Raw genomic sequence first — 72,089 nt, 5'->3', positions numbered from 1 at the left:
GTTGAGAGTGATGGTGAGACCGCCGCTAGTGGTGGCCTGAACAGAGACGGAGCTGACTTCGTGAAAGGCGGGTCAGCCGCAAGTGGGCCAGGTGGTGGCCCGGGATGTTGGTGTCGGGCGTGTGAACAAGGGATTGCTGGTGGCCATACGAATTTGAACAACGAGCCGCAAGGTAAAGAAAGGGTAAAGAGTGGCGATTTTTCCGATGGGTTTACTGGTGGTGGTCTCTTGGTCGGAGGTGGCTTGTTCGAAAGTGGACTGGGGTACTTTGCAGGTGGTGGGATGAATGAGTGGTGGATATTTGGTGGGTTCCGTGGTCTTGCTGGTGGTGTTTGCAACGAATTTGAGGGGGGTCACAGTGGAGGCGAAAAATCTGGTGGAGGTCTGTGTGGCTGGTGTGGTGGTGGACATGGGTGGCTCGCCGGAGAAAAAGGTGGGGAATGGCGCAGGAACTTCCATGGCAGATGCGGTGTTGGTCATGGTGGCTACACGCAGCAAACACGTGGAGATTTCGCGGGTGGTTTTACCGGCGGTGGGGGTTTGACCGGAAGTGGAGCAAGAGAAAGGATTCAAGAGGAATGGGTGATTGGTGGCCTCTTGAAGTATGCAAAAAGAGCAGCTTTTGGCAGAAATGCTTTTGGCAGAGGGTTGACTGAAATTTTGAGGAAGCCAATTATACAAGATGGGGTTAGTAAGGGCAAATTGGTCAATGGGCAGCTAGTGCTACGTGCATATATGGAAAGAAAAGAGCTACAGGCTAACCCAATTCAATTTGATGAAGCAATGCAAATTATTGGGCCCACTTACCCTTCATGTTTTGGGCTTGTTAACTCTAGGCCTATCCATCCAACATCAGCTATGAAACCCAACTCTTATAACCTTATACATTCAAGCCAAATTTCACATCCTTCATCAACCTTGACAGATCATTGCTGTCGCCGAGAATCAAGTGCCGATTATTATCCACCTTGAGGACAAGGTGGAAGTTTAGGGGGCCGGTAATGTAATAGACTAACATTAACAAGGGTAGTTTGGGAATTTTAGTACTTTTAGGTTAGTAGCCCTTATTCCTAACTAAGCCTTAGTATAAATAAGGGATAGTGTATGCATTAGCTATGATGTGAATTGTGAGGAAAAATGTTGATAGTAACCTCAAGTTACTAGGAGAGTGATAACCTAAAGTTATCAAGAGAGTGATAGCCTTAAGCTATTAATCTATCCTTTTGTATCCAAATTCTGCCATTATTAATGTAAATTATCAAGCTTTTATATCTTAATTAGTCCTTAAATTAGAAAATCCTAAGTCAGTCCATAACAGACCCGCCTTGTGAGGACACGAATGTTGTTTTCGGGAACTCCAAGACAACTTGCAATCACAGAATGTGTAACCTCTGGAACTTGAACAGAACTATAAACTACCATGCAGTTGTCTTCATCTGGAACAGCCAAGGCAGTTTGAGTCTCCATATAGAAATAGTACTGTGATGGGAGTCTAATCTACACATATCAGCAAAGTCAAGTCATAAAAATTGGATCTGCTGAAGTCAGTATACCATTGTTCTCATTCAGACAACATATTCACTTGAACAAAATTCAGAATAGACATAAAATGCACGAGCAGTACCTCAGCTGAAAGAATTTTCTGATCGGCTTCAGCCATTCCCTTTGCAAAGTCACCGACTGATTTAGGGCACATAAAAGGTGGGATGTCAAAAAAGCTACTCCTCTCAACTGCTTCTTCAACTGTCAGAATTGGTGGCTCTAAATTTTCCAAGTCATAGTCAACAACTGCTTTAGTAGCTGCAATGTCTGCATGCCTCTGAGTATCTGCAACCTATAATGCTCTCAGAACTGAGTATGCCTCGAAATTTCAACTCAAAGATAAAGCAAGACCGTGAGCAAAAAGACACCTAAAAAAGGCTTTAATAGGAATATCAACTTACAACTAGTGCAATTCGTTCACCAGCATATCTTGTGAGATCATCAGCAAATAATAAATCATTCCCATGATTTGTTTGGGCTCCTACATTCTTCCCACCATGTGGGATATCTTTATAAGAAACAACGGCGACAACTCCATCTGGAAATGATTCAGACTCATATCTCACACAATTGACCCTTGCCAATGGCTTTGTGCTATACACAAATGCTCCATAAAGACAGTCTTTTGGAGAAGGAATATCATCAACATATGTTGCCTCGCCTGCAAAAAGTAACTCAAAACGTTAAAGAGTATAGCAAAATGCTGTTGGAATATATATATATATATATATATATATATATATATATATATATATATATATATATATATATATATATATTATTTAATTAAAAAAAAGGGCAACACTTGATGGCTTTAGTAACATAGCATTGTGATTATCATTCAAAAAAGTGATAGAGAGAACATGCTTATTGAAGCTGAGCAACATGGTTAATTCAAGACTATCCTTATTTTACTGCATGTCCTTCATTTTGAATTGACTCATAAATTTAATCAATGAAATCAATACATCCACAGAACTCTCTATACGAATCCTGCAAACTAGATAAAGCATCAAGAAGGACAAGAACCAAGAGAAAAATAACATAATGTGGATCTCTTTGTACATGAAAGCAAATCGTAAACTAAACTTTAAAGCAGCTAGTACACTAATGGAAAACAAACCAGATGCCTGAAGAGCAGCTCCAACTTTGCCAATGGGCTTCCCGACAGGGTGATACTCCAGGCTAGGTACAATTACCTGCTTTGCAGGTAATAGCAGAGGTTGCTTACTGTACTGGTTCACACCACAGTTTGTTGTAGACTGAGAACCAATGTTTTGATCCAAGCCTAAACTTGAAAATCCAATTTTAGCTTCAACCAAACTATGCAGAAACTCGAAAACAAACGCCTCAGCTAAGCTTATCCTGTAGGAAGGATGTGAAATGCCATCTTCAGGCACTACAGTAGCCCGAATTAAATTCATTGTTTTGCGGAGAGCTTCATGGTTAATATCTCTGCCAGCTAAAAACTCTTCAGCTTTTCTAACCCGCACTGCATGGCTAGTCCCATAAGCACCAAAAGCCAAGTGAATCTTGTTCACCATGAAGCCATCAGAAGATTTGTTGGGAGAAACTTCAGCAAGGAAAGCAGCATTCAGATATGCTAATGCACTTCCCAGAGGGCGAGGTGCTGCTCTATAGGTATCAAACAAAACTTTACAATTTGATTTTAAGGAAGATTCCCAAATCGGAATCTTGACACTCACGATTATACTTTTTGAATCTAAAGGCGGCCTTACCAAGAATTCCTCCAAATTTATGGTCTCCCTTTTTGAGCTTCTTATCATCTCTACACTAGAATCTACAGCTAGGAGAACAGTAGCAATGTCAGAAGGAAATCCAAACCTCTGCGCCATAACTAAATTTCCACCTATACTTGCTGAGTTTCTGATTGTCCCAGAAGCAATTTTCTCAAAATGGGCAGCAATTTTCTTAAGCATAGCTATACTGCCCCCACTCAGTCTATCTTTACCACCTTCTTCCAGTGTAACAATAGCCTTAGAGATCGACACAGCTGCCCCAATTTGGATGCTTTCAGAATCTCTTGTAATCATGAAGAGCTCAGGAATGTACCTTAAGTCTATGTATGTGTCATAGCCTTCAAGTTCTTTATAATAGCCTGTACCTGTATTACTAACAACTAATTTGACACGATTTAAGTAGTTCGTCTCACTCAATTCCAGCTTATTTTGGAGTTCCTCAATGCTTAAGGGGGTATACCAAGAATATTTTCCCGAATCCAATTGCATTCTAAGCTTTATTTCACTCTTCAAAAAATCAGGAAATGACAACTGCTATCATAAACAGGCAACCTGCTAACCTTAAGTTCCTTGTCCTCCTCCTTTTGCCAAAAAGTGTTGAATCCTAGATCTTCAATATCCACATCTGCAGCAAAGCTTTTGCAAGCATCAGCAATAGGTCGATAACCAGTACACCTACAGAGGTTTCCAGAAATGGCTTTCTCTGCCTCAATACCCTTAAGCTTTGAAAACCCAGGTGAGGATTCTTCCCTGTCACTCTTCTCAGCATTGACAAGAGCTGAGAAAAGAGAAACACACATTCCAGGCGTACAGAAGCCACACTGAGAGGCATGGAATCCAGCAAATCTTTGGTGTATTGAATGAAATCCTTCCTTTTGACTTCCAAGGCCTTCAGTTGTGGTAATGGAACAACCATGTATACTGCAAAGCAGTGTAAGGCATGAATTAACTGTATAATCCTCCACCTTATCATGTACAGGATCATAATTGGGGAGCAGAACAACACAAGCCCCACAACCACCTGCAGTTATTGACATTTAACAATCATGTCACAAACAAATTTTAACACCAATATATCATCGTAACCTAAGCTAATGACAACACAACTTTTCACAAAGATTCAAAAGATGCACTAAAAACAACTTACACAACCAAATTCTAGAATTGGTAAAAATGAGCACCACCTTTATACATTTATAATCTGTTTAAAAATCCATTTGACGATTGCTTCAAATCAGTTGCCAGCAATCCATTCCTTCTACACATATGCAAATCATTGCTTTTCCCTCCATCCCACTAGATTGCTCGGATTGACCCGAAAAATGGTCAAATTGGGAAATTCCAGTGGGACGGAGGTTGTATCTTTTCGATCGAAATTATGTTCTTTTAGAACACCAAGTGAAGTCATATATAACGAAATTGATACAAAAATTATTTCTCAATTACATGAAGCAGAATTTCTATATAATGAAAATGATACAAAAATTCATTCTCAATTACGTGAAAATGATACAAAAATTTTCAATCGTTGACGGAGTGAACATAACTAAAATTTTCAACTATGCCTTATGCTTGTGACCTTTTCGAAATTCGGGCATATGAACTCTATTATCTTTATCTTTGATCGGACTCAAATTTTTAACGGTATTCAGATAATTCCATTACCTCAAGGTGAAATATATGCATTTATGGTCATTTTCAATAAAGCTGTCCATCCATTGTTTGTTGGTCATGTTTATTTGTTTGTGCACGTCATTTTATTTGTAATTAACGTAGAAGAATTTAGGATTATTTTATACATGCATTTGTTTGACCATTGTATTTTAAGATTATTAAAATTTAATAATAATAACAATAACATGTTATTATTAAAATTAAAATTAAAAAAATAAAATTACTAAAGATAAAAATTTCAAGGGTTTTTCTAAGTTATGCCCCTCCAGTTATTGAATTTCTAAGTTGTACCCATGTTTTTTCAAAGTTATAAGTTGTGCCCTCCACCTTACGACATTTTATCAACAGTACCCTTTGATAGCCATTTCCGTTAACGAAAGTTAAGTTATTTTATAAACAATGGTGTCGTGGCATTATTAATTTGACACGTGCCCCGTTCTAATTGGTTTAACACTTTAAAAAATCAGAAAATAAAATAATAAAAAAAGGTTATTGATAACGTCAAAGGTTATTGTTAATAAAAATTAGTTAGGTTGAGGGCATAGCTTAGACGTTTGGAAAAACATGGATACAACTTAGAAACCGAAGAAGTTTGGGGGTATAAATTAGTTAGGTTGAGGGCATAGCTTAGACGTTTGGAAAAGCATGGATACAACTTAGAAACCGAAGAAGTTTGGGGGTATAACTTAGAAAAAACCCAAATTTTAAAAAGTAAGTACAGACCATATTAATATATATAAGTTCAGATTAGATCATATTAGAATAAATAAATTTAGATCATATGAGATTAAAAAAAACAATAATAAGTTCATATCATCCGTCAAAATAAGGACTAAACAAGGACTAAGTTAGATAAAATTGTGACAGAAACAAAAACAGAAAACTTTAACTCATTTTCTTTCTAGATTAGAATTCATTTCACTTAATATCATACAAAAAATTTATTAATATATCATATGTAATTTCAACATAAGTGCTGCAAACAGCTAAAAAAACACATAAAATTTAGAGAAAGATAAATGCTAACAACAATAACATACTTAATCGCACATAACCCTTATCGTGATCAAACCACATTTGATTCCTACATAAACCCAATAAAAATTTCATAACATACAAGCCTCAAATTCCATGCAAATAGTACCTACCATAGTAACATAAATGCTATGCAATTGTATTCACACCCAATATTGATCAATCTCACACACATGAATAGCAAACCCGTTGACTGAATCCGTGAGGTTAGCATATAGATAAAATTAAAAGGACATAAAAGAGAATAAGTAAAGCTAACCTTCTCCACACCCAAGCTTAACACTTTTAAAACGAGTTTGAGTTCTCAGAAACTCTAGCAAAGTAGTAGATGGATGAACACCAGTGGGTATCTCAAATCTTTCACCATTAACAGCAAACAACAAATTCCCTCTTTCAATTTTCTTCTCCATTGTTTTTATTTTTTTTTTCCTTTTTTAAATTTGTGCAGCAAATTAAGTTGCGAATTGAGATGTCACTCACTCTATCAAGTATACCTGCTCCCTACTACAAGTACTTAATAAATGACAATTTTTGGCTTACGACCTTACGTACCAAGATCTACAAACATTAATACAAAATTAGAAAAAAAAAGTACATTACACTAACCCACCATTTTAATTATGTCATAATCATTGAAATTTATGCAAAGCATTTAAAAGGATGTTATTATTTGAACATCTAAAAAAGGAAACAATTGTGAGGACAAAGATTAATCAATGTTAAGTAATCGTGTAACACTAACAATCAAGAATAATTGACAAAACTATAGCTATGTTCAAACTCATTCACATTTTTGCTCTGAATCAAACTTATTTACGGATTTGCCGTCCACCTAGATTTGGATACAATTATCCCGCTTTTTAAATAATTTGCAGAGTTAAATCCTCGCAAAAGCCCTGCTGTAATCACTATGCCAAATCAATAAAACCTGTGATAATTCTACACCAAACAACATGTGATAATTCAACACCAAAGTTGTAATGATTTTATAGTCATAAAATTAAACAAACCAATTTGTATACAAGTATGAAGTATCTAACACACAGTCTGACAGCACAATTGCAATGAATTTCAAGTTAAATTCAACTTCTCAATTGAATATAACTAGACTAATTTACAGTTTCAACTAACAAGTTAATTAATTATATTAGCATACATTAAAATTTAGAAAATAAAAAAACATAATTAGAGTTTAACACCTTAAGTCGGATTAAATTGCAAGACATGGGTTGAACGGTAGTCGGAAGGACTTCGATGGGTAAAACACGACGGCGACCAACAGCTGCATCGGCCGGCGGATTTTAACAGTCGCTCGCTGGTCCGTTGCTTTTTTCTGTGTATGTTTTTCTAGAGAAGCAGTAAAAAGGATAAAAGTATTTTGGCATCATTTTTTTTGTTTTCACTTTGCTAATCTACCCTTAGTTTACAATTTTAACACTCCCTCCATCTCTTAATATAAGACCCTCTTCAATGATAGACTCAAGTGAGTATTTTTAAAAGACATAGTATTTTTGGCAATGTATACCAATAAGTTGGTATTTAAACTTAGGGTCTGTCCTCATTGACTGAACTAAGTTAAACTGAACTAAAATGAATATTTTATAAGAGAAGGAAATTAGGAACTGAGTTGAACTGAACTGAACTGAATTTCAACGTAAGAGAACATGGCCTTAGCAACTCCAAAAGAAAGCTGCTAAGTTTAAAAACTCAATTTTGAGTCTCATTTGACAAAAAAGTGTGGGCCCGTTTATCAATATTCTAATAAATTTTGTAATTTATTTAAGTTTTACCTTTTTTTTAATTTTATTAATCTTATAATATTTGATATTAAAAAAGAAATGGATTTGGTGGACCATAAATTGAAAGTGATATTTGTATGCTTTTAGAGAGTCTCACCACTGGGAATATTGAGAAGTGTGTATGGTATCACCATTGGAGGTAAAAAAAACAACTCATTTTGTATTTTAAGAGGAACATGAAATGGAGGAAAGTTATGCATTTGTAAATGTATAACATTGATTAAAATATTTTAAAAATACATGCTAGAGAGAGAAAAGAGGAGAGAGATAGGAAGAGAGAGACTTATAGGTGGGCCCCACCTATTTTTTGGTCGGATTGTATCACGTGATGGGGGACCACATGCTGATTGTTCCACTGAAAGTTTATATTGTACCATTGAATCCTCAGTGGTACTATTTACGCATAAATTTAGTACAACTGAATGCATATATAATACCATTATGTGCATATATAGTATCACTGTATATTCAGTGGTACCATTTGATCATCCAATGATACTGGAATATTTATTCGTTTGTACATATGCATAATTACATGAATACCCCTTGTTATGCATTTCTAAATGCCTAACATTCCTCCCTTTAAAATTCCTCGTATTTTAATACTAAAACTTGAGTCTCACCATTAGAATTGGTCTAAAGCGTCATTTTATTTTTGGGTAAACCAAAATACAAAGCCTCTTTCTATTTAAAGGTTGCATTTTTAACATTTTATGAGTTGTCATTTTTTTTTTCCATTTACTCCGTATTTTTTTTGTACTTTTAATATCAATTTCTAACATTTTGTCTCTATCTCTTCAATTATTCCCAACTACTTTTTCTTTCTATCTATCTCTCTCTAACCCCACATGCACATATGTACTTTTAATCATTGGTTTTAAAGAATTTATAACTTTCTTAATTCCCGCGCAAAAACCAAAAGAGGCTTTGTATTATGGAACGGAGGGAGTATTGCATAGTACATACTAAAAAAGACTTTACTTTTCCATATGCTATTTTATTTTTTGTACTATTTTAATAGTTTTCTTATACTCATTACTACTCCGTATTTTCTTTCTTCTCTCTCCGCCCTCTACTATATTCACCCCACATGTATAATATTGATTTTTTCAATAGAAATGTACTTTCAATCATTGCAATATTTCAATATACTTTTACTAGGGAGTAACTATTATTAAAACAAAACGTTGTTGATGTCATCAATTTCTTAAAGTGCTTACGTGTAAAATTCTCATTAAATATTATCCCTCCAAATTTTACATATGATGTCATCATTTTTTTTTATTTTTTTAAATTTTTTTGCCTTTCTAGCTAGACACTAGAATCAAGTAGGTATGAAACTTGAATTTTTTTTGACATTAATATTGTATACTTCATACTACTTTTGGATATTCATAATACAACAATATTAAACAAACATAGATATTGATAGCTTATTATACATTTTTTTATATAACTAGCAAATACACATTTTTTTTAATAGTAAATACACATTTATTTAGCTTTCACTCTAAACGTATAAGTTTAATGAATTATACAACATTAAATATATATTTAATCTAACCATTTTTTTTAGTTAGTATATCTTTAATAACATAGTAAATATTACAATATGATGCAGCATTAAATAATAACAATTTTTTTCCCTCAAAAAAAAATAGTAACCTTTTTTAAAATAAAAAAGGACTATGTACATATTTTTTTTTTAATATTTATATAACAATTTTTTTAAAAAAAAAATAACGAGCCAAATCATTTTAGAAAGTTATCAACAGCAAAAGATAAAAAGAAATGTGGAAAAATTACTAATCAACCACCGTGCAATGTGCGGGTACTAATCTAGTTTTGTATAACTAAAAATCAAAAACAGGAAAAAGTGTTTTTACTTGTTTGTTACTCCCTCCGTTTCTCCATGCACAGAGTTTTAAGAGAAAATGGAAAAAGTAATAAATATAGAGGTAGTAGGGTTAATGGAATGTAAATTGGAGGAGAGGGAATCTAAAAGTAATAAAAATGGATCCCACTATATAAGAGAAATGAATAAATATCACTCGGTATAAAAGATTTCTAAATAAGGAAATGGAGCAAGTATTTAAAAACGGCCGCAAAAGAAAAGTAGGGAAAATATTTAAAAACAGAGGGAGTATCAATTGTTAAAATTATTATGATTTAAATAAGTTTAACCATTTTTTGATTCATTATACTCCCTACGTCTCCATATAATTTTCACATTTGACTTTTCACGGTTTCCATTACGTGTTTTAAATGTCTATATCTCTATTTCCATACAAGTAAAAATTATTAAAGACTTAATATTAATAAAATGGCAAAAGCTAACGGACGCCTGGGGGCGTTGGATAAGATGACTAAAAATCGAAAGATAAAATTATAATGAAAATTAGTTACACTGATTGACACGTGATTTTGTCATGCATTCTCCTAAATTAATATCTTTATGGCATGTTCACATTTACTAAACTGAGCTTAACTAAATTGAACTGGACTGGTTGGAGCTGAACTGAATTAAACAGAACTAAAATGAATATTTTATGAGAGAAGGAAATTAGGAACTGAAATGAACTGAACTAAATTGAATGGAGCTGAACTGAACTGAAATTAAGCTAAAGTAAACTTGCCCTTAGATAATATCTTAAATGTTAATCTAACGTTCCAGAGGTGTTCGTTAGCAAGATCCTAAAAAAATTTACAACATAAAGAAACTAACAATTACTCATATGATTATATAATCTCTTATAGATTAACGGGAATTTATGATCAAAGTTCGACCCAAATATTATAAATGGGAAAACATTTGGGGACGAAGGGAGTGTGACTTTTAATAATACCAATTTTTGATTCATTATCATAAGATTTTCAAAAACCAAAAACAAATTTGCAACGATACCAAATGAACAGGATAACCACTTTTTTTAAAAATCAAAAGATTACACTCCTAGTATAATTATTTTAGCCGTCACGAGCATTGATTAGTCAATTTGAAAGTATTTTGTTTGTTTTCAATGATAAAACGTATGGATGTCAAATAGTTAATTAGATACTACTTCCGATTTTTTTTAGTTGCAACTTTGGAATATTATATATCTCTCAAATAATACCTCAAAGTTGCAACTTAAAAAAATTGGAGGTAGTAAAATATTTTAGAAGAAAGAGTTAGGCTTATTTATTAAAAAGAATAAGAGGATTCAAATACAATAACATTGGCCAACAACGGCAACTAGGAGTCTTTTTTAAGCCAAAACCTCATCACATAGAGAAGCAATTGCCTATATAGTCAGAATTATTAAAGTTAGGCCCTGTTCTTTTCACCTTAAAAAAATAATATTAAGTAAAAATAAGTTCAGTTTAGTAAAAATAAGTTCAGTTCAGTAAAATTAATTTCAGTTCAGTAAAAATAATTTCAGTTCAGTAAAAATAAGTTCAGTTCAGTAAAATTCAATTTTCTTAAAGAAGAATTATAATAGAAAATCAGTAAAAATAATTTCAGTTCAGTAAAAATAATTTAATTTCAGTAAAAATAATTTCAGTTCAGTAAAATTAAGTTCAGTTCAGTAAAAATAAGTTCAGTTCATTAAATATAATTTCAGTTCAGCAAAATTAAGGTGAATTAAACAAGGCCTTAGTATTTAAGATTTTTATTGATTACGTACTAAAGAATACGAAGTATATGATTATAAATATCATAAGAAAAACTTAGCACCTAATTGTATTTCCGTATTTAAAACAAAAATGGTAGATTTGCAACTTGTAAAATTGTACTAATACTCAAAATTATGATATGTGGGAACAACCAACTTTTCCTAATTTGTTGCTTCTCTGTATGCAATAGGCTCCTTAATCTGCATGACATTGTCAAGATCAGTGTATGTCAGGCGTCATAAATATATGTCTATTAGAAAAAATTGTATAGAATAAAACAATATTTGCCGGTCTTAAAAAATAAAGCAATCTTTTAATTATACCAGAATAAAATGATCTTTAACATAAATATACTCAAAATAAATTAAAAAATTAATAATTGTTTAAAAGGTTTAAACCAAACACGTGTCCCATTGTAATTGGTTAGAATTTTTTTATATATTTTCTTTTTTTTATAAAAAAAACAATTTTATAAAAAACAAACCTCTTTCGTGTTTTCAAAAAAAAAAAAAAAAAAAAAAAAAAAAAAAAAACCTCTTTCTATCTCCTCCCCTCCCTTCCCTTCCCCGACAACCACTGAAAACCCCTCCCCACCACCATCTCCGCTCCATTCCCTTCCCTTCCCCTCCACCCGCGGTCCATTATCCTTGACCACCCATTCACCCCAACACCCACCCCACAACCAACGTTCAACCATTCCACCCCTCTTACAACAACCACTCCAAAATCATCCCAGGAAAGAGGTGGTTTGCATGGTGTTTAAAGTAGGGAGATGGTCGCGTCGATCGGGGGCTAGAATTGGGGGGTTTCTAAGGAGAGCGATTGTGGTCGGCGAGGGGCTGGGTTCATAAGGGGTCAAGGTGGTGGTCAGTAAGGGCTAGCTTCATGAGGGAGTTAACATGGTGGTCAACTTCTTTGGAGGAGTGTTGTGACGACGATGGCCAGTGGTATGGGATTTTCGTTGCTGGTGGAAGTGAGGTTAGGGGGATGAGCCGATGAGGTGGTGATGACAGGACTGTTGAAGGGGTGGCGGGTTGTTCACGGGGTGTGGGACTGTTTCGAGTCTTTTTTTTTTATAAAAAAATAAATTAATTTTTTAAAAAGAAAATTATAAGAAGAATATAAAAAAATAACCTACCTATTATAATACAACACCTGTCCGGTTAATTTATGAAACATGAAATCATATACCAACTAGTCACATTCTATCTATAGAAGATGCAGGTTATTAACTGGTCACGTTCTATCTATTGAATTTGGGAGTTCATCATCCTAGAACAATTTATTCTTATGTCCTTTTAGAGAGGCATAAGGACGGGTGAGGAGAATCAATCCCAAAATTCCTTGAAATCGGGAGAGAATCTCTAATTATCCTAGCCATCCCTAACTAGCAAGGAGACTTCTTGTATGCTATGTGTACAAGTGTATATATTGCTTATCCTAATAAATGAGAAACCCAGCCAAAAACCTAATCTTGTCAGAAAATAGATTTCTTCATTTGCATGAGTTTCTGCATCACTACATGGTTTAAAGTCTAATGTCCCAATTCTTTGAGGTGGGCTCCTATAATCTCCTAACACAATTAAAGAACACAATTAAAGAGTATGTAATACAAACTGTCAGGGTCCAATTTAGTCCAATTGGGCCTAGTCATTAAATGATTCAATTTAAAGCCCAAGGTCAAGGTTCAACTCTCCAATTGTGCTAAAGTCAAAGATCAGTCCTCAAGGCAAGTCAATTGGGCTAAGGCCCAACTTCTCCATATATGCAAAGGTATAAAAGCTATCAATATTACATTTGTACATTCATTCAAAAAAAGCCTCAAGCCATTAATTCTCTTGTATAGCATTCTCTTTCTACACACTGTACTGACTTTAGCATCGGAGGGGCCTCCCTCGGCAACGCCCCCGAGGCTAGTTTACGTGTGTTTGCTGTGCAGGAAATCTTCGGCCCAACATCACTTGGACCGAATCCAGTCTTCTCCACCTCATCGGACCTACGACAAGGTCCCATTGTTTTCACCCGAAACAATTTGGCGCCGTCTGTGGGGAAGACTTCAAAAATCTTTAAGCCAATTTTCTAACCAAAATCATCTTGCAATTATCTTAGTAGCAATGGCTAAGAACCGCAAGAGCAAAAGCCTCCGTCAAGGAGCAGGCGAAAAGCCTAAAACCCCTACACCATCACCCTCACCGGACCGGAACTCTCCCAAGGGTGCCAGCTCGGGGGGAGGATCATACAGGGAGGATTCCCTTTCTCCCGTAATTCATAACTCTCATCATAGGCCGAGTCACTCTCGGTCTAGCAGGGGTCAATCCGATCATAGGACCCATTCAGTGCCCCAAAGCCAACCATCGACCGTCCGCTCTCATTCCCATACTCAGCCGAGGACCCCTTTGACGGGGCCCAGCTCGGAGGAGGTGGCGAGAGCGCTGGCAGTGCTCATGGAAGCAATGAGGGCACAAAATATGCCGCCACCTCGCGATCGAACTCCTCCGCGTACCCGGCATCAGCGGAGGAAGCTAGACCATGATGGTGGGAAACTTCCTTCCTTCCGGGAACTGGAAGAGTGGGAAGAGGATACCTGGAAAACTGAAAGAGAGAGGAAAAAGAACCCTCAATTTTTTAGAAGATCCTCGACCTCCCGACCGGAAACGCATAAGAGCAGCAGCTCAGCTTCTCGGCCAGAATCTGCTCGCCAAGAACAACCTGAGACTGTTCGCCGAAGCGTCCTCGACCGACTCGGCGGCAAGGAACCGAGCGTGCACAGTCGCCTCTCGTTCCCTGCAGCCGAGGCCCAGAATTCCCAGCCAGGGACGAAAACCACTCCTACCTCTCTAAGAGGGCGGAGCGCGGTCCCTTCGGCCAGGAACAAGGGCAAGGTCGTTATGCTACCCACCAGTTCCCCATTCGAGCAATGGATACTGGAAGAGCAGGTGCCCACGGTTAAAATACCGTCGCACATCACATATGATGGGACTTCTGATCCGAAGGACCACGTTGCCTCGTATGAGGCTCATATGCATCTTTGCCCCAGATCCGAAGCGACTTGGTGCAAATATTTTCCAACCACTCTCAAGGGGGTCGCGCAAGCATGGATCTCCAAGGGAGTAAAGAAAGGCTCTATAACAGGGTGGGATGATCTGTCCTCCAAATTTAGGAGCAAGTTTTCCACGGCAAACCGCCGAGAGAAGACTACTGCAGAACTCATGGGTCTGCAACAGGGGGAGACCGAAAGCCTCCGAGACTATCTGACCCGTTTCAGCAACGAGTCATCCAGCGTCTCTCAGCTGGACCAGGGGCTAGCCGTTTTTGCAATGCAGAATGGCCTTCAGCCCGGGAAGTTCCTAGACTTCATGGTCATGCATACCCCGCAGACCTTGGAGGAAGCTCTGAGCGCCTTGGATAAATTCATCCGAGCCGAAGAGTGGAACAAAACAAAAACCCAACCTCAATCTGGGGGAGGGAATAAAAAACAAACACCCTTGTCTGAAGGCCAAGGCCAGAGGACAAAGGGAAAGGCCAAGGCCTCGGAACAATCTTCGGCTAGCGACCCAAAGAAAGAAAATCTGCCTCATACACAGGAAGATACGAGTCCTACACTCCGCTCTCTCTTCCACGCACCAAAATTTACAGCGTGACGAAGGAGGAGCAGAGTTACCGAAAGCCGAGACCACTCCCAGAGTGGTATCAGCGAAAAAATAAAAATCAGTGGTGCGAGTTCCACGAATCTCTGGGACATAACACTGAGGAGTGTATCCAACTGAAGGACCGGATAGAGGACATGGTCCGGAAGGGATACTTGAAAAAATACATCGCGGATCACCGCGAGAAAAAGGAGTCCGAGAAGTCAGCAAAGGACCCTCGGCAAGACCTCGACTTCCCCCGGAAGAACAGTAAAAAGGCAGAGGGAAAATTCTCTCCGATCAATGTTATCTCGGGAGGAATATGCTCTCGGTGGGAACACAAGCGACACCTTAGGGCTCTGACCCACCAGGTGAACAACGCTGACATTCAGCCTCCCCAGTCGCCGGTGCCGAACATGACGTTCACAGCCGCCGACTACCGGGGGGTAACGTTCCCTCACGAGGATCCGTTGGTGATCATCGCCACGGTGGCCAACCACGACGTTAGTAAGGTCCTTGTTGACGGTGGCAGCGGAGCAAACATTCTGTTCCGAAAGGCCTACAATCGAATCAAGCTGAAGCCCAAGCACCTTACGCCGGTACCCTACCCGGTATCCGGATTTAACGGGGCTTCAACTTATCCAGATGGGAAGGTGACACTTCCTGTCACCATCGGCTACGATGAGGCAACCAGGAATGTCATGATTGAATTTTTGGTCATTGACGCTCCTTTAGTGTACAACGTGATTTTGGGGAGACCCATAATTCATGAGATCCAAGGGGTCGTCTCAACTTATCATCAGCTGATGATTTACGTCTCAGACGCCGGCTTCCCCGAAAGGATACAGGGCAACCAAAAGGACGCCCGAAGGTGCAACTACCTCAAGCCATCCAGTAGTCGCCCAGATGACGACGAGGATGAGAAGGAGAAAGAAAAAGAAAGAGAGCCAAGCACAAAAAAGCCGAAAGGCCTAAGTGCTTCGGCCCAAGGATCTGTGCCCAGAGAAAAAGGGCCTGAAAGGGAAAAGGCTAGCTCTTCAGCTGAGCCGAAAGACTCATAGAGCCAGCCGAAGAACAAAAAGACTGGGACACCTGCTGACATAGGCAGCAGGCCAGATTGTGAAGAGTCCAGTCCATCAGCAATGGACATGGACCAACAGACTGAAACAGTTGAGTTGGCCGAAGGAGACGCTGAGAAATGTGTAACAATCGGGATGGACCTTGATCCGAACACCCGTTGTGAACTTATTAAGCTCCTTCGGGACAACAGAGATGTGTTTTCTTTCTCGGCAGCTGATATGCCCGGGATAAGTCCAGACCTCATCTCCCATAAGCTTAATGTTGACCCAACGTGTCGACCAATTAAGCAAAAGAAGAGGAATTACTCCGCTAATAAGAACCGAGACATCGCAGCCGAGGTCAAAAAGTTGCTGGAGGCAGGCTTCATCGAGCCTTGTCAGTATCCAGAATGGCTTGCAAATGTGGTGATGGTTCAGAAGGCCAATGGTACTTGGAGGATGTGCGTTGACTTCACGGACCTAAATAAGGCTTGTCCGAAGGATTTCTATCCCTTGCCGAGGATCGATCAGCTAGTCGATTCGACAAGTGGCCATGCCTTGCTTAGTTTCATGGACGCATTCTCGGGGTATCATCAGATCTTCATGCACCCCGACGATCGAGCAAAGACGACATTCGTCACGAACGCCGGGGTGTACAATTATAAAATGATGCCCTTCGGATTGAAAAATGCGGGGGCAACCTATCAAAGGCTGGTGGATCAAGTTTTCGCCGATCAAAAGGGCCGAAACATGGAAGTCTACGTCGACGATTTGATCGTCAAAAGCAAAAAATCTGAGGACCATGTTAAAGACCTGGCTGAAACCTTCGCCACCTTAAGAAAGCATCAAATGAAGCTGAATCCAAAGAAGTGTGTCTTCGGCGTGAAGTCAGGGAAATTCCTTGGGTTCATAGTCAGCAAGAGGGGGATTGATGCCAATCCCTCCAAAGTCAAAGCAGCGCTCGACCTTCCTGAGCCGAAAACAAAGCGGGATGTTCAGCGGCTCACCGGAAGAATGGCAGCCCTCTCGAGGTTCATTTCCAGAGCTTCGGATAAGGGGATACCTTTCTTCAAAGCCCTGAAACTCCCGAAAACAAAAGAGCTCATTTGGGAGAAAGAGCAAAAAGAAGCCTTTAAGCAGCTTCGGGAGCATCTGGCTCAGCTCCCAACGCTGGGTAGCCCAGCAGAAGGAAAAACTTTGTATCTGTATGTGGTCGTTAGCCCAGCCACCATCAGTGCAGTACTACTGAAGGAAGAAAGCAAAAGTCAGCAGCCGATCTATTTCGTCAGTCATACTCTGACGGATGCCGAGACTCGCTACCCTCTACTCAAGAAAGTCGCTTTTGCGGTAGTGGTAGCTGCTCGGAAGCTGAGGCCCTATTTTGATTGCCATCAGATAGTGGTCTTAACTGATCAGCCGCTGGAAAAAGTTCTCGGCAAAGTTGAAAAATCTGGTAAGCTGGCCAAGTGGGCTTTTGAGCTCACCGAATTCAGCATCAGCTACCATCCGAGGGCTGCCATTAAGGCTCAAGCTCTAGCGGATTTCTTTGCCGAATGCTCATTGATAGGCTTATCGCGTACCTAACAAAAATAACCTAACTATTCCTTCTAACTGTGTAGTAGGGCAAGTAAGGATCGAATCCCAAGAGACTATGGTTCATTCAATTAATCAGACTCAATTAATCACTAAGCACGTCACCAATCAATAATGGATGATAATAATCAACTAATATATTAAATAACACAATTAACTAGAGGAAATATTAATCAATAAACTAAAGCATCCAAGATCAAGCATTACCACGATTATGATTGATAAACTAATAAATCTACCCCCAATATATAAATCAATTGACAAGAAGAAAAGCAATCCCTAATAATAATACCAAAGGTCTCTTCCAAGTTATCAATGGCTTCCCAAATTAACTATCAAGCCTACTTCCGTGGAATCAAGCGAATAAGGGACATTAAACACCATGCCTAGATTCCTAATTATTCAATCATCTACTTCCGTGATGATCTTCAAACCCTTAATTGGAATAACCTAATCCCGTTAATACCCAACTTCCGTTGCAATAAGAACAAAGGGATGATAACAATACTAATTATTCCTAATCTAGTATTGGCATAAACACAATCAATTAAGCATGTCAATTGGGATTATTATTGGGGAATTTAAAGATCTACTTTATACATCAATCATAATCGGGCTTAGCAAGATCCCGGATTAAGGAAACTACTCACACATCATAATAAAATCAAAATCAAGTTCAAAAACAAGAAACAGTAAAGAAAACATATTTAGAGAACAGTGAATATCAGAAAAGAGTGAAGTAAGATAAATACCAATTACTCCAATTGAAAGAACTCAAATTGTTGATGAACAATTGATTAATCTGGGATTAAAAGATTGAAATTGCTTAAAGGAAATAAAACTAGGGTTCTTGAGAGTTTTCTAGGGCTTAAGGAGAAAAACTAATGAAAAAACTCTCCTCTTAAAAGTTAATTACAAAAGGGTATTTATACCCTCAAAAGATAGAAATTCGGAAATAGCTGAAATCGCGCAATCTTGAACATCGCCCGGTCAGACCGGGCAAACCTCGCCCGATCGGGCGGAGGAAGGCTGCGTAAAATACGACAGTTTTCCTTCTTTGCCCGGTCAGACCGGGCGAACCTCGCCCGGTCGGGCGCGCGTAACACGTTTCCAGAATTGCATCTTCATAACTTGACTTCTTCATCGCCCGGTCTGACCGGGCGAAGCCTGCCCGATCGGGCGCGCGTTGCACCGTTCAGAATTGGGCTTCTTCCTGTGAACTCTTCATTGCCCGGTCTGCCCGGGCAAGCCATGCCCGGTCGGGCACTCCACATAAATTGCAGTTCTTGGCTATCAACTCTTCCGAATCTACTAAAAACACGTCCAATTGCCTAGAAACGCTTCATATTCCTGAAAAGCTTACTAAAACAATCGAATACACTAAAGAAGAGATTGTTAGCAAGAAATGGCTCCGTAGAGCTCAAAACCATATAAAATTACTAAGTAAAACCGGGGAAAACCATTGTATAAAACACGTATATCAAATTCCCCCAAGCTAAACCTTTGCTTGTCCCTAAGCAAAGCAATGAATAAATAAATCAATACTTCACCCCAAAAGCAATTCAAATCAATAAATACGATTAAAGGTAAACTCGACAGTTATGCATCAAAGTCAACCAATCAAATCCATCTGACTACTCATCCTGTCTGACAATAGTCACATAGAGCAAACCACAAGAGCATATAGAATTCAAGACTAGTGTTCACACACTCAACTCTCATTTATGTGGCGAGTAAAAGATATACTCGATCGCTCTCCATCCAACTCCTTTAAATGTGAACAATGCCCTCCCAAACTCACGCACTCGTGTGTTTAAAGAAAACAAGCACTCAACCTAGCAGTCGACTCGAAATATATCAAATCATTCTTTGCATTGGAAAACAACTAATTTCACATTCACACAACTCTATGCACAAAGGTCAGAAGGTCTTCAAAGCTTGTAATGTAAGGCTAGGATAAAAGGTAGGAAATATTTGGGAAAATGTAAGAGTAAAGCTATGCTTAAGGGAGCCAAAATCCTAATAAATAAAACCAAGGTCAAAATGAATTAATGACCAAATCATCTCCAACACAACTCAACTCTACCAAAAATTCACCAAACATCCAATTATATTAAAAATTTCCAACACTTAAAATTTCACTCATATATACAAAATATAAAATTATAGAACTTGAGTGAACAAACAAACTTTGAACTCTCCTTTTTTTTCTTGAGCAGCCTTCAATTAGAACACTTGAACATTGAAACAATTTTTTCTTTTGCTCTTTCTTTTCCCTTTTTTTTCATCTCACATTGGAATTTTTTTCTTTGCACAATAAATTTTCAATTTTTTCAATCCACAACAATAAGAACAAATAAAAACTTCTCAAATCCACCCAAAATTGTGCAGATTACATGCACACTACAACTCCCTCACCTCACTCACTATTAGCTCCCCCAAGCCAAGCTTGGGACTAGTAACCAATGGGGCTTAAATAGGCTTGTAATGTGGCAAAATAAACAATAAAAGGGCACAAGCAACAACATGGGTAGCAAGAAGGGAACAAATGTATCTAATATCGTCTGAAAGCCACCTAGAGGAACAAATGCCTTCGTCCTCCTCAATGTGCATATTAATGAGTCATGCAAACATTACTCAAAGTTATAAACCAATACTCAACTTCATTGACATACCAGGAACTAACACACATTCCTAACCAAATCAACTAGTCAAGCACTATATTTACAAGTAGTTGGGCAAAATTGACTCATGTTAAGACATCCAAGTAATCAAACATCAAATCATGGCTAACCTATCCACAATACTCGTCATCATATACCAAGAATTAAAACAATTTTCATGAATGGGGCACAGGGAAGCATGATTTATTATTCATTGGATCGTATTTTTTGTATGTTTTTTTTTTTTTTTTTTTTTTTAAAAAACAACTAAAATAACTACACTAAAATAAAACAAGAAAGATAAGAGAGATAAGGAGAGAGAGAGTACCACATGTACGAAGCAACTCCCCCAAGCTAAATGCGGCAATGGCCTCATTGCAGCGTAAGGAGAGCATAGGAATCTCGACGGCTCCTCAAAAAGAATCGGGTTGCCTCCCGCAAGCGCTTGTTTAGAAGGTCATTAGCTTGACCGTATTCATCCTCATTGAGTTTGTGGTGAGGAAGAGAATGTGATATCTGACTTTTCTTCAATAGGATCTCCCGCTCGATAGTGCTTCACCCTTTGTCCATTGACTTTGAAGGTGCCCCCGGTGTTGTTCCATAATTCAATGGTGCCATAAGGGTATGCTTTGTAGACCGTGAAAGGGCCCGACCATCTTGACCTGAGTTTCCCTGGAAATAGTTTCAACCTTGAATTGAATAGAAGGACTTGCTCTCCTTCTTTCACAGAATTTGGAGGGGGAAGTTTCTCTATTACCTCTACTTTGGCTTTGTCCACCTCAATCCCTTTGTTTGAAACTACATGGCCTAAAACGATTCCCTGTTGTACCATAAAATGGCACTTCTCCCAGTTCAATATCAGATTGACATCCTGGCATCTATGGAGCACCTTTGTTAGATTATCAAGGCAAATATCGAAAGATGAACCATAAACAGAAAAATCATCCATAAAAACTTCCATAGAATTTTCTATGAGACCTGAGAAAATAGCCATCATACACCGTTGGAACGTGGCTGGGGCATTACACAGTCCGAATGGCATTCTGCGATATGCGAAGGTGCCATATGGACATGTGAATGTAGTCTTTTCCTGATCACAAGGGCGGATGGGGATTTGAAAAAAACCGGAATATCCATCCAAGTAACAGAAAAAGGAATGGTTAGCCAATCGTTCGAGCATTTGATCAATGAAAGGCAAGGGGAAATGATCTTTACGGGTGGCTTTATTTAATTTTCTGTAATCAATGCACATCCGCCACCCTGTAACAGTTCTTGTGGCAACAGGCTCGCCTTTGTCATTCTTGACAACTGTCATACCTCCTTTCTTTGGTACTACTTGTACAGGACTAACCCACTTACTATCTGAGATAGGGTAGATTATTCCTGCAGCAAGCAATTTGAGAACCTCTTTCTTGACTACCTCCATCATAGTTGGATTTAGCCTTCTTTGAGGTTCTCTAGAGGAGGCATGATCGTCCTCAAGAATGATCTTATGCATACAAAAAGAGGGATTAATACCCTTGATATCATCAATGGTATACCCAATAACATTTCTATATTTTCTTAAAACAGCGAGAAGTTTCTCTAATTCAATGTTATTAAGCTCAGCATTAACAATAACAGGGTATGTATTTTTAGGACCAAGATATGCATATTTAAGATTAGATGGAAGGGGTTTCAACTCTACCTCGGGAGGCGTCGAACTCTCCCCAACACTCGATGTACTAAGGACTTCCTTGACTGGAGCGATGATTGGATTAGCTTTTGCGTCTTCTAGTAGCCTCGTGTACTCCCTTACTTCCCAATCTTCATCATGGATACTCCCTATCAACACCGTTTCAAGAGCATCTTCCTTTTTGATCAGGGGAAGTTGTTCTTGTTGTAGATCATCGAGGACATCCACTTGACAAATAGTCTCACCCATAGACGGATTTCCCATAGCATTCAGTAATGAATACTCCATTTTCTCATCCCCTACTTCAAATGTTATTTTCCCATTCTTCATGTCAATAATTGCACCTGCAGTAGCTAAGAATGGTCTACCAAGAATAATAGGGACATGGGCATCTTCTTCCATTTCCATAACAACAAAATCACATGGAATAAAGAATTTACCAACTCGCAATGGAACATCTTCAAGTATACCGAGGGGAAATTTAACTGACCTGTCTGCAAGTTGCAGAGATATCCTTGTAGGCTTTAGCTCACCCATTTGAAGCTTTTCGCAGATGGAGAGCGGCATAAGGCTTACACTTGCACCAAGATCGCATAGCGCTCTATTGATCTCTATATCTCCGAGCTTCACTGGGATTGAATAGCTGCCTGGATCACCTAGTTTCTTAGGAAGAGTGTTTTGCAGAATGGCACTACATTCTGCAGTTAGAGAAACAGTAGCATTCTCTGCAAGCTTCTTCTTGTTAGATAGCATGTCTTTCAAAAACTTTGCATAAGAAGGCATTTCAGAAATTGCATCCAAGAACGGTATATTAATGTGAAGTTTCTTAAGGATGTCTAGAAATTTACCGTACTTTTTCTCTAACTTAGCCTGGGCTAACCTCTGTGGGAAAGGGACTCTTGGCATGTATGGGGCGAGAGGTGGGATCGGTTCCCGTGGCTTTTCTTGAACATCATTCCTTGGAATTAGGCTGTCTGGATCTCCCGCCCGGTCGGGCAGTGATTGCCCGGTCTGACCGGGCGAAGAAGAGCTGCTTATGTTCTTCTGTTTGTCTGGAATTTCTTCTTGCGCCCGATCGGGCGGACCTTGCCCGGTCTGACCGGGCGAAGAAGAAATTCGCACAGTCCCCTGTTTTTCGTCGACTGCTTCTCGCGCCCGATCGGGCGGACATTGCCCGGTCTGACCGGGCGAAGAAGAATTTTGCAAAATCCCCTGTTTTTCACTCATTCCCTCAATATCTATCGTTGATGGTTCCCTTACGGGAAGGTCTTCCAACTGTTTTCCACTCCTTAAAATTACAGCATTCATGTGCCCCTTTTGTGGTTGCTCTGTTTGGCCAGGAAACGTACCTGGTGTTTTTGAAGATTGGCCGACTTGATGAGCAAGTTGGCTTATTTGATTTTCCATGAGCTTATTCTGGGCTTGTAACTGTTGGATGGAATTATTTGTGGTGTTGATGAAGTTCTCCATCATTAGTTCGAGATTGGATTTTTGAGGGAGTGGTTGCATAGGTTGCATGGGTTGTTGTACTAGGGGTGGTCTTGGTTGAAAACCAGGTGGATTATAATTGTTGTTTCGAGGTGGGGGCGGAGGTGGATTTTGCTGAGCCTGGGTGTTTTTGTATGAGAAATTTGGGTGATTCTTCCAACCTTCATTATAAGTATTAGAATGGGGATCGTATGGTCTTTTAGGGTTGGAATTGTAGAAGGCATTGGCTTCCTCAATTGATACCTCATTCGAATTTCGTGGGCAATTAGGTGCGATGTGACCTTGAGTATTACACATTTGACAAGTTTCTAGCACATTATTAGAAGATCCAGTTTGTAATCTATCGAACTTGCTTGAAAGTGCCTGCACAGAACTAGTTAAAAGAGTTAGAGCATCAACATCTAATTTACCTCCTTTCTTGACACTATTTCGGCCGCCTGGGTGATAGTTGTCATTGGCTGACATCTTCTCAACCAGCTCCTTTGCTTCGGTTGGATTTTTAGTTAAAAGGGAGCCTCCAGATGCGGCGTCGATATAGATCCGGAATTCATGGGTTAGACCGTTATAAAAGGTTTGGATTAACATCCATTCAGGTATGCCATGATGAGGGCACTGTCTCTGTAATCTCTTGAATCTCCTCCATGCGTCATATAAGGATTCTTCATCTGATTGCCTGAAAGTGGATAGCTCGTTCCTTAATCTTGCAGTCTTTTCTTGTCCCAAGAACTTGACCAGAAAAGCTTTTACTAGTTTATCCCATGTATCAAAGGAACCAGAACCCTCATCTCTTAACCATTCCTTCGCCCTATCCCGTAATGAGAATGGAAAAAGGCGAAGTCTAAGAGCATCATCTGTAACACCATTCAGCTTCATAGTGTCACACTTTTCCAAGAAACCATCTATATGATTCACTGGGCAATCAAGAGGTGTGCCAGCAAATGAATCATTGGATATGAATTGAATAAACTGCGGTTTCAATTCAAAATTCTGAGCGGTGATAGGTGGTCTAACAATGCTAGAAAGGAGTCCGGTTGTTGTGTCAGGGATACCGTACTCCAAAAGAGACTTTGTTGCTTGGTCTTCCATATTTCTGTTACCTGCTCTTCTTCTACTTCTTCGTCTTCTTGCAGTCGCTTCAATTTCTGAATCGAGAGGCACTAAGTCGTCTGACCCTGAGCGACGTGTTTGCATACAACAAAGAACTAGGCAAAGAACATCAAAAACACAGGAGGCAATAGCCGAAGCAACAAACAACGCTTAGTAAAAACGAATCACGGAAAATCAATATGAAACCGTTAGTCCCCGGCAACGGCGCCAAAATTTGATAGGCTTATCGCGTACCTAACAAAAATAACCTAACTATTCCTTCTAACTGTGTAGTAGGGCAAGTAAGGATCGAATCCCAAGAGACTATGGTTCATTCAATTAATCAGACTCAATTAATCACTAAGCACGTCACCAATCAATAATGGATGATAATAATCAACTAATATATTAAATAACACAATTAACTAGAGGAAATATTAATCAATAAACTAAAGCATCCAAGATCAAGCATTACCACGATTATGATTGATAAACTAATAAATCTACCCCCAATATATAAATCAATTGACAAGAAGAAAAGCAATCCCTAATAATAATACCAAAGGTCTCTTCCAAGTTATCAATGGCTTCCCAAATTAACTATCAAGCCTACTTCCGTGGAATCAAGCGAATAAGGGACATTAAACACCATGCCTAGATTCCTAATTATTCAATCATCTACTTCCGTGATGATCTTCAAACCCTTAATTGGAATAACCTAATCCCGTTAATACCCAACTTCCGTTGCAATAAGAACAAAGGGATGATAACAATACTAATTATTCCTAATCTAGTATTGGCATAAACACAATCAATTAAGCATGTCAATTGGGATTATTATTGGGGAATTTAAAGATCTACTTTATACATCAATCATAATCGGGCTTAGCAAGATCCCGGATTAAGGAAACTACTCACACATCATAATAAAATCAAAATCAAGTTCAAAAACAAGAAACAGTAAAGAAAACATATTTAGAGAACAGTGAATATCAGAAAAGAGTGAAGTAAGATAAATACCAATTACTCCAATTGAAAGAACTCAAATTGTTGATGAACAATTGATTAATCTGGGATTAAAAGATTGAAATTGCTTAAAGGAAATAAAACTAGGGTTCTTGAGAGTTTTCTAGGGCTTAAGGAGAAAAACTAATGAAAAAACTCTCCTCTTAAAAGTTAATTACAAAAGGGTATTTATACCCTCAAAAGATAGAAATTCGGAAATAGCTGAAATCGCGCAATCTTGAACATCGCCCGGTCAGACCGGGCAAACCTCGCCCGATCGGGCGGAGGAAGGCTGCGTAAAATACGACAGTTTTCCTTCTTTGCCCGGTCAGACCGGGCGAACCTCGCCCGGTCGGGCGCGCGTAACACGTTTCCAGAATTGCATCTTCATAACTTGACTTCTTCATCGCCCGGTCTGACCGGGCGAAGCCTGCCCGATCGGGCGCGCGTTGCACCGTTCAGAATTGGGCTTCTTCCTGTGAACTCTTCATTGCCCGGTCTGCCCGGGCAAGCCATGCCCGGTCGGGCACTCCACATAAATTGCAGTTCTTGGCTATCAACTCTTCCGAATCTACTAAAAACACGTCCAATTGCCTAGAAACGCTTCATATTCCTGAAAAGCTTACTAAAACAATCGAATACACTAAAGAAGAGATTGTTAGCAAGAAATGGCTCCGTAGAGCTCAAAACCATATAAAATTACTAAGTAAAACCGGGGAAAACCATTGTATAAAACACGTATATCACTCATACCAGGAAGCGCTAGACAATGAAAAGAAAGTCTGGACCGTGTTTACGGATGGATCCTCCACCGAAAATGGTTCGGGGCAGGGGTAGTGATAACCTCTCCCGAAAGCAAATCCTTTGAGTATGCACTAAAATTTTATTTTAAGACCTCGAACAACGAAGCCGAATATGAGGCAGCAATCGCTGGCCTAGAATTAAGCATCTCCCTGGAGGTCGAGCATGTCTGCCTGAAAACAGACTCTCAGCTAGTTGCATATCAGATCAGCGGCATCTACGAGGCCAAAGAGCCCTCCATGATAGCCTATCTTGCCAAGATCAAATCAGTCATTGCAAAGCTGAAAACTTTTGAGGTTCAGCTGATCCCAAGGGGTCAGAATACTCAAGCCGATGCACTCTCCAAACTTGTTAGTTCAACTTTCACTGAGCTGAACAGATATGTATATGTGGAAGTGCGTCGAGAAAGAAGTGTCGACGAAGCACCTGAAGTGTGCTGCGCTGACCCAGAGCCTAGCTGGATGGACCCCATCCTAGCTTTCAAACTTCGGGGAGAGATTCCCGAAGATAGAGCTTTGGCCTCCAAGATGAAGATAACCAGCTCAAGGTTCATTGTCTTCAGGGGGGAGCTTCTGAAAAAATCCTTCTCAGCCCCATTGCTGAAATGCGTGGGACCAACAGATGCAGATTATGTCCTACGGGAGATTCACCTCGGCATCTGTGGGAACCACATCGGGGGAAGGACCTTAGCCCACAAGGCATTGAGGGTCGGATATTACTGGCCCACCATGATCGCAGATGCTAAGGAGCTGGTCCGGAAATGCGAAAAATGTCAAAAATACGCACCGGTTATCCACCAGCCAGCAAGGGATCTTCAGCCGATCCTTAATCCACTCCTGTTTGCCCAATGGGGACTGGATATACTAGGACCATTTCCAGATGCTGTGTACCAAAAAAAATGGCTGATAGTTGGTGTTGACTACTTCAGTAAGTGGATCGAGGCCGAAGCAGCCTCGAACATTACAGAGCAAACTGTCAGAAAATTTATCTGGCAGAATATCATCACTCGTTTCGGCATCCCGAGAGCATTTGTCTTCGATCATGGGAGCCAATTCGATAACTTACCGCTGAAGCGGTATACAGACCAGTTTGGTATCAAACTGGCATATTCAGCGGTATGCCACCCGCAAAGTAACGGACAAGCTGAAACTGCAAATAAACAGATCCTAAATGCCCTCAAAAAGAGGGTGGAAGATCAAAAGTCCAAGTGGCTGGAGGAGCTCCCTGGAACCCTTTGGTCCCTTCGGACAACTGAAAAAGAGGCAACGGGCTATTCACCTTTTGAACTGGTGTATGGTGCCGAAGCCGTTCTTCCTGTGGAAATTGGCTCTGAGAGTTTACGAGTGCACCACTTCTCGGCTGAGAATGAGCGACTGATGAAGGAATCTCTCGATTTCCTCGACGAAGTAAGAGACTCGGCCCGAGACAGAATGGCTGCTTATAAGCAGAGAATCAGCAAATTTTACAACCGAAGGGTTCATGCAAGGCCTCTCAAAATTGGAGACCTTGTCCTTCGAAATGCTGCTGCAGTTCAGAAAAGCCGAATCCATGGGAAACTCTCAGCTGCATGGGAGGGGCCCTACGAAATCTGTGATGAGCTTCAGCCAGGGACATACCGACTTCGGCAGTTGGAGGGAACTGAGTTGAAAAATCACTGGAACGCTGATGTACTGAAAAAATATCATGTGTAAACCCTTCGGGGTAGAACAATCTTTGTAAGTACATTTTGAATTAATGAAAAGCCTTGGAGCCACCATTTATATAAATATTTGCAACTTTTTATTCTTTAAAAGTTTTCTTGGTTCTATCTACTCTTTAAGGGTTTTTATTCAGCCTCGTCTGAAACCTTCGCCTTCGGGTAACTGGGTTTCAGATTGCTGACAAACTCGTCTTTTTAAAGAACACTGGTCTTTCAGCTGAAGTCAAACTTTAGTAAGACTTGTTCTCCAAAGGCATGAGTCCATGGACAATTTTGGGATATTGCCTTAACTGAGCCTTGTATTTCAGAAAGCCATTATCCGAAACATTGCCTTTAGTTGGCCCTGTGTTTCGGATATCCATTTTTTTAAAGATAGCCAGAAAATTAAGGATAACAGCAACTGTTGGAAATTGTTTATTCAGCCTCGTCTGAAACCTTCCCCTTCGGGTAACTGGGTTTCAGATTGCTGACAGACGTCTTTTTTAAAGAACTCTGGTCTTTTAGCTGAAGTCAAACTTCAGTAAGATTTGTTCTCCAAAGGCATGAGTCCATGGACAAGTCTGGGATATTGCCTTAAATGAGCCTTGTATCCTAGAAAGCCATTATCCGAAGCATTGCCTTCAGTTGGCCCCGTGTTTCGGATACCCATTTTTAAGAAATAGAGAAATTGTTTATTCAGCTGAAGTCAAACTTCAATTTCTGGGGGGGCAAGAGGCACTACCAGTGCAAGTTTATGTTCAGCAGAATTGAAGAAACGGTAAAGCATTCAAAGTAAGACAAAGCAGTTGAAGAAAGGAACGTCAGATTAATAATTCATGCTCAGAAATTGAGCTACAAGTTCAAATAAACTAAAAACTATATCGACAGCCGCCCACAAGCGGAAAATAACAGCTGCCGAAATACGTACAGAAGCAAAAAATAAACTGTTTGTACGACAAGGCAAGCTGAAGCAAAAAAAACAAGGCAAAAATTCAGAAAGCGGCAAGTCTAAAGTTGAGCGCATGATGAACCGCAAGATTCTGAAGACGACTGCCCGAGTTCCTATGCTTCAGCCCGAGGATCAGACTGATTAGCATTGTAGGGCCCCATGGTGGCCTCAGCCCCAGCAGCAGAAGAAGCAGGCTTTGCACTCTGCCGAGCCTCCCTTTCCCTCCGTTCAGCCTCCAACTCCTTTCTCTCAGCTTCTTCTCCGGCTTCCTCAGCCTTAAGGATTTCAGCTTCGATTGGAGTTGCATATTTCATATGAGGGTCTTCGGGATCCTGGACCCATTCAGCACATTTGGACCAGTCCAACTTCGGCTCAGCATGTAGGCAGACTCTTCGGCACACTCTGAACCCGTTTCTGAAACCCATTTCATACTCTTCTTGGGTATAGATACGGACTTTGAGTAGAGCCTCAGCATCAGCCAACTTCTTCTTTGTCTCCTCCAAGTCTTCCTTGGATTTCTTCAGCTCATCGGCGAGCTTGGAGGAGGAACCTTTCAGCTCATTCAGCTCCTGCTGAACTTGGGAAGCCTCTGTCTGAGCCTGGGTCAGTTCTTCTTTTTTGGCCATCAGCTGATCCTCAATTTCTTGGAGCTTAGCTCTCTGAGCTTTAGCAGCATTAGCAGCCTCTGAGAGTTGGAAATTCCGGGCTTGGAGCATCTCTTCAGCGGCCATTCTACTGGCTTCAAGAGCTTCCAGCTTTTGCTGCACTTCAGCTTGTGCAGCAGCTCCTTCCTGGATTCGGCTCCCAATGGTAGCCTTGAACTTGGAGATGTCCACTCCCATGTGCTCTTGAAGGAATTTTTCCCCTTCCATTAGTGGGGGAAAAACTTCCTTCTCCATAGCATCGCAGAAGGTTTTAAGGGCTTCAGCAGCTCTCTTTTCATATTCTTCACCCTTCTGCTGCTTCTCTTCAGCTGCTGCCTACTTCAGCTTAGCAAGCTTTAGCTCCTCCTCAGCTACCTTCTTGTCATACTCGGCAGCATCTACCCTATCTTGTAAGGTATCTATCAGCTCTACAGTGAAAGTCTGATTGTGCACGAACTGGAAACAGGAGCACAAGTCAACCAAAAAAAAATATAATAATAATAACTGAAACTAAATTGAAGAGCTGAATTGAAAAAGAGATAAAGGCAAGGAGAATCACCTGCATCATCAGCAGTTGGTTAGACCTGGCTGGGTCTGGAACTGATCTGCTGGATTCGCCCATCCCAGCAGTGGCCTTTAGCGACCAGATTCTTGCCCTATCTACTTCGGACATGCCAGCAAAATCGCCGAAGTAGGCTGCAACACCTTCTCGGTTCTGACCCCATATGAGGTCCCAGATGTGATCTGGGATTGGAATTCGGGGGGCCGAGAAACCCATTTCCCCAGACTGCAGCGTCTGGAAGGAAGGGAAGGATGACGATGGAGCCTCTTGAATCTTGGATGGCTCGGCATCCCCCTTCTTCTCAGCAGAGTCAATTATTATGACTTCTTCTTCTTCAGGTGTGAGGACGAAAGCCTCAACCTCTCTTGCAATGTCTGCCGTGAAACCCTCAACACTGGGCATCACATCATCCTCATCTCTATGCTCAGCAGCACTCTCTTGAACTTCCTCTTGGACCCCTCCCTTAAGTTCGGGAGTTTTCTGATCCACCTCCATCTCGGGAGGTGGCGGAGGGGTCTTTGGAGGTGATTGAGGTGGCGGCCGGGGAACCCTCTATTGCCTTCCTCAGGTTCCCTTATCTCGATGCCGATGGTCATCGACCTCCTCTGAAAGTCATGCGGGCCGATGATGGCCATTCTTCGTCGCCTTTTCTGAAGCGGCTGCTCATCCATGTCTGAGTGTGAAGACTCTTCTTGTGCCTGGTCTTCGGGACGAACAGGGGCTTTCCCTTCTCTATGTCTATTACTCTCTTCGGACTGTAAAAGACGGGGGAGGAAGGATGTGAGTAAAAAAAAAAAAAAAACACACAAAACTAAGTCTAAAAGCTCACCGAGGTCTTCAGCAAAGCCTCGTCTTCTTCAGCTGCCCTAGCTGCAGCTTCTTCTTCAGCAGCCCTGGAGGACCCTTCTCCTCCTTCACAAGCATCAATAACCCGTGCAACCTCTTCGGCCGTACGGGCAGCTTCAGCTTCTTCGTCTAACAGCTGAAACCAGGGATCTCTCTTCTTCCACCAAGGCTTCTGCCTCTAATACAGAGCAACAGCCTTAATTTGGAAATGGGAAGAGTCTAGATGAACTTCCCTATGCCTCGGTTCAGTGATAGAGGGGGCCTGATCAGTTACAACTCGTTCTCGGTTGATGCCAAGACGAGCGTAGTTAATGCCGACGTTGGTCTCGTCCAGCTCTGAAAAAGAAGAGGGAAAAGGTCAGTTCAGCTAGGTTGGCATAGCAGAAAAGAGCGAAGTGAAAACGGAGGAAAAGAGATAATTAAAAGGCCTCGGCCTCAGCCGAAGAAGCTTACCATCCCTAAACTTTCGGCTGAGGCCGACAGCTGCTAACATGTTCTCTTGGAAGACATAATGCGTATCGGGGAGCCAAGTCTCCGGGATATGCTGCATTCGAGCGCTGCCCCCCCCCCCCCCCCCCCCCCCCGGTTCGGCAGCTTGCCGAAGATGTTCTGTTGATTAAGGTTCGGATCTGGGCCGTTATCTTCGGGGGGACCTAAACTTCCCATGTCGGGATCAGGCTCAGCAAGATACCTGGGAGCGCTGAAGACGCAAGGGTGGCCCGGGTCCGTGGGCGCCCTAACCCAAATCCATTGACCTCTCCAGTCCTTGTCTGAAAAGTCGTTCGGCCACATGGTTAGGTACTGGGGTCGAGACTCAATCCGGTACCACCCAGAACCGTGACTTCCGTGCCCACTTTGAATATTTGGCACTAGACGATGGAGCTTTTTGAAGCAGTGCAGGTTCGGCACATACCTGAAGAACTTGCAAACCCATAAGTATGTCATCACCCTTCGGATGCTAATGGGAGTTAGCTGACATAGGGAAATATTATAATGGATCAGCAAGTCTCGGACGAATACGTCCAAAGGGAACCTCAGCCCATACTGTAGTTGTCTTGTGTACACCCCCACATACCCCGGGGGTGGACGATGGATTCTATCGGATTCCACGGGCATTCGGCACCAATACCCATCAGCTTCAAGGATGCCATAATGCAACTCAATCTGCTCGGCAAACTGATACTGTTCAGCATTCTCTACCCACCACGAGTAGGGGCGGTTCTTTATCATGGCCGAAGCTACTTCAGCATCCTACCACTCCGAAAACCCAGGAAGGATGTCCCAAAGGATAGCGGGAACTTCATCGTCCCGGCCAGAAGCGCTCGACCCCTCCGTTCTCTGAGGAGGAGCCGAAGAAATGGGAGTCGCCCTAATCCCTTCAGCAGGGTCAGGCTCTACTCTCTGTCCATTCCAGGTCCCAATCCTGTTCCTGGGATCGGGAATTGGCCTTTCTCTTCTTGGAGCACGGGTTCTGCCTCTAACTCCTCTCACCATGGATGAGTTTCGAAGAAAAAAGTCGAAAAAAGGGGAAGGAGTTCAAATTCGAAGAAAAATAAACTAAAATCAAAGGAATTTACCTTAATCTGAAGCGAAAGTTGCCGATTTACGAATTGGTAGTGACGAGTCTCAGTTTCTAAACTTAATGCTCGGGGAATTTGCGAAGTTTTGACGCGGGTTCTTGGGGCTTTCTCGAGAATTCTGGGTTTGTGTTGGTGAATAAGTGAGGAGAGATGACGCGCCTCTAATTATATCTCCAGAAATGGGAATTCTGGGAGTCCGCGTTTCAATTTCTCTTAAACACCCCACTAAGTAACCGTTAAACACACGACCTTGCGATTAAACCGCCCATTATCCGTCCAACTTCCACAATTATTCGCCTTAACTGTTGTTATATCATTAATTACGGTTTAAATTCAAATTTCTTGGATTAATTAAATCATTCACTTCCCTCCTTTTCTGATTAATCAAACCCGACCCGTCATCCTTCCAAATCGGGTCTGGGAGGCAAGTTGTTTGGGTCCAATTTAGTCCAATTGGGCCTAGTCATTAAATGATCCAATTTAAAGCCCAAGGTCAAGGTTCAACTCTCCAATTGTGCTAAAGTCAAAGATCAGTCCTCAAGGCAAGTCAATTGGGCTAAGGCCCAACTTCTCCATATATGCAAAGGTATAAAAGCTATCAATATTACATTTGTACATTCATTCAAAACAAGCCTCAAGCCATTAATTCTCTTGTATAGCATTCTCTTTCTACACACTGTACTGACTTTAGCATCGGAGGGGCCTCCCTCGGAAACACCCCCGAGGCTAGTTTACGTGTGTTTGCTGTGCAGGAAACCTTCGGCCCAACATCACTTGGACCGAATCCAGTCTTCTCCACCTCATCGGACCTACGACAAGGTCCCATTATTTTCACCCGAAACACAAACAATTTTTACATTACAAATAACAAGTTGGCCTACATTCACGTGGTGTCGGTTACATTTTCAACTGTTAGATTCAACAACTCTGTGGACAAATAGAATTAGTATTTAATTGTAAAACATACTTAAAACATAACTTATGTAAGCTAACTAGCTAAGTGCACTTTATTATGTACTGCATTAAACTTAATTAATTTCACAACTCAGTTGCAATCCATATGTATTTTTACTAAATGCGGAGCAGTCAATGTACCACTTCCTCCCCCCATTGTCTATTCTTGATTAGGTATCCCGAAATTAAAGTCTTTATTTTCAAAAATATTGCAATTTTTATCATACTACCTTCATATCGTAATAATCGCAATAATTTGACTTTTATGATATCTATATGCTTACATTGACTAACATGTAGTACGTTTTACCTATCTATAAAAAAAAAAAAAAAAAAAAAAAAAAAAAAAAAAACCGGCTATTTCACCAAATGCCACTGACAAATTACGAAATTCATCAAATGCCATCGAACTTTTCAGAATTCACCAAATGCCATTGACAACTAGTATACTAACACAACGTGCCATTAATGATGCCAGGACGTTAGTTGGCCGTTATTGCGAAAATACTATTTTACCCTTTCTTTGTGTTTAATGCCGCCATTAAGAAGTTGACTGTCTGACTTCTCTTTTTTCAATTATTCAATTGTTGTTGGACCTTGTTCTTCCATAACTTCTCCCCTGTTCTTCGAAAGTTCACCAAAACTGAAACCTTGAAATCTCTGGCAACGAAGAAGCAAAGTTGGAGCATTGAACGACGGAAATCTGCAACAAGTTCGAACCTTTTGGTGTTCTTCATTCTGGGCGAACCCAGAAGTGCGAGGAAGTAGTGCCAGAACTTGAAGGAAGTTTGAAGTGCAAATTCAGTTTGAGGGGTTGGAGATAGCACGCAAGGTAATAATCTATCCATCGATACTCTATTTCGCTTTTCGATTCTGATATTTTTTACGAAAATTGTGTTAGGGTTAGGGTTTTGCAAGATGATCAGTGCAATCTGTGTATTTGAATTGGCCTTTGTGAAATATTGAAAAAATGCATGTTAAAAACTGGAATTGTGGGTATGAATCTGTCAATGTGTGTTTTGGGGTAACCCGGTTTGTGTTTATCGTAGTAATTGTGTGCTTGAGAGTTAAATTTGCGAGTTGATCAGTATATTTGAGTGCATATGTGTTTGTTGATATGAATGATGTGTGTTGAAGTGCATTGTAGTAATAAGTAATTTGTTGTTCTTAGGATGAGTTCAGTGTGGATTGATGTTCATTACAAAGACCAGGGGTTTGATGTGAGGATTGAGGATACTGACAGAACAAGTCTAATGGACTTGTTTGAGTACATGTTTGAGGATTCAGAAAGGCAAAATGTGATCCTTCCCAAATACTTTAGTTTGTATGTAATGCCTCCTAGGACTAATAGGAAGTTAGAGTTAACTGGGGATACTCAAATGCTGCAAATGTGGGATTGGTATGAAGGTAGGGAAACAATACAAGTGTTCTTAGAGGAGAAGAGTGGACCTAGTGTGGTGTTTAAGGATGCTGTAGCTAGTTGGGAAAAAAGGCTTAAGGCAAAGGCTGAGAAGGAGAGAATAGAACTGGAAAAGGCCAAGAGGGTGGTTGAAGAGCAGGAAGCTGAGAGGGAGCTTATGGAACAACAACAGTATCAAGTTGCAGTTGAGGTTCCTGTTGTAAATGCAGAGGAGATAAATGATGTTGAATATGTTAGAGTTTTTGCCACCCTAGAAGCTGATGTGGTATTTCCTGGGGCATCACAGCCTCAACCTGAACAAAGTACACAACCACCAACTCCACCAAAAAACTCTCAACCAGCCTCTCCTTCTAACCAGCCCAAGAATCCATCAGCTAGGAAAAAAAGCACTCCTAGGAAAAAGAAAACCACTCCCAAAAAAAGATCCCAACCCCCTCCTCAACCACAACCCTCCCCACCAGTCCCTGAACCACAACCCTCCCCACCAGTCCCACCTGTCCCTGAACCACAACCCTCCCCACCAGTCCCTGAATCACAATCCTCCCCACCAGTCCCTGAATCACAACCCTCCCCACCAGTCCCTGAACCACAACCCTCCCCTGATCCTTCCCATGTACCTGTCAGTGAAGAAACAGAAGTCCCACCTCCACCTCCACCATCTGCTCCAGCAAAAAAGGGGAGATCAAGACCTGAGGGATTTAGGTCAAAAAAGACTGCTTCTAGCAAGGGTAAGGGGGTTGGTGTCAGTCTGAGGAGATCAGCAAGGAACATGGCTGTTACATAACCCTAAGGCTGTTGAGTACTTAGAGAGTTTCACTGAGGTCTGGTCAAGGCATAAGTTTGATCCTGCCCTCTGTTGTGACCATAACACAACAAATTTTGTGGAGTCTTTCAACTCATGCACCAAGCCATACAGAGATTTACCAGTTCTGAAAATACTTGAAGGTACGACTATTTTTGCATACTGTTTTGAACCATAACACTACTATGTTTGCATACTGTTTTGAAGCTGAACACACAAAAATATACTGTAATCCATGTTGTTAACACCTTTTTTTTTTTGCATACGGTTTTGAAGCTATAAGGCAATGGATGATGAAGAGGATTGGCTCAAGGTTTGACAAATCACTAACCATGGGGGATATGGACCTGATTGAGTATGCAGCCAAGATTCTACAAACAAGATCAGATGAGTCAAGGTTATGCTATGCTATTCCCTGTGGTGGGGATGAATTTGAGGTCAGAGACCAACATGTCCATTTTCCCATCAAGCTGAGCACTGGCATATGTGGTTGTAAGAAATGGCAGCATTCTGGACTTCCATGCAAACATGTGCTGAGGGTCATATACCACCAGAGGCTGCAACCAACAGACTTTGTAGCCCCCTGTTTCAAAGGGAAGGCATACAAGCTCACTTATGCAGAGCATATGCACCCTATGTCTGACCTATCACAATGGCCATCAGGGAACCTACCTGACATATTGCCCCCTTTGGTGAAAAGAGCTGCAGGGAGACCAAAGAAGCAAAGACAAAGAGGGCCAAATGAATCTAGGAGAGGGAAGAGGCATGCAACAGTAAAGTGCAGCTTATGCAGTGAGTTGGGACACAACAAGGTCACTTGTTCATCAAGGAAGAAAAGGGCTGCAACTGAAGCAAGCACATCAGCCACCACCTCTCAAGCCAACAACAGAAAAAAGAAAGCAGCATGAATGCAAAGTTTCTCCTGTTTTTAGTGCACACCCAGTTTCTCCATGTAATTTTTGAAGATTGACAGTGTTGTGTGTGCTATTTTGTGTAGTATCTTTTGACTATAAACTTGTAATTAAACAGGAAGTATCTTTTGGGTACATGATTTGAACAGGAACCAATTTTTTGGGCACAAAATATAACTTCAGTTTTTATTAAATTTCAATCCAATTACACAATAGTTTACTTCAATATTACAAACATCACTACTACACAAATCAGTACCCCTAATTTAATTATACAATCCACGACTTTCTGCTGTTGCTTGATTTTCTTCTTCAACAGTTTCAATTCTTCATGTACATTGCTTTGGCCTGACCCATCCCTTGCATAACAGCTTCCCCTGCTCTGACTTCCCATGCTTTGACCTTCTTCATGCATCACAACCTTGCACCATTTGAAGCTATCACATGCATCACACTTATAATAAAGCCTTTGGGGATTTGATGTTGATTCTGAGCTTCTAATTGCATATTTTCTACCACAATTGCACAATTTATTTGGAACCCTCACATACGCATACTCATGTTTTGAAGAGGATGTGTTTGACATGAAGCTCATGATTTTGCAAAAATCATTTCCTACAACAGTTGTAGTCTACTGTATATATAACAAATGCGGTGCAACGACTATTATGTCCAAAAAAAATTTAAAAAAACTCAAACTAACTAGCCGTTACACTTCATATGAACAGAGGTTTTTCTGGGAAACAAAACATAAAAGTAATGGCATTTGGTGAAATATATAAACTTCTCAATGGCATTTCATGAATTAAGAATTTCATTAACGGCCAACTAACGTCCTGGCATCATTAATGGCACATTGTGTTAATATACTAGTTGTCAATGACATTTGGTGAATTCTGAAAAGTTCGATGGCATTTGATGAATTTCGTAATTTGTCAGTGGCATTTGGTGAAATAGCCGAAAAAAAAAAAGATTGTCATGCAAATTTTTTTTGGAGTAATCTTTATGTATATTTTTTTTGTTAAGGGACAGTTCACATATACTTAATTTCAGTTCAGCTCTAATCTGTTCAGTTTAATTTAGCTCCAATCAATTCAGTTCAGCTCTTAATTTCCTTGACTCATAAAATATTCATTTCAGCTCAGTTCAGTTCAGTTCAGCTCCAATCAATTTAGTTCAGTTCAGCTCAGTTCAAGGCCCGTAAATATTTCTTTAATTATAAATATTAATGGTCAAAGTTGTGCATTGATATGTGTGCCAATTAAGATGCTCCGATTATTAATTATGCAAAAGGAGTATATCACTTTTATTTTTAAATCTCATATGACCTCCATTTTTTATAGTTCGACTCACTTATTATTCATGTGGTCAAAGTAATATAACTTTGCCTGAAGTTTTGATTTCCCGAAGTTTTGATTTGTACAAAAGAAAAAAAATTAGCATTGAAGAAATTGATGGTCAAAGATGGACGTTGGAGACCGCACTAATGTAAAGTGAGTCGAATTTTCAGAAACGGAGAAAGTATAACATATTTTGTGTATAGGAAATTGATATAACTAATCCTTTAGCCTATGTATAGTAGAAAATATAAATGAAGTATAATCATATCATTGATTACACTTAATGCATACTTTTGTCATACATATCTAATTTAACAACAATATTTGGTTATGTATGTAATCCCCCATATTTTTAAATATATTATAAATGAATTTATATATTATTTATAATATTTATTTGTATTTTTTCGGAATTTAATTTCAAAAGTTTCAAATTATTTTTGGGGTTGATAAACGATTTTATTACAAAGAACTTTTTATGAACATTCCTTCTATAATTTATGTCCAACAAACAAACCAAACCCAGTTTACTTTCTTAATTGACCCATTAATTTAATGAGGCCCAATATCCCTACTTACCCTACTACCCTCTCTCCTATAAATACCCCATACATCCCCAAAAATTTCCCCACACAAAAGGTTAGTCTTATTTTCTTTCTCCTTTGTTTTATTAATTTGTGTAATTATAATTATTGATTATGGGTTTTGATTTTATTGTTTGAAATTAAATTAATTAGTATCAAATTGTATTTTGATTATTAAACTTTATAATTTCAGATTTTATAAATGTTATAATTTTCAGATTTTGTAAATTTAATAACCTAGGGTTTTTAATCATTGAAAATCATGATTTTAGGGTTTTTATGAACAATTGATTTAGGGCTTTTATAGTAATGATGTTTTGAAATTTTGGTGATTATACTACTAATTAGTTTAACTTAATCCCAGATTATTTTGAACACGTAAATTCGTGTTTTAATGTTTAGATTTTGGTTCGTTAATATTAATCCCGTTTTAATCCCGATCAGGTTCTGAACTCATCTGATTTTGACAAAAAAGTAGTGTTTTCCATGTGGAAACAATGTTTTAAGAAAGATTTACTAACTTTGGTAGTAAGCACCACCCTCTTGTGGCCAAATTCAGCCTCTAAATATGATTTTCGGGCAGTTTTTGATTTTTAACGAAGTTTTTTTTTATGCTTAATGTTTGATTAATTAGTTTTGGGTTTTGATTTTATAGTATAAAGTTTATATTTTTAGTATCAAAATCATGTTTTTATGTTTTAAACTAATAATTTCAGATTATAATTGTTGTTATAATTTTCAGATTTTATAATTTTAAAACCTAGGGTTTCAATTTATTTAAATTTGGATTTTAGGGTTCTTATGACTAATTAAATTGGGGCTTTTGTTCCTATTGGTTTTCTATTGATTAATTAAGCATAAAAACATGTTTTTAATGAAGTTTTAAGGATCTTTTATCAAATTTATATTGCTGAAAATTTGTTTAAGTGTTAATTTGTGATTATTGGTTGTTTTCTAGGAGGTGATTATTCCCTAGGAGACTTTTAAGTGATTAAAAATGGCACAAAGAATTGTTTATACGAGGTACGTACATGTCTATTTCGTTGTAAGTAGTATCATGTTTAGGTACCAAAGAAAAGAACTTAGTTTCATGATTAGAGAACACTTGGATGAAAATTATTTGGTTATACATTTAATTAATTCATGTGCTTATGTTTATGAGACATGTTTTGGTGAATTGATTATGTTTGTATGGAATTATGGATACAAACATGTTGAATTATATTGGATTAATTATTTGTATGGAATGTTGATACAAACATATTTTATTGGATTGGTTTGTTAACCACATTTGGATTATTAAAGGATTGGAATTTAATGGTTTAAATGGAATGAATTTATTAATTATTCCACAAGGCTGTTATTTATTTTATTTTATTACTCAATCATGAATTGTTAGTATGTTGAGTAAAGGTGGATTAAGCTGAAATGGCTAGGTGAGTTGACTATGTTCAACAATTTGGATAATTTGGAAGTTTAATGGAACTAAAGGTCAACTTGTGATGTGATCACCATTGTCCTAAATAAGATTAAAAGTGAATTGATGTATGATTGTTATGTATGGTCTTCTTGAATGAGTCGGCTATTAATTAAAATTGTAATCACGTAAAGTGAAACATGGATGAGCAATAAAACTCTAGAAAGCGTGCACTTCTAGAGTATTGACAATTATGGGTTAGGGTACACGGTGGTAGCCCGTGGCTTTCCGAGGCTTGTTTGATCAACATGTCCTCTTTTCTTTTGGTATTTACATTTTATTTTTATAATGAAAGTTAGATGGGATCCTAGACTAACTTTGTGAGAATGGAGTCGCGCCCATTCTTGCATCGCGCTAAACTTTAATTTTAAATGGTCATTTGGGACCAAGATGATTTGGTGGATTGGACAACCTCGTCTATTGCTTACTCCAAATTAAATTAATTAAATTAAATATAAAGAGTCAAGTGTTTGGAATTGATTAGCAAGTATGTTGAGTCGATTGAATTGTTTAAGTGTGGAGTCTTGATTAATGAATTCGTGTTGTATGTTTATTTACTTTAATTAGTTGAGCATGCTAGGCTTGGTACGTTGTAGCTTGTATGTACTCAGCTTTGCTGATTGCGTGCTTTTGTGTGTGTTTTCTTTTGGTCACGGCCTTCGCCTTTCAATGACCCTGTGATGATCCAATTATTACATGTGTATTATTGGGGAGCAGTATTGCACAGGTTAGCTTGATGATGTGAAGTTCGGGGATTTGACATACGCATTGTCAAGGGATTGGTGTGATTGAGAGTATTCGTTCTTTGTGTTGAACTTATTTATGTTTTACTACTTTAAATATGTTTTGGGACTTTGATTATTGGTTTGTTTTTAAATAAGGGCCTTTATGGTTCCAATTTGTAAGCTTTGACTTATTGGGTTTCTAAATTATATATTTTAAGATTTAAGTTGGATTTCCGCTGCAATACTTTGATAAAACCTTAACGTTTTAACACGTGGCGGTAACATGCCAATCGTTCTCCTCTATTTTTATTTAAAGTAAGTGGTTTGGAAAAGGGAGAATTATTGGGGTGTTACAATGTATTATAACAAATACTAAATATTTGAAAATAAAAAAATCGAGACATATCTAATAAGATTCCTACATTAGTATGTTTTGAAGTATTTTTTTTTTTTTTTTTTTTCTGTAACTGTTACACTTTAATTGAACACATTTATCAATATTTAATTTTACCATTTATATCTTTAATTTTCTACAAAATACTCCCCTTAATCATAGTACTCCATAGAATCATTCAATCATGCATAAGGTGATATAAGTGGAATTGTGAATTGTGAATTGTGAATTGTGATACTCTTCATTTTTATTCTCCAAACCAAGTTGACAAACTTTACTTAACTTTATTTCCCCAAAGTCACAAGAAATAATCTAAAGCAAGATCTACCTTCTTATCCCCAAAACTACAAAGTTTTCTTTTTAATAATTTTATTTATTTATATATTTAAATTTCTTTGTAATAATAAAATCAGATCACGTAAAAATAAAAATAAAAAATAAAAAAAATAAAATAAAAAATCAAGTAAAATCTCCATTAATTTCATCCCTCTCTCTTCTCTACCAACTGCTACACAGAGCTCACACCTCACTGGTACAACACTACCTAGGAGTAAGAGCTCACTCCTTCCAACTCCACCTACCTCAATTCATCTCAATCCCTTAAGATTTTCCAACAAATTCACACCATTTTCAATGGCAATGTCATTTACAATGGGTCTAAACTTCCTCCTTTTAGTAGCAATGGTTGCTACAAACATCCTCTCACTCTACCACCTTTCTTCCACCACCTCTTTCCTCCGCCAAAAACCACCTTCCCCCACCACCACCGCCGTCCCCCAACACCTTCTCCGTCAACTCCAAACCATACGCGCCACCATTACCCACCTCACGCGCCTCCACCCTGATAAAACCTCGGTATCGGCTTCGACTAACCCCACCAAAACCCCACCTTCAGATCTCCTCATTTATAGCAATCTTGCTCCTATTGCTTCCTCTTGTCATGATTTTCCTGATCTTCTTCATCAATACATGAATTACACCCCTTTTTCTACTTGTCCTAAAGATAACAATCTTGCTGAATCTTTGATTTTGAGAGGCTGCCATCCACTTCCTAGAAGGAGGTGCTTTGCTAGGACTCCATCGAATCCGAGGTTGTCGAATCCTGATTCGAATGTGATCTGGGGTTCTTACCCTTCTGCTACTTGTAATAGTTTCAAGTGCTTAAACCCTAAATTGGGTTTTGACCCAAATCTTGATTCAACCCAGTTTTTGTCTTATAAAACTGATCTTGATCTTACAATTCCACAGCTTATTGATATTGCTAAAAGGGCTAATTCTGTGATTAGATTAGGGGTTGATGTTGGGGGTGGAACAGGAACTTTCGCGGCAAAAATGAAAGAAAGGAATGTTACTATTTTGACTACAACAATGAATTTGGGTGCTCCTTATAGTGAGTTTAATGCTATTAGAGGGGTGGTGCCATTGCACGCGCCACTCCAGCAACGATTACCGGTTTTCGATGGTGTTATTGACTTGGTTCGATGTGGGCACGCCGTGAATAGGTGGATTCCGACTACGGCGATGGAGTTTCTATTGTTTGATGTTGATAGAGTGTTGAGGGGTGGTGGGTATTTGTGGGTTGATCATTTCTTCTGTAAAGGGGGTGATTTGGAGAAGGTTTATAAGCCATTGATTAATAAATTAGGGTATAAGATTGTGAAATGGGCAACTGGGAGTAAGATGGATTCAAGTGGTGTGAAGAATGGAGAGGTTTATTTGACTGCTCTTTTGCAGAAACCCAAGTTAAGATGATTTAGGATAAACCTGAATTTCTTTCTTACATACTTTCTTATATAACAGGTGAGGAAAACTTTCTCTTTTCTTTTAGTACCTAAAATGTTTTCTTGGTTCATCATATTTGCTTTTGTTTGTGTGCTTTTTGTTAGGAGTGGAATGATAATGCTAATTTGTGTTTGAAATATTGGTGCAATTTTTTGTGGTCAACTCTAATGATGAGGTTGTTTGCTTAGGGTACTGCTTTTAGTATTACTTTCACTTAAATGATCTTGTTACTTTTATACTGTATATATTTTGATGACAACGACGACAACTTTGTATGGATTTCGTGTAGGCGGATAATTTTGTGGCCTGTAAACTTATCCTTGATTTTCCTAGAGGCTGTTTTCTTCAGAGATTTGTGCTTAATTTGACGATTATGGTGTGCTACTTTTAGTGTAGCACTTGCTTGAATGATCTTGTTACTTAATATGTCTGACAGTAGGCAATTAGGCATAGCTTGGACTATAAACTTAAACCTGGCTTTTTTTTGAAAGTTGATTTTTACTTGAACTAAACCAAGGTTGGTAGAAAGTCTTTTATGATCGACCCCTGAATATGGGAATGCAATGGCTTGCCTTTTCTTTAGCCAGGTGTTGAGTGTGTGAATACATCTCTCTAAGGTGATTCTGCATGAAGTTGAGGTTTATTAATTACGGCATTAATAAGTGTAGAGAAGTGTTAATACTTGTTCTTGTTCCAGGAATGCCAAAGTTGGTGGTTCATAATTTAATTAGTTTTGAAATTAGATGAAAAAAAAAACATGTTTTCCTGAAGGAACTTTAGAAGTTTAGATTACATGAGCATAAAGTATATTCAGGATCATATTTTCTCTATATTGGCTCGCATGTCTTGGTTGTCTAGTTGAAAGATTAAGGGCTTATCAGAAAATAGGTAGTGAAAATCTCTGTACCTTTAAGCTTAATTAAGTAAGGGAATCATGCTGAGGTGGAAGTGTGGTATCTTAATTGATACATTGATAGTAACAGACTAACAGAGCTTGGTTTGTAGAGTGTTGCAGCTTATAGGAGAAGCACAATGTGTAGTGCATCCTGTTTGGCATAGGGATTGAGCTTTCTGAATGGATTGTATTTATGTGAAGTCTATAATTTGTAGTGCGTACCATTTACTGATTAGTGGATTTTCTTAATTTGTTTTCCAGCTGATATCTTATAAGTAAGTACTAAGTAGTCACTTGGATAATTTTTTGCATAAAGGTAATACATATGATGATATGAATGTTAAGGGAAGCCATTCTGTATCATAGGTGAGAGCTGGGAGTTAAAATTTGATAGAATTTTCAATCATTGTGTGGAAAGAGCCCTTTTTAAAGCAGATTCAGATGGTATAGCATTATAGGTGTTTTGTGTTTATGTTCCCCACCAGTCCACACCCCCCCCCCCCCCAAAAAAAAAAAAAAAAAACCGAGAAAGGGATAAAAAGCTACATTTCAAGAAGAAAAATCTCGTAGTATAGAAAGGCTTATTGGAATTTTTCCGGGTTATTGACTTCCTAGTGGAGAATAAGCCTGCAAGGTTGGAGATCTGAGAGTCCCTTGTCTGAATGCTTGGATATTTTCGTTGTTGAAATTATTATTTGTACGTATTGTTTTGTTAGTCCTAGAATTCTCTCCTCTCTTCCCTTAATTGTTGGTCCCTATGATTTCTGAACCATTTTGATCTTCTGGCTGCTAACTCCAGTTATCGAGTTAATAAACTTGGATTGAAACACATTGCTGCTCTTTTCCTCACCTGAAATATGGTCTTGTGTAGGTGTATCAATTGTAGAATATCCAGTCTTACACGGGTCCTCTGAAGAAGTGTTGTTGCTGAAGTCAACTTGGACATCAACTGTTATAGCTCCTAGCAATTGTGCTGCAAACTTAAAAGGTATATGACTTTCGTCCCAAGGGAGCATCCAGGAAGGAAAATGCAGTCCAAATTGTATGCACAACAGGACATACCGATGTTTATTCTTTTTACTTTTCTTTTTGCTCAGAATTAAATTAGGGCATTCCTGTTAAGCTTAGAAATAAATAGTGTTCTGTAGTAGAGCATCATTTTTTCATAATTTATGTAATGAAAAAGTAAACCTGATAAACTTGGAAAGAATTGTTAGTATGGTTTCCAAGATAGCGGAGCTGAAAAAGGGCAGTACCCTGTTGAAAGGCTGATATAATATAGTGAATTTGCATCATGAGTTAATTTTTCTGGTTTGATTACTGCATTTTTGCCTGTACGAAGTGCTATAATGCAATGAAAACAATCCGTTCAGAATTCCTCCCATCAATTTTATTATTATCATTCCTAAGAAAACAAAACTAATAAATGATCCTCACTTTGAAAATGTGGTCTAGATGACAAAATTGATTATGAACCTTGAACTGAATTTAATTTAAACTAATGTGAATCAGTTAGCTGGATGGAATTATTAAAAATCTAATATTTGGTGATCATACCCTTTTTATAATATGAAACAAAGGAATATTATTCGTGAGACATTAAATATTCCTTTGTTGCACATAGTAAGAAACCGAGGTAGTAATTTCACTGTATGTCTTGCAAATAATTTATTGTGGTTTAATAATTCAATTTTAGTGCCCTCATAATTGACTTAATTTTCACTATGGTAAAACTGCACCGCTTAAGAGCTAACCTGTAATTTCCCAACAAAATCATACAGAAATTTTACATGCACAATAAATTTAAAAGGTCTATACAAACCAAAACATGGATTTAATTTGTGGAATATCAAATTCATGAACTCTTCCAGTAACGAGCTAAATTGTACAACAAAATCATATGAAATTTTTACATTCAAATTTTTTTAGAAGGGTCTATAAAAAGTTAAAAACAAAATGATAGGTTTAGTACCTGGTAATCTGGTATATCAAAATCGTATTGAGGTTGCAAGGAAGGTAAATTGTTCATCATTTATAAAGGCACATATCTTTGTGAACTTTCAACTGGTGTTTTCTACAGAAAAATAGAGCATACATCTTACTAGCTAACCAGATGGCCATGCTTTCTCAAATTTATTAAGGAATTAAAGGCGGTGACCAGCATTTACTTAGGCTTAATCCTTAGAAGGTGTGCAAGGTTAAGAGTGTCGATCTTTGCAGCAAGTATGAAGTCGTTTTCTGTAAGCCCTCCTGCACATTGTAGACCGACTTGGAGTTAAACCTTAGTTAAATATGCATATTGCATGTATCCATACTGAATTAAAGCCGAAAGCTAACAATGTGTTCTACTTGGGGATAACAAGCTTCATAAAGCAAAAGATCCCCAAGAAAATCGGAAAGCTTCATAATGTATTTTGAGACCTACAAAAGCCTTGTTTCATCAAGTGTATTTAACTTGTGGTGTCAAACAGCTGAAAACACGTTAATTTTCTCATTGTTCTTGGCTTTTTATAGGGAAATTTGTTTCCAGGTTTTAATAGCAGTCAATTCTGTGAGTTTGTATATAGAAGGAAGAAAGCAAATACATAATGTCCCAAATTTTAGAAACGAAAAGATGAAGATAAATGGAAGCAGAACATGATTTCCAAAATCAACAGCGCCAACCTTTATAATAGAACCAATATAGAAGCTAAGATGGTTACAGAAGCCAAACTAGGCCCTACACCTGTATGGCTGGTTGTATCAGATCCGAGAACATATATTTTCCTGCTGAGGACAGTATTCTCAAGTTGCCATATTTAAAGTAAACAAGAGTATAGCTAAAACTTCCCTTCAACATATATTAAATTCTAAAGTGTAATTGAACATAATTCCCTTTCTTTGTAAGCACCAATAGTCCAATACCACCCAGATATGAATATTTCTTATTTTGCGGAAAATATATAAACATTAAATATTACTAATTTCATGTAATGATGTTTTCAAGGGTTCTTGTCGTCAGATTACCAGGGATCTTAGCTCTCGAATCAGACAGCCCTACCTAAATTCAACTATCAATCTTCGTATAATATAATTTGAGTTCTATACAGAAATAGGCGAATAACTTCTCAGAAATGATATACAAAACTGCAGAAGATCCAAATATTTTTCTACACTAGTAGCTTCTCTCTAATGTTCCATAGTCTCAAATTCATAGTGTGTGCATATATTTTTCTACTTTCAAGAGGAAAAACGTGGGAAAAAAAATTTGAATCCTGATTTTGAACAAAGCATTTTCTGATGGTAAGAAAACAACAACATGCTCATTTATGCAGTCTGAAAATTAAACAACAAGACAACCAAAAAAAAGATATAGCATAGAGCAGAAAGTAAGCCTTTAAAGTAAATCAGATAGTCATATCTCATATGTATACGCTTTATCAACACTTACCGACAGAATGTGTCCAAATTTCAACTGTCACATTGTTCCAACCCACAAGATGCAGATCTGGATGGTGACCTGTTGAGTGTAAAAAATAGAGGAATTTTTTTTATATATATAAACGTGTTGCATTGTCTCTAACTGCATAATTGTGGTTCACACCGGAATCCATTTGTCTCCAGGTTGTAGTACAAAATCTGATTACTTTAAAACACAAGATACTAACAAAAATGGCTATACCTTCCGCTTCAGCAACATTAGCAATAGCCTGAAAGAATTCCAGTCCTTTAGTAAAAGTCTTCACCTTCCAAGATCTTACCAGCTTCATTTTATCTCCTTCATCGCTCAGATTCCAATCAGGAACCTTGATAAACAACAAACGTGTAAGATGCATTACTAATGTTAGGGTGGTGTTAGTAAAGACAAAAGCACAGAAGGATATGTAAACAAACGGAGTTACTTGCTTGTCTTTGTAATAAAGATTTATGTCATATGCATGTACTTTTAAAGCATGAGATTTCTGCTTTTGACTTGAACATACATGAAAGAATACCAAGTACAAACCTTGGTAATTAATTGATTTGCTAACTCTTCATTCATAGGTCGTATATCCTCCGAGTTACAAGGCACACATTTCTTCGATGCCAGGTCTGTGCAAGCCAAAAAACTTGTAAAAAAGGCAGGAATAAACATTGAACAATTTTTTAAGCGAGTAGTACAAATCAAGAAAATGGATGCTGCAACCTTTCCCCTAAAAGACTGGGGGAGAACCTTCCGCTTTAGCAAAAGAACTATGGAGTTCATGAAACATATACTACCTCAGTTTCATATTAAATGCAACTTTGGGGTATTATTATAAATATGTTGAAACGGAGGTAGTATATATTAATATGTCCCAAAGAAAGTCTATATAGCACATGACACCCTCCTCTCATGCAAAGGATTTAATTCTATGTTAAACCATCAATTAGAAACTAAATATTGTAGGTACAAGTTATCGAACATGTGATCATTGAAATTAAAAGTGAACTTTACCACCAATACAATAAGATAATAATGTCTTTTCTATAAATGATCTAGACATGTAGTTAGACCTTCCAACATAGTTATATATAACAAACGGCCTGGGGCAACAGTTTTATAGATAGTTTCAAGTGTCAAATTCAACTGTTTTCTAGTAATACTCCGTATGTCATTATATAGGCAAGCAGTAAAGACTGGACGCACCTGGGGCAGTACAGAAGGTTCTAAATTCATGATGGCTCTTTCTAGATTTCAACAGTTCCACATGGTTCTGTAATTTTCCGTTGATTGGGGAGCTTGAGCTGTAATTAGATAGAGATTGCGTCTTCAAAGGAAGGATGATATTTCAGAGTGTGTCCATGCATGTTCTTAGAGATACTACCTCCGATTTTTTTTAGTTGCTACTTGGAATGTTTTATATGTCTCAAATAATACCCCAAAGTTGTAACTAAAAAAAATTGGAGGTAATATATGATATCGGAAAATATATATGCATATCTCTTACATATGTGAATACATCAACAGAAAAAATAAATTTATTGATAATTTTGGTGTGCCTAAAGTCGGGATTCGGGAATGAGAGGTTATTACAGGGAACTCCAATAATCACCATCATTATAAATGTCCAGCATGAAGAGCAATTACAACATTAATCACAATATTGTTCAAAAATAATCTTCTATCTCCTCATCCATTCAAAAAATCAAAAATCTTATTTCCATAATCAAAATTGAAATTGGAAAAATAAAAAAATACTTGATACAAACAAGGTAAGCCTTAAAATGATTTTCTAAAGTAACAAATTAGGCAAACACAACCCATAAACCCATTTAAATCAACAAATTATATTTAATTAGAAAGTAATCAATGAAAAGTGCATTCGAAAATGATAAAAATTACAAACGTAAAATAAAGGGATTGAAGTGAAATACCATCCATTAGATATCGAAAGGAATTGAAACAGAGGTGCAAATTGATTCTGCAAATACCCAGAAAAGGGATTGATGTGATGAATTACAACAGGAAAGATAGCAGCAAATCGATGAGAGAAAGGTAAGGAGAATTACATGAGTTTTGGAGAGAGAAATTAGCCGAAGTGGAAGCATACGAGACATGGACATTTGGACCGACTTACAACTCTACAACAATCACTGACTCATTTGGCAAACACCACTATTGTGACGGAGGTTGTAGTGGACGCGTAGGCTTTTCGGGGCGTTTGGAATTTGGGCTATATAAAGTGGGAGTGGAAATTGGTAAGTGGAAATTTATTAACTACTCATTTCGTTTTTAAATACTTGCTTCACTTTCCTTTTTCGGCCGTATACTTGCTCCATTTTCTTATTTGGAAATCTTTTACATATTCTCTCACCTCCAATCCTCTTCACTACTTTTGCTTTTTACAATTTATTATTCTTCACCTACCCCACTACCTCCGTATATTATTATTTTCTCCAATTTCTCCTAAAACTCCGTGCATGGAGAAATGGAGCAAGTATTTTAAAACGGAGGGAGTACTTTTTAGGATGCCCACCCGTTTCACTAAAGTTTAGCTATGACTGCATTCGTATATGACTCGGGTAGTATACCTGGCATCTGCATACGGTAAGGTTTGAACCCAAGAACTCCCTTAACTGACATCATATTGCTTACCACTTGAGCCAACTTTTATTGGTGGAAATTCAAATATTATCTCCGTTAACTTTTAGTTGCAACATTGGTATATTTTATGTCTTACAAATAATACCCCAAAGTTGCAACTAAAAGTTAATGGAGGTAGTACAAGTGTTCTTAATCTCTTGTTTGGCATATAAGTGGGAATAAAATTAGAATTTAAGGCCAAAATTATTATTTTATCCTTAATGTTTTGAATCTCAAAGACTCAAATTTGTTATGCATTATTAAGTTGAAGGTAATTATATCTTTTACTTAGCAAGAGAATTCCATAGGGAATAAAATGGTGGGAATAGAGGGTAAATATTCCCAAGCTTATTCCCACCCCCTAAACTTTCCCTTCAAACAAACATGGTTTTATTGAGACTTGGGAATAATAATCTTATTTCCACCTCATAATCTTACATACCAAACACCCTTGAAATTCTCAACCTCAACAAAGTTGAGGCCTCTTAGACTCAACTTAGGGGTATAAAAGGAAAACAAAATTTTTCATCTGAAAAGGGTTTGGTCCACACCTTTTCTATTACTTTACTGAAAAAAAAACCCACTACTTATATTACTTTATGCAAAAAAATGTTAATTAAATTTGAAAATAAAGTCCACTATTTCTGCAAGGAGAGGAGAAAGAAACCCATTTTGCTTCAAAGAGGGAGAGAGAGAGGAGCAAAGTAAAAACCGCTAAGAGCAAGACAATTTCGCATCATTTGTTTTTGTAGTCATGCAAATTTTGAAGATCTGTAGCGTTGTCTAATCAAGCGTTGGTGGTTTTGTTTGCTCGCGACGTTGGAAGGTAGTGACGATGAGGATGTAAGTCTGAACCCTTTTGTTTAATTTTTGAAATGATATTTTGTTTTGTATCAGTTGTTGAAATTTGCTTGTGTTGTATCACTTGTTGAAATTTGTTTGTGTTGTATCAGTAGTTGAAAATTGTTTGTGTTATCCCCAATTTTGGGTTTTTTAGGGTTTCACTTTCTGAACAATTTGGCAATTAAGGGTTTTTACTTGGCAAATCGGCCTTTTTGTGTCTGATTGAAGTTTTACTAGTTGGAAATTTGTTATATTTGTTTAAAATTGGAAAATGTATGTCAAATTTAGTCTATTATGGAGAGTAAGTACTATTGCTTAAATTCGTGAATTAATTGTATGTGACACCGAATCTAAAATCGAGGGGACAAATAAAATTCGCTTAGTTAGACAAAAATGACAAAATATTAGAACATGCATATACTTTAATTGTTAAAGTATTACCTACAACTCAAAATTTCTAAAATACGGAGTACATATTAGTCTAAATAATCCAATATTATGTACAAATTCTTCCTCCATTAATATATGCTTATTTGTTTAGAATTTTTGAAGAATTTGACATAAAATAATATAGCTAATTAAATGCACAGTTCATAACTTGATCTCTATTATATTACAGAGGGGTGTTAAATATCGCCATCCAAAATGATCAAAACCGTCAACATTTATTTTTAAATGGACAACCATACCCTTAGTACTTCACCACTATCTTCCCTCTTGCCACCAATCACTAATACCTTGATACCACCACCCCAATTGACGACTAACACCACCACCACATTGACCGGCGACGACGACGACCACTAACATTACGTCACTACCTTGACTAGCGACCCACCACATCCCCCTCAAAGACAACCCACCTCCTTCCCTCTTTAGCGGAAAGGTGGTGGTTTTTTTTCCTAGCAATCGTACCAACCGGAGCCCAAAACCGGTTACCGGTCACGATAAATGGTTTTGGGCTCCAGTTACCATGGAACCGGTTAAGGTGCTTTGTAACTGGAGCCAAAAAATCGGTTACCGTGCGTGGTAATCGGAGCCCAAAATCGGTTACCGTGCTCGATAACCGGAGCCCAAAACCGTTACCATGCACGGTAACCGATTTTGGGTTTGGTTATCGCGATTGCCTGAAATAAAAAAAATTTAAACCGCCACCTTCCTGCCGGTGAGGGAAGGTGGTGGGTTGTCATAGAGGAGGGTGTGATGGGTCGCTGCAGGGTGGTGGTGTTCATCGCCGATCGGAAGGGGTTTTGGGTTGCCGGGAGGGTAAGGGGTGGTGATTAGTAAGGGTACGATTGTCCATTCACACAAAATGTTGGCGGTGATGATCGTTTTTATTGGCGGTGTTTAGCAATCCACTTTATAACCGGCATTTAGGGGGTATTATTCATACAAAACTACAATTTGAATTATTCAGATAAATGTATTGCATAATTGTTTTGGTAATTTTTTTAAGGAGGGTAGATTGTAATACCCGTATAAATATACATGCATATTTGTTTTAAGGAGGGTAGATTGTAATACCCGTATATTTATTAAATAATTATTTTGGTAATTTCTTTTAGGTATAATTTTGTAAATGATAAAACATTGTTAACCCTATTTTATTTTAAATAGGACTCTAAATTTTAAAGATATTTTAAACTCTAAAACTATATTTTGATATTTATATTGCTGTGCAACTTTAGAATCTATAAAAACGTTGCCTTCGTTTTTATTTCGTTCATGAATTATGTGATGTTGTGAGGTTACCCTTGTTCCTTGATTTTTAAGTCTTTAATTCTTCCGATTATCAACACCTATTTAATTAGTGATGAATCATTATTATAGCCTTAATTAAATTGATCAGCTTATACAAAATACTTTTGGATCATTTAACATCATAATCATCATTATCCTCCTTTTTCTTTTTCAATTTTTACGGGTGGGGTATTAATATAACTCCACCTATAAAATCCTCCTCCTATCAAAACTAGCAAATGACACAGTAAATACATGCTCGTAATTTCCCATCCTTTCGTTTATCTACCAAGTCTTGTTGTTTTGTTGAAAGGTAATCACACGAACTTAATTGATATTTGGATTTGTTTGATTATAAATTGTTAGTACTAATTGTACTCTGTATTGTTATGTAGTGTAAATTTTATAATTTATGAATTATATATGATCATGATTTATATATATACATGATTAGTGTATGGTATAATATGATTCTAATTGCCGTATTATTTTTGTGGTATTGATTGATTGAGTTATTTTCTAGGGATTTTTTTTTTAAAAAATGTTTTTGCAATAGGGAGCATGGTTTTGTTTAGGTTTTAGGGTTGCTAATGAAGAGTATTATTATATTGGGTTGACATTTGATTATATTTGGGTATTAGCTAGTTTTATTGTCCTATAAGAGTTGAGATGTTTTGAATTGAATTATTATGTTATTTGGGAACCTATGCCATTATTGAGATACTATTTATTATGATGTGAATGATTATTTGATCGATGTATGAGATCAAAAAGGTTGAGAATGATTATAATTTTTTTCTTGGTTTGAAGCTCGGCGTTGTAGACCTTAGTCCTTGGCATGTTGGTAAGGAGATGATAATCATGAGTTAAGAATGAGGTACAATCTTTATTTATTTTTTATGGTCCCCCACAATGGGATTGGCCCGTATGTGGTCTGGTTCAAGGTGTTTTCTAGTTATTGAGAGTATTCAAGTTTTTATACTTGTTGGTTTATTTATTCGAATTACCCATGTCCAAGGCTAGGTATTAAACAAAGAGCATGACACACTTATTGTCTATGAGTTAATTGATTGATGGATTTGAAGGAGTTATGTCTTTGTCGTGTGTGATTACATACTAGATATATAAATGGATCAAATTATGGAGATAATTAAGTTCGTACATTTGGTTCGTCGTTTTGCCATAGGTAGAGGTACTAACGATCTTTGGACTTGTAAAATAGCCCAAAGCCTAATTGGACAGATCCTATAAGGTCACACAAAGGGGCTAGATCGAGCATTAGAGGACGAGGCTGTAGGGAATTATAGGTACTACGCAGCGGAATAAACATGAATCATATTCATAAAGCATCAAACCAAGGATCTCATGCATAACACATAAAGAGTAAGAATTATATCTTTGAAGCGTGATTCCACTAGTAATCGAGCAAGAACAAGGGAGACAAAGAAACTCAAACGTGATTCCTCTACTTGGTCCACAAGCATATATTAAGACCTCCACTAATGCTAGTTAGTCGCGATCGAACTCTTCAATCAACTTTCTACGGAGAAGTATGAACAACGAACTAGTCACGAACCAACACGAACGCCACTATGGGTGGCCGGCCACAAGTCCAAGGGGGGGGGGGGGTGCCGTGAGAGAGAGAGAGAGTGAGGTTAGGGTTTTTGGGATTTGGTAGCCTTGATTCACAATTCACTATAAGTTAATTGTGGCTTAATTAATCAACCCTAGGCATAAATCTTATTTATAGATCACATCTACTACTTAAATAAAATTCCATGACAAAGCCCAATTCCTAATCCCAATCAAACTACACTAGCCCAATCCTATTCATGATTAGTTAAATTCTCATAAGGCCCATTAATGGGCCTCTTACTTGCTTAACCCAATACCTTTGTGTGTGACCTCATAGGATCCATTCTAGCGGGCTTTGGACTATTTTACTAGCCCAAAGATCATATCTAATAGTCTAGCAACAGATGATGACGCCCCAAGAGAATGAACTTATTATCTCCATAATAGTGATCCTTGATATATCTAGTAATTGCACTTATCGAAGACACAACTCCTTCAATCTCCCACTTGTCTGAGACATGTGCGCAATATTCAAATTCCTTAAGTCAATGTGTGTCGATTTGATAATATGATTGCATCTCATGTCTTGATCATATTAGTCTACAAATCTTTTCTTGAAAAACTGAGTGAGATTCACAGAACAAATGATTACTATGTAATGCATTTGAGCACGTCCATGCATTTTTCTGAATTCTCCCTCTTCAAGGGGCCAAGACACATTCCTATTTAATAGGTAGACTCTATTCAATCTTGTGGCAACCAAAGCTCCCACTCAACTTCTGAAATAACCGGGAAACACCCTTTATAATCTCTAGTTACGGGCAGACGTTTGAGTGTACCACAACCATAACATCAATTAAATGAAATCAATGTTCCACTCATGTCAAAGGAATCCACTAATATATCCGGAAGCTTACTTGAACTTCAAAGTAGGCTTATAGTTCGATCATGCATCATTCATGCATATTCATATGATTGACCGAGCTTCACTACGCTCCTATAGCCCATGAAACTGCGCTATCCAATCAATCTTACATGCTAGTCCATTATTAGAAATCATTTATGTCCAGTTTAATGATTCCGAATTAGGAACTTAAATAATGTATGAATTTAGTTCACCTATTCACCAGGTCATCAACCTGATGAGCCCATCAATCCATAATTATTTTGGACATTTTATTTAATATTAAAACCACGATTAAATAAGAGAAATAAAAAAATTTACTGATAAAACATAATTCTGCAAATGAATGTATTACATATGTAACTTATTTTTCTCCAAAAATAAATACAACTTCTAATTACATCATTTGCTTCAATCCAGCTTCACTAGCATGTTTCTCATGCTTAGGTAGTGGAAGGGGTTTAGTAAGTGGATCAACGATATTCTCATCCGTATGAACTTTGCACATCTTCACATCTCCTCTGTTAACGATCTCTCGAATGAGGTGATACTTCCTCTCAACATGTTTGGATTTGAAGTGTGACCTAGGCTCCTTTGATTGAGTAATGGTGCCATTGTTGTCACAATACAACTCGATTCCCTTTTGAGCACTTGGTATGATATCCAGCTCAGTTAGGAACTTCTTTATCCAAACTGCTTCTTTGGCTGCTTCAACTGCAGCCAAATATTCTGATTTTGTTGTAGAGTCTGCGATAGTGCTCTGCTTTAAACTCTTCCAGCTCACTACTCCTCCATTCAGAAAGAAAATGTACCCAGACTGTGATCTAAAGTCATCTCTGTCTGTTTGGAAACTCGCATCCGTATAACCTTTGACAACCAACTCATCTTCGCCACCATATACTAGAAACATTCCTTTCGTTCTTCTCAAGTACTTAAGGATGTTCTTGGCAGCTATCCAGTGTGCATCACCTGGATTTTCCAGAAACCTGCTACACATGCTTAGAGTTAATGCAACATCTGGCCTTGTACAAATCATGGCATACATTATTGATCCTATTGCAGAAGGATAAGGAGTGATAGCCATATGTCTCATCTCATCCGGCATAACCGAACATTGAGATTTATTGAGCGTAATGCCATGGGACATGGGGAGAAATCCTGTCTTGGAGTTTGTCATCTCGAACCTGTCAAGAACCTTATCGATATAAGTCTCTTAACTTAGTCCAATCATCCTTCGAGACCTGTCTCGTTGGATCTTGATTCCCAAAATGTACTCAGCATTACCCAAGTCTTTCATGGAAAAACAACTCTTTAACCATTCCTTGACTGACTCAAGCATTAGTATGTCATTTCCCATGAGTAGTATGTCATCCACATATAGGACTAGGAAAACTATGCTGCTCCCACTAGACTTCTTGTATACACAAGGTTCCTCTTCACTTTTGAGAAAATCAAACTGTTTGATTGCTTCATCAAAATGAAGAATACAACTCCTGGATGCTTGCTGTAGACACCCATTTGTGTCTCCCCAAAACTAAACCCGGTGATGAGTACCTTTCACGTCGAATCATAATCGAATGAAGCGAAAGTGTGGAAAGTCTAGTGTTGCGGATAATTTTTAATTTCTTTTCTTTTCTCTCTGTTTTTGAAAACTTATTTTAAGAAAACAGTCAATCTAGTTTGGTTGGTCCATGATATGGGTCCAATAGTAGTGTAGTTGAATGGGGCTTGACAAGAACTTTCCAACGATATATTATAAGCCCGATTCCGATGAATATTGAGGAAGTTATGGCCAATTTACCAAACTGGGCCCGGTTTGAACCTTATGTACGACCCAATGATCTAGGGGAGGGCCTAATATGATTTATCATTCCTAATGAAATTAGGAATGGTTTTAGTCTTCTAGATTCTTCTAGAAAGTTCTTTTCATTCCTAATTCAATTAGCATTGATAAATTGACTTTTGTTGACTTTTCAGAGTTTTAATTAAAATCAAAAAGCATTTTCGAGGAAAAGATACGATTTTATCCTCCAGTACGACAAACTTATCTGATTATCGAAAACGCGTCAAAAACAGGCCTGGCGCCTGACTCCAGGTATTGGCGCCTAGAACCAGGCCTGGCGCCAGCTCTGTTTTGCGTGCGCCAATCTCGTTTTGCGTGCGCCAAGTGCTCTGTTTTGATATTTTATCTTTTTGGCTGATTTTCTCTATAAATAATGTCGTAAAACTCCGTTTTCATTCACCAATTCTCACGAATTATCATCAATAATCAGTTTTAATTAGCATTCGCCTACAATCAGTTTTCATTCAATTAATTCTCTTAATCATTCATCTCTCTCTTTCTCTTTTCTCTAAAACTTGCTTTTTTAATACGAAATTCCGCATTCACAATATTTAGAAACACCTAGCCAAATTCGAAGTTGCCTTCGCCCTAAACGTGAAAGATTTGATTTCTGAGGGTTTGGTCCCAAATCTCTCTTTCAATTATTTAATTTAATTGTTTGTTTATTATTTTCCTTGAAGTTACTAACGTGTGTGTTTTGTTATTAGAAAGAGGTACGAGACATCAAAGTAAGTGCTTTAATTGATTAATTGATATTATGATGTAGAAATCATGTTTATATTGTTATTATGATATTCCTAGTATCATGTCTAGGGTAATTTTAATATTAAATATGATTGTTACGATGCTTCCTATATTTTTTCTAATATTTATTCATGTTAGTATCATGTTAGGGCTAAAGATTTGATCTTTATTGCTTAGTGACATGCTAGGGTTTGTTATTAATCTTGTTAGTATCATGCCTAGTATCTTGCTATTATTATGTTTTAATATTAACATGATTATGATTATGATTATAATTGTTATAATTTATGATGATTATAAATATTATTATTATTATTATTTTGATGATGATTATTTTATTTATAATGATATTATTGCTATAATTATTGTTATTATGATTATTATTATTATGATTATTATAATGATCGATTATTTATTATGTTGCTTGATATTTATTGTTATTGCTTGATCACGTCTTTTATGCATGTTTAGAGGGAATTTGGTACTTGTAATCACGCTTAATAAGATAATTAATAAAATCTTGTTAGGGTTAATTTGATTATAATTCAAGTGATCGCTAATAATAGATTTATTTGTGCATTAATATTCAACCAACATAGATTAAACAGGTTTAGGGTTAACCTATTGATTGCATGTTAATTAGAAAGCGCACATGAATACGATCAGAATAAAGTAGAGGCCTATTATTATGACAAGTTCAATCTCTTTTAGGTTGGATTTGTATCTTCATCCCCGAACCCTTATTTGGTTCTAGACCTTATGGAGTTGACGATCTCTTGGATCGTTAAGTGGTGTAACCTTCATCCTATGAACGGTTTACAAGTTCCTAAAACTTGTTGGCGACTCTTTTGCTCTATCTTCTTCTCTTTTGGACGCCACCGTACTTTAGTGTATGATCACAGTGGGGTTCAAGCTAGGGGTTTAATGTTTGAAATTTATTCCCTACACTTGCTTTAATCCATAAATAGATATCTGAAGTTTGCATACCTTTCTAGGATTTTCAGGATCTTCAAAACCCTCAGGTTGTGTCATATACACTTCCTCCGTCAAGAACCCATTCAAGAAGGCGGTTTTGACATCCATCTACCAAATTTCGTAATAGAAAAATGCAGCAATCGCTAGAATAATCTGAATGGACTTAAGCATGGCTACTGGGGAAAAGGTTTCATCATAGTCAATATCATGAATCTGTCTGTATCCTTTCACAACCAATCTTGCTTTATGGATGTAGGACTTTCCATCCTTGTCCGTTTTAATCTTGTAAATCCATTTGCAAACAATAGGTTTTACCCCATCAGGCAAGTCAACTAGGGTCCACACTTCATTTTCAGACATCGATTCCATTTCGGACTTCATGACCTCAAGCCATTTATCTGAGTTGGGGCTCGCCAAAGCTTGCTTGTAGGTTGTAGATTCCTCATTCTCCAATAAGAAGATTTCAGAATCCTCAGTTATCAGAATCTCAACAAACTGTTTGTTTCTGATTTTGGTAGACCTACGTGGGGTAGGAGCAACAATAGATATATTCTCTCCAACTCCTTGATTTTCGCATGAATTAGATTCAAGTGGGACGATAGGAGTCTCGCTAGTCGAATTAGCTTGCTCCGACGCATGATTAATCGAGTCATGCGCCCTTGCCTTTGATGTGGTGTTATCCACATCCATTTGTTGCTTGTCTCGAATTTTTTCGAGAATCACTTTACTCCCACTTGGCTTTTTAGAGAGGAATTCCTTTTCTAGAAAGACACCATCACGAGCAACAAACACTATTTTATCTTCGTGATTGTAGAAGTAATACCCTCTTGTTTCTTTTGGATAGCCCACAAAGAAATACTTGTCTGATTTAGGGTGTAGTTTATTACCTTGTAAACGTTTTACATAGGCTTCACATCCCCAAATCTTGAGAAAAGAAAACCTTGGAGCTCTTCCATTCCATATCTCATATGGAGTCTTTTCTACAGCTTTGGACGGGCTTCTGTTTAGTATTCTCGCAGCTGCTTCTAATGCATATCCCCAGAACGATATGTGAAGATCAGTAAAGCTCATCATGAACCGAACCATATCTAGTAAGGTCCTATTCCTCCTTTCTGACACACCATTCAACTGTGGCATTCTTGGAGGAGTTAACTATGAAAGTATTCCACAATTAATCAGATGTTCATCAAATTCTTGGGTCAAATATTCACCACCACGATTAGATCGTAATGCCTTAATTATTTTCCCAAGTTGGTTTTGTACACCATTTTGGAATTCTTTGAACTTTTCAAAGAATTACAACTTGTTCTTCATCAAGTAAATATAACCATATCTACTTAAATCATCAGTAAAAGTAATGAAGTAATTAAATCCACCCCTTGCTTTTGAACTCATTGGTCCACACACATCTGTATGTATGAGTCCCAAAAGGTCACTAGCTGGATCTTTCACCTATACTCGTGAAGGGTGACTTAGTCATTTTCCCAAGCAAGCATGACTCACAATTTTCAAATGATTCATAATCAAAAGAAGAAAGGAGTCCATCCTTATGTAATTTCTGGATGCGCTTTTGGTCGATGTGACCAAGCCTACAATGCCATAGGTAAGTTGGGTTTGAACCATCTGTTCTTTGCTTTTTATGATCAATGTTGTAGACGTGAGTTGTATATTCTAAGACATACAAACCATTAATTAACTTTGCGTTAGCAAATAACATATTTTCTTTAGAAATAAAACAACATTTGTCTCTTATTTCAAATGAAAATCCTTCATAATTTAAAACAGGAATTGAAATAATGTTTTTAGTTATTGTTGGTACATAATAACAGTTATTAAGCACCAAAATAAGTCCCAATGGAAGTATCAAGTGATAACTTCCAATAGCAAGTGCAACAACTTTTGCTCCATTTCCTACTCGAAGCGTTACTTTCTCTTTGGCTAACTTCTTACTCTCTCTCAAGCCCTGCACGTTATTAACGATGTGAGCACCACAGTTGGTATCAAATTGCCAAGTGGAAGATGAAGTAAGATTAATTTCTACAACACAAACATCAAGAACTCTTTACGTTCTATTTCCACTGGTGTATAATAGGGACACCCTGGTGTATGGCAGGGCCAATGACAGGGTAAAGTCGTATCCCCTAATAAAAAATAATTTCTAAGTCCTCTAACTAAAGTAGATAGGGAAGTAGGGTCGATCTCCACACGGAAACAAGTCTTTTTACTCCTAATTAATTATTATAATCTAAATTATCTAAGTAACCAATATATATATTTGAGTATGAAACTAAACTACAAAGAATAGGAATAAGGAGAAAACAATATATAAAAGGATCTAGGGCATATGTTCACCAATAAATAATACTCTAGAGTAAAACATAGTAATCAATCATTGACATTGCATAAATAACACGATTAACATGCTCTCGCAATTTATTAATCAACATAGATCTAACAGGCTCTCACAATTTACTAGATCTAAGTTCTTATTGAAAATAGCTTTTAATATCAAATTAACATCTGCTCGATTCATCAATTTAATATTGCTATACTTTTACAAGCCGCAATTGTAAAACGTTAAAACAATTCAATAAGAAATTATCATGCAATACCAAAAATCAATAATAGTCAATCATCAATGCATCAATTAACCAGATTGTAAAGGGCTTTCGCTACGTATTACAATCACACAATTAATTTATCGGTATTAAATCTCATCTCTCGAATCTCGACTTAACCATTTATAAATTAACCTGCCTATTGAAACTAGACCTAAACATCAATTCTCATCTCTCGCATCTTGAATCAATATTGTCAAAATCATGCATAAAAGATAAGTCTAATCTAGTCACAGAGCATTAAATCAATCAATAGGAAATTAATCTAGCATTGATAATTAACTACAATAAATTACCCCTTCATATTATTTATTAGATCGCCATAAACCCTAGAATTAAAATTACTCACACATAATAGAAACTAAACAAATCAAAGCAATAAAATAAATCATGATGAAAGGAATAAAATAAACAACTAAGATTAAGGGAAGAGAAATCGTTACCAAAAAGTAATCTGGAATTAAGAGTAGATTAAGAACAAAGGTTTAGAGAGAGAATTCTAAGAGAATAATTAAGAGAGTAAAGAAAGAGTAAAGACGAGAAGAAGAAGTACTAAAATCGTATTACAGAGGAGTATTTATACTCCGTACAAATCCTAAACTAAAACAAACTAAAACTACGTTAAACATCTCCTAAGAAATACCCGCGCCCGATCGGGCGAGGCACCGCCCGATCGGGTGCGCCTTCGGGCGCTAGCCTTTGCTTCTCTTGTCCGGCCGGGCGCGCCTCCGGGCGTCAGCCTTTTTGCCGGGCGGCTCTCTTGGGCCACTATTTGGATTACGATTGGGCTCCAATTCTTCGGGCCAATCTGGGTTTCCTCTTTGGTTCTTGAATACTCTGTCCAAATGCCCCGGTATCACACATACCAAGCCCTTAATCACCGGTTTGATGGCTCTAACCGGCCCTGGGCTATAAAATCTGGTCGCGCTTCTCCAATGTTCGTGATTGCTCCAAAATATCTCGGAAAAATACTTAAAAAGTATAATTCCCTGCAAAAGTCAACCAACTACTAATTATGACCAAGGGACGGGGGTAAAATACTATATAAAATAGACACATCAGCCAACTACTGCAAAAGAAGCATTCGCTTCCTCTCCTTTTCAGGAACTCCTCAACATGGTTAAGCAAAAGGTTGATCAATGTCACCGACGACCCCTCATCATAGCCCGACAATGTCAAAACCATCATGGAGTGAGAACAAGATAATATCATGTGCAGAGTCATCATCAATCGGTTTCTCAAGGACATCCATCTGATTGAACATTTCAATCAGTTCCTTGACATAGGCCCTTACTGACTAACCATGCATGAGTTTCTTAGCCATTATCTTCCAATGAACAGTGTAAGCCTCATACCTAACGCTGTTAGTCCAGGAATAGTAAATCTGAGGGATCGAGTTAACGACCTCTCTTACATTATGACCTTTGAAGCCTCCACTTCCTAATGCCCCAATGCCACCTCCATAGATAGCACGAAGACATTTATGCAAGTTGGTTAGCTCATAGTGCCTGAATCTTCTTTTCCAACAAATTGGAATAGATTCTAAAATGAGTCTTCTGATTTTCTCTGCATCTGAAACAATTTCAGCATGCCTTTCAGCTTTATAACCTTCTGTATACTCGCTCTCAACAAGAATATATAAACGAGATTCAAGCCCATGGCTTGTGAGAACTTTTCTCAACTCATTTTCCCATCCCTGAATTTTCTGAGATTAAGCCTTAAGTTAAGTTTCATTGGTAAAACAGTGTTGTCGTATAAGTTATATATTTATCTACAAACAAAAACAAACGAGGCAAAATTCAATAATTATGTTTAATAAATTTAAAGTACCATAAGCGATTTTAAAACTGGTAACTCTAAAGCATTCATTCAATTTAATTGATCCCTATTGAATAGAATGATTCCAGGATCCTTTATTTGTGCAATAATTGACCGGACTGAGGCCCTACCATCAAGTATTGCATTTTCAAGGTGAGAACTCTTTAGTGATTACAACTCAATGTAATTCTTGGTTGAATAATTACCCATCACATGTTTAATTATTACCCTTAGCTTCAAGTTTCTAAACACTTTAGGTAACTTTGTTGAGTATAACCAATTAAAATTGTAAAATGTGCTTTACCCTCACTCCCCTAAGATATAGTATGACACCCAGCTGAGGCATGACCTATCATAAATATCGAAGGTTTCATCGGGTTTTTAATTGGAAAAGCAACCTCAATATTACCGGGACCTAGATTTACTATGTTGTGATTATTTAGTGAACTCTAAAGCATCATAAAACAACGTAAATAAAATCTAACATGCATAATCTACTTATGCATAAAACATGACATTGTATGGCCCCTTAATCCTAAGAAAACTAATAAAGCAAAAAGCTCCCACTTGGACCTTCATGGATCTCATCCATCTTGCTCTTTTGGGCCTTCACTCCATGGATTTCTTAGATTAACTGCAACTTGCAGTACTATTCTATTCTATCTACTACTTAAATAAAATAAATTACAAAAATATTTAACGATACGCAGACCGTATTTAGATTACAAAAATACATCACGATGCGCAGATCGTATTTAGAATCTATGGGTCATACTAGTCTATATAGCAATAAATAACATCATATATTATAAAATGGCCATATAATAAATCACTCATCATGCTTTCCTAAACTACAACATTGAATGTTCACATTTAAGGAAACATGGCTCCTAAATATCTCATATTTTAATTAATTACTGTAATTAGATAATATCATATATTATTAATAACCAATTATAAAATATCATATATTTTAATTTAGGTATGAGATAAAATCAAATCTTATTTTAATTATGGAAGATAAATCATATTTATTTTCCATGATTATCCTAACTTTTAGGAAATTCTATCCTAATTACTTGTCAATCACATATTTTAAATCAATTAATATCCTAAAATAATTATGGGATAATCATATTATTTAATCAATTATTTTCCAAATAGAATCTTTTGATCCATAATTATCCTATCTTAACAAAATTAACAACTTTAACTTTGTTAATTATCTTTTCAAAATCAAAATTTATCTTTTAACATTTTTTTTTTAATTTTGAAAACTTATTTTTATCAAAAATAAAATAAAATATTTTTTTTTGAAAAACGCGCCAGCCACCGTGGTGTGGTCAGCCGAAGCCGGCCACGGTGGCCGTACACCTTGCGGTGTACACTGCCCTACAGTGACGCACGAACAACAACAGCAGCACACGCAACACGGTGGTGCACTGCTGCGCTGCCCCTCCTCGTCCCCTGCCTAGTCTGCCCTCCCTCCTGTACCACCGCCGGTGTGGCAGTCGCCGTGGCTGCGCCACCCAGCTGCGGCTGCCGCACCTTAATTCCCTCTTTTTTTATTTTTAATTTAAAACAAAACAATTTTATTAAATTTAAATTAGTGTGGTCCTTCTAATTTTAAAATTAAATCATATTCAATTTCAAAATTAGGGTTCTTCATGAATTTAATCCCAATTCAATTTAACTTTTAAATTAAATAAGTTGATCATGAAAAATTCATAATTTAACATGAAATCAAATAGATTAAATTCTCTAAACATAAAACTTTCGAATTAAATCAAAACCAAAAAACACAAATTTCACAAATTAGGGTTTATGATTTCGAAATATTAGGGTGGGGGGTTCGTAATATAGGGCAATTTTTGGATCAATATTGGAGCATATTAAACAACTTTACTGATTCTATATTGTTAAAGCACATTTAATATAATAATTGACCCATAATTAAATTATTCTCCCTCCTAATTGAATTAAAATTGTGGATTATCAAAAAATTAATACTCAATATAGTAATTGCAAGAGGCTAACTGATACCACTGTAAGGAATTATAGGTACTACGCAGCGGAATAAACATGAATCATATTCATAAAGCACCAAACCAAGGATCTCATGCATAACACATAAAGAGTAAGAATTATACCTTTAAAGCGTGATTGCACTAGTAATCGAGCAAAAACAAGGGAGACAAAAAACCTCAAACGTGATTCCTCTACTTGGTCCACATGCACAGATTAAAACCTCCACTAATGCTATTTAGTCGCGATCGAACTCTTCAATCAACTTTCTACGGAGAAGTATGAACAACGAACTAGTCACGAACCAACACGAACGCCACTATGGGTGGCCGGCCACAAGTCCAAGGGGGGGGGTGCCGTGAGAGAGAGAGAGAGTGAGGTTAGGGTTTTTGGGATTTGGTAGCCTTGATTCACAATTCACTATAAGTTAATTGTGGCTTAATTAATCAAACCTAGGCATAAATCTTATTTATAGATCACATCTACTACTTAAATAAAATTCCATGACAAAGCCCAATTCCTAATCCCAATCAAACTACACTAGCCCAATCCTATTCATGATTAGTTAAATGCTCATAAGGCCCATTAATGGGCCTCTTACTTGCTTAACCCAATACCTTTGTGTGTGACCTCATAGGATCATTCTAGCGGGCTTTGGAATATTTTACTAGCCCAAAAATCATCTCTCATAGTCTAGGAACAGATGATGACGCCCCAAGAGAATGAACTTATTATCTCCATAATAGTGATCCTTGATATATCTAGTAATTGCACTTATCGAAGACACAACTCCTTCAGAGGCCCATCATGGGCCTCATCACTCTAGGTGGCTGGCCATATGGAGGACTAGAAGGGGGTTTTTGGGCTTCGTGCCCTAGTCTAATTATAATAGGACTATAAATAGACTAGGTGCCTAGGTTTGCATGTAAGCAATTAACTGATCATTTGATCAAACCCTAATTAGCAAACATGAAGCCCAACCCTCTCATATTCCTCTCTCTCACACGAATGTCTCCTCCTCCTCACGCCGGTGGTGGTTCGTGGTGGTGGTGGTGGTTCGTGCGGTGGTCGGTTGTCCGTAAAGGTAGTGATCGCAGTTTTCCTCAATCACTCGACCAATCTAGTATTGGTGGACAACTTGTTTGAATCTCGTGGATTAAGTAGAGGAGCAACGCTTGGGGCTCTATTCTCTCCCTGATTTGCCTGTCGAATAGCTTCATGGAATTCACGCATCAAAGGTATGATTATGTGTTATGCATGCGATTCTTGGTTTAGGTGCTTTATGAATATGATTCATATTATTTCCGCTGCGTAGTACCTATAAACTCCTATATTATTCGAGGTTGAGTTGACAAAGGTTATTTTAACAGTACAATGTGTAATGCAGTTTTGAACTACATTGTTTAATTGAGCTAGTAATGTTTATTATTTTGTTATACTCTGTTTTCTGTCACGTGGTGATTACTCAGCTTTTGCTGACGTGTGTGTTGTTTTATTGTGCTATTTATGTTTGCAGCCATGTCTTTTTCTTATGGTGGCCCTGCGACGATCTATTTTGGAATTTGTCCATAATGGTGAGCAGTTAAAATAGTAACAGGTTGATCCAGTGATGATCGTAGCTAAAGGAGCTCATGTGTTTCGATTAGTTTGTTATAACAAGTTTAATTTATAAAGTAGTACAAATAGCTCACTTAGATTTATTAGGTTGTAATTATTGGGATTTTTGTAAGCCTTAACACTTGACAGGTTGTTGAGTTCGGCGGTATACCTCCGATTTAGGTGTATGCTTCTGCAATTTTATTTAAAGGTTGTCTATTTTTCTTTTATTTATTGTTTATTATTAGTTAGTAAATCGGGGGTGTTACACATATCTACAAGAACAATCTAAGTAATACTTTAAAACCATTTCTACAAGAACAAACCAAGTAACACTTTACTCTACCTTTTGATGGTACCGTAATTATACCATGAACCTATTAGTTGGTATGTGTGGCGGTCATATTGGTATGATAGCTGAATGACATGTTTTAAATTATGTTTTCTTTAAACTTAGTTTATTTATGGTCCTCTGAGTAATTAAACCTCTAAGGTAGTATGTATGTTTTAAAAATTATGCATTTTGTACATTAATATAATACAGTGCTTTCCCATAAAAAACTACAATAACAACTTATCCCATTAACAACGAGAATAGTATTTTATGACATTCTGAATACCAACAAACCGTCATGTTGGTATAAACCAAAACATGCAATGTAGATAAACATAATATGACGTTCAACCGCCATTTAAGATTCCAAGTCCGCGCTAGTGATACAGAATGGACAACGCCGCCCTTGAATTGAGATATTTGTGTTCTTTAAGACCATCAATTCGCGGTATCATGCTTTAGTGTTATTGTCGTACTGGTTGGAAATAAACATCTTGTTCAGAATCAAACATTCCCACGAAGTGCCAAGTGAGGCCTTTATTTCTCGGCATGAACTATACGTGCTTACGACCGCTCCAGTAGCCTGGTTTTCAAACACATCAATAACCTCGTTAACCACAATAAACGCAAGATTATACTTACTTGCTATTTCTTTCATTTTCCTTGCTACAGCCTGTAATGTTCGTTTACGCTCCATAAAACCTTTATATGTGCTGTCGTGCTCATGCCTGAACAGATACGCTATTGAATCCCAAGAACAACAACCCTTGTGTGCCTACATCCTTTATGGAAGTTTACCACCATCAACTCAACTTGGTTTAGAACCAGAAATATCTGTTCACAACATTATCAATTTTTTAACATGTACCAAGCTAAGTGGGTTTTGATCAATACATTGGAAAGGACACAAATGCACATTAAGATTGTGTAGTCGTTGAGCCGGGAAAACTGGACATGCTTGTATGTATATCGATGACCCAGAGAGACCACCATCCCCCAGATATAAAAGACACTTCAACAGCATCTGCAGACATATCTGGGTTTTTCCCACCCCAGATTCACCGAATATTACGATCACTTCACCGGTACAAATTCCTCCATTAAGCATAATGTCTATTCTTTCACATTTGGTTCGACATTTTTGTTTCATTTTTGCAAAAATATAATATTTGGTGGAAAACTATAATCTTTAGTGGAAAACTATAATCTTTAGTGGGATAAGGTCAATAATGTATATGCATAGCATATTATAACATATCTTTAGTGGATATGTGAAGAGAATCTTATTGGATTACATTATCCATAGTACAGTTTTTTTAGATTGCAATAAGTCACATTGCTGTCAAAATATTTTGCTTCAGCTATACCATTTACAGTCTTATAGGTAGGTTAAGAAACATAGGGTACCATTATGACTATATTGGTGGAAACCAATTCGGAAAATGGTACCATCCTGACTCTTAATGGTATGTAAACATAATTTTTTGTTGTATTCTTAACAAAACACTACTTTATCTAAACAATTATATAGTACAGGTACTGATTTTATTGTACAAATCAGTTAATTATTGAATGATTTGAATCCTATTGCAAATGATGTATGGACAGGCTAGGGGAAAATCCGTTGTTGAATACATGGCCTTGAGGAGGGAAATGTAGTTGGCCCCGGTACGTGTTGTTAGTCAAGTACCTTACTGTCTTACTGAATTAGTGTGCTTGTTATTCATGTGAATTCCACCCGCTAAAATCCTTTCGTTGAACGCTGAGGGGCCACTCCCATAGCTTGAAACTGTATATTGGCCCTGGCAGCAAACACACCACTTTAAGGCTTGATGTTGTTCAAAAAAAAAATTAGACAAAAGGAGAAAGCAATTAGCATAAGGTATTACCTGCTGGTACACCTGCTGTTGAAAATATGGACCCATTTGTTAAGCAACAAACATATTAGGAAAAGGATTAGGAAAAGGAACCTGTAAGCATATTCGCAGCAATCAGCGACCGTAATCTAATCAGTATACACTCACCACACCAAAGACACTACACTTACCTCGTTTTGCGAGCTGAAGGTATGTACAATCCCATTATCCAAATCAGTCCCTTTTCCTGTAACTTGTTTCTTCTTGCCTCCACATGTCTTGTCCTGCTTATTCAAACCCTGTTTTTTACAAGTGATACAAACCAAGAAGCTCTTGGCCTGTCCTTTTTATTATTACCTCGAGGTAGGTTCAGGATGTTTCACTTTAGAATTTGGTGTATCTTCTGGTTATACAGTGCTCCCTTTGTTAACTGAGCTAGGATTTTTGGGAGTTAGAGGAATAGCCTGTTGCACCATTTTCATTTCACCACTAGGCCTTTCATCACCACCAGAACCTTGTCTTGAACTTTGAGCCAACACTTATAGTTCATCAACCTTTATGCTCATAGACTGAATCATATTCATCAACACTTCAACAGCTTCTTCGGATGTTGAAGCACGCATAACAACAGGTTTGAGCGCTAACATCAACTTATAATATTTCTCATCACCTTTCCGTTTTGGACACATCATGGTAAGCAACTTTGGTAAGGGTATGTTTCCTAGTAATATAATTTCTCCACCTATCTAGAATGTAAATGGGAGGGACCTCAGTAACACCATTCATGTCTAACACCTTAATTATGTGTCTATAAACAATCCCATGACATTCAAAGTGCTAACAATCACAATACACCTCTTTTTTTATCTTTGGTATACAAAATTGTGTACTCCTTCAACCTAATTTGCTCCTTATTTTGCAAAGGAAATTCTCTCCTCTTTTTCTTGCAATAGATCCAAACACGATCTGAAAAAACATGCTCTTCCTCAATAGGTGACACCATCTTCTTTTGCTCAACAAGGTTCACATATGCCACTCGATTGCACTAATTTTGTACCTCATTGCATTCGTATACACTTTTTGAAATTTATGCTCCAACCTGAATTCGAATAGCAAAGGCCTTACATGCCGGGATGAGTTCGCGTCCACATCCTGCTCATCCCTTGCACGGCTTTCCATGGCCTTGCAATAGTTAGGAGCAAATTCACAAACGCGAGTATGTGTGTTAATATACCCATAAAAAAAGCTATTAATGTTCTCAACCCTTTGATTTGTTAGCATTCCTACGCAAAAGACATCCTTAACATAGCAAGTAATCCACATCTCTCTTTCCTCAAACAGGCCTAACAGCAAAAAGGTTGAATTTTACTAAGTAAACTTTCAAATCAACTATGCAACATAAGACTGACTCAAATATAATACCATTCACAACAATATAAGACACTGAAGTACCATCAGTATTAAATTAAGTACCATCCAAGCCCAAGATGGTTCTGTTCTTTCTGTGCTGCCACATATTGGCAGTACCATCCAAGACCATGATGGTACAAAACAATGAAGCAGAACATACAGAATAGATGATGCGGGAGCATCCTTGAAAACTACGAGTTGTGTGACTATATGATCCAGTTGGTGGCATTTATGGCTCCAATATACTTTTGGATAAATTCTCTATGCTATGAAGTGACTTAGGTGAATAAAATAATCCTTGTGTCTTGATTTTAGAATTTGATGGTTAAAGATAAACAATGGGAACAAGGATGAGAGGGAAGAAGCTTATCAATATATGATGCAACTACTTCATTTAGTCATATCTCCTTTGTTACACAGAATTTTTAGGTGATTCAAGTTGGAGGTGAAATTAGAGTTCAAGAGCTTTCCATCAACAGGTCACATGCCAAATTTGAGCAAGAAACAAAAAAGTTATGAACGTTTGAAGTTGAGTTGTCCAGGCAGTTGCAAGGAGCGGGTTCGGTCGAACTTAGGTGGTGCGACCGAGACGAAGCATGTCCGACCGAACCTCCTAGGCAGTGTCAAACCAAATTTCACCATTTTTGCAGGAGTGGTAAAACTCCAAAAGTTTGATCGAACCATGAGCAGGGAAGTTCGACCGAACCTACCCTTAGTCTGACCGAACCTACCCAGTAGTTCGACCGAACCTACGCAGTGTTCGGCCGAACCTTTTCCCGTTTTTAGTCAGTTTTGTACGGACTATTTAAGTTCCTTTTGAGTATGTTTTTCACTTAATTTCATTTTGAACTTTGCTTGATTTTGTAATCAATGAGACTTTCTCTCTCTACCCATAATGTTTGTGATTAGTTGCTTTCTTTGTGATTGCTACCTTGTAATCTTTGTGGTTACACCTTAATACTAGCTTTACTTTGTGTTAGCTTTGATTAAGAACCCCTATTTCATATATCTTGGTGATTGTTGAGATATGTTTATCTTGTTTTGTTGATTTGATATTGGTTTTACTTGATTTCTCTTCCCCTTTTCTTGTTTTTCCTTGGTTATTTTATATCAAAAGAAACATGAGGCAGAATCAAAATAACCAAAACATGAGGCAGAATAGAGGCTTGGATGGCAGTGAAGGAGTTCTGTCTTCGATAAGTGCAATTACTAGATATATGAAGGATCACTATTATGGAGATAATAAGTTCGTTCTTTTGGGTCGTCATTATCTATTGCTAGACTATGATCAATGATCTTTGGGCTAGTCAAATAGTCCAAAGCCTACTAGAATGGATCCAATGAGGTCACACAACAAGGGTATTGGGTTAAGCAAGTAAGAGGCCCACTAATGGGCCTCATGAGAAATTAACTAATCATGAAATGGATTGGGCTAGCATAGTTAGATGAGAATTAGGTTTTGGGCTTTTGACATGGGCTCTTATTTAGAGATAGGATCTATAAATAAGATTTATGCCTAGGGTTGCAGTGAAGCAGTCATAATTCACACACAGTGTATTTTGACATCAAGGCAACCAATCCCAAAACCCTAATTCCTCTCTCTATCTCACGACTATCTCTCTCCTCCCCTCGTCCATACGGCCGGCCATCCTTGGTGGCTCGTGTGGTGGTTCTTGGTGGTTCGTTGCTCGCTTTTCTCCATAGAAGGTCAATTAAAG

The 72,089-nt window shown here is 37.8% G+C and overlaps 4 protein-coding genes, 1 long non-coding RNA gene and 1 pseudogene across 5 annotated transcripts; 4 read left to right on the top strand and 2 right to left on the bottom strand.

Moving 5' to 3' along the window:
- LOC110690238 overlaps positions 1-6,442 on the bottom strand; it is a 10,981-nt pseudogene extending 4,539 nt beyond the window's left edge.
- Positions 6,443-34,847: 28,405 nt separating this feature from the next.
- LOC110689675 (formin-like protein 7) lies at positions 34,848-35,879 on the top strand. Its single transcript, XM_021866455.1, has one exon. It carries the CDS (start codon positions 34,848-34,850, stop codon positions 35,877-35,879), a length of 1,032 nt encoding a protein of 343 aa, XP_021722147.1.
- A 350-nt stretch (positions 35,880-36,229) lies between these two features.
- LOC110689670 lies at positions 36,230-36,805 on the top strand. The gene has a single exon (XM_021866444.1). It carries the CDS (start codon positions 36,230-36,232, stop codon positions 36,803-36,805), a length of 576 nt encoding a protein of 191 aa, XP_021722136.1.
- Positions 36,806-41,261: 4,456 nt separating this feature from the next.
- On the top strand, positions 41,262-45,308 carry LOC110690226. The gene is made up of 2 exons (XM_021867062.1): positions 41,262-43,128; positions 44,877-45,308. The coding sequence occupies exon 1, from the start codon at positions 41,962-41,964 to the stop codon at positions 43,078-43,080; it is 1,119 nt and encodes a 372-aa protein (XP_021722754.1). The 5' UTR covers positions 41,262-41,961; the 3' UTR covers positions 43,081-43,128; positions 44,877-45,308.
- Positions 45,309-45,834: 526 nt separating this feature from the next.
- LOC110690220 (putative pterin-4-alpha-carbinolamine dehydratase) lies at positions 45,835-49,704 on the bottom strand. Its single transcript, XM_021867051.1, has 7 exons — positions 49,517-49,704; positions 49,382-49,428; positions 48,654-48,751; positions 47,991-48,076; positions 47,667-47,790; positions 47,436-47,504; positions 45,835-46,255 (listed from the first exon to the last, which is right to left on the bottom strand). The coding sequence occupies exons 1-7, from the start codon at positions 49,568-49,570 to the stop codon at positions 46,170-46,172; spliced, it is 564 nt and encodes a 187-aa protein (XP_021722743.1). The 5' UTR covers positions 49,571-49,704; the 3' UTR covers positions 45,835-46,169.
- An 811-nt stretch (positions 49,705-50,515) lies between these two features.
- LOC110690214 lies at positions 50,516-67,142 on the top strand. The gene is made up of 4 exons (XR_002505040.1): positions 50,516-50,933; positions 53,484-53,550; positions 57,703-57,723; positions 66,692-67,142. It is a non-coding gene; the product is annotated as an uncharacterized LOC110690214 (long non-coding RNA).
- Positions 67,143-72,089: the final 4,947 nt, after the last annotated feature.

The sequence above is a fragment of the Chenopodium quinoa genome, unplaced genomic scaffold (genome assembly GCF_001683475.1).
Source record: "Chenopodium quinoa cultivar QQ74 unplaced genomic scaffold, ASM168347v1, whole genome shotgun sequence".
Taxonomy (NCBI): domain Eukaryota; kingdom Viridiplantae; phylum Streptophyta; class Magnoliopsida; order Caryophyllales; family Amaranthaceae; genus Chenopodium; species Chenopodium quinoa.
This window is presented reverse-complemented; position numbering and strand designations above follow the sequence as displayed.

Bases quoted from the DNA above. Each gene is read 5' to 3' on its own strand.
- LOC110690226 (XM_021867062.1), top strand. From the start codon at position 41,962: ATGGCAATGTCATTTACAATGGGTCTAAACTTCCTCCTTTTAGTAGCA.
- LOC110689670 (XM_021866444.1), top strand. From the start codon at position 36,230: ATGGGGGATATGGACCTGATTGAGTATGCAGCCAAGATTCTACAAACA.
- LOC110690220 (XM_021867051.1), bottom strand. From the start codon at position 49,570: ATGTCCATGTCTCGTATGCTTCCACTTCGGCTAATTTCTCTCTCCAAA. The intron at 48,077-48,653 runs GTGCGTCCAGTC...TGGCTTGCACAG, and splicing joins AACCTTCTGTACTGCCCCAG to ACCTGGCATCGAAGAAATGT. The intron at 46,256-47,435 runs GTAAGTGTTGAT...TACAATGTGCAG, and splicing joins AATTTGGACACATTCTGTCG to GAGGGCTTACAGAAAACGAC.
- LOC110689675 (XM_021866455.1), top strand. From the start codon at position 34,848: ATGAGTTCAGTGTGGATTGATGTTCATTACAAAGACCAGGGGTTTGAT.